The sequence below is a fragment of the Ictidomys tridecemlineatus genome, chromosome 6 (genome assembly GCF_052094955.1).
Source record: "Ictidomys tridecemlineatus isolate mIctTri1 chromosome 6, mIctTri1.hap1, whole genome shotgun sequence".
NCBI lineage: Eukaryota > Metazoa > Chordata > Mammalia > Rodentia > Sciuridae > Ictidomys > Ictidomys tridecemlineatus.
The window spans coordinates 53,804,695-53,876,783 of NC_135482.1; positions in this window are offsets into that span (position 1 = coordinate 53,804,695).

The following is a 72,089-nucleotide window of genomic DNA, read 5'->3' on the forward strand; positions in this document are numbered from 1 at the left end:
CTTTGAATTTCTCACCACCAAGAAAAGAGAGAATGCCAGGATTTCTTATCAACTTTGCCCAGATATAGTGCAGGTCAGTGGGGAAAGGTAGGACTTGTAAATTACAGGAACCAATATAAAAAATGAATTCTTAATTAGAGTTTCGAATGATTCATCTGTTCTCTCGATTATTATTCAATATGTTTATGAAAGAAAACCATGGCAATTTTAAATCTTTTGGGGAAATAAAGGTAAAATAAATACATGCATACCTATGTAACATTAATACTAATATATGACAAAAGAACAAAATTTACAATTGAGGAACAATAAGAAATAACTATGTGAAACATTAAATAAGAAGTAGACTAAATTAGAATTTTATGTCGAGAGGAGTATAATAATTTAGATAGTAATATGATGATATACACATGTATTTAACTTTTCATATACTTTTACAAAGAATTATTTTATGGATTGCACTAAGCTGCATATGATTACCTTTCAACAATCATGCAGATTTAATTCTGAGTAGCCTAATTTGTCTGCTTAAATCATCAAGCATTAAAATTCAATTTAAATAATTTACTATTGAATATGTATAAACAGAAAGAAACAAGTAGCTATTTATTTCAGAACCAAGATATCAAAGCCAGCTAAAATTCTAAATACCCTTCAATTTCTACATGCACCAAAATGACAATATTCAAGATAGAAATGTATTTTTAACCTCACTAAGATTTAGAGATCAATTTCATAAATAGCCCTTAGTTCTTCTAAATATCTCAGATGTACATGAGTCATACTTTGCACTGAGTAGTCTAAATAATGTGATCATTCACAATTCTATTACCAGCAGCCTTATGTTTTAAATGCCATTTATCTCTGAAAAATGCAATAAAGATTGTCTTCCTCTTTAAGAAGAAAATAAATATGAAAGTTGATTATATATCTCTACATCTAAGTCAATCTGTGACATATTAGGGCAGTGAAAGAAAAAACTAGTATTTTGCCTAAATTCTAAAACATACTTCTATTGTCATTCGCATTACTAGCACATATAATTTTTCAATAAATTTTGAAAATATTCATTACGATAGTTTTTTTCCCTCTCTTTAGTAGATACTTCTGTAAACGCCTTGCTTCTTTTCTAAAGAGAATTACAGCAACAAGAGTTTTAAAATCTATGAGAAACTTTAAAACCTTACAGTGTTTATTGATATTTGCATTTTGAGAACAGTATAGGGCAATGCTAGTAGAATCTTAACTATGCACTCACACAAATTAAATATTGAAGATATATGTTAAGACATTAATTTATAAATTTCTAGCTAAACAAACTTACATGAAATCAACAGATACTTACATGCAAAATCAGACTTTAATTCTCAATGAAGTAAGTTTAAGATGTCATTATAACAAGTAGACTAACAAATATCAATCCTTGAGGATAATAGACACAATATCGACTAGAGCAAACAATCTAATTAGAAAAGTGAATTTATAGAGGCAGGCATGGTGGTGCATGCCTATAATCCCAGTGGCTTGGAAGGCTGAGGCAGGGGGAATCACAAATTTGAGGCTCTAAGCAAATTAGTGAGACCCTGTCTCAAAATATAAAAAAGGCTGGGGATATGGCTCAGTGGTTAAGCACCCCTGGGTTCAATCCACGGTACAAAAGAAAGAAAGAAGGGAAGGTAGGGAGGGCGGGAGGGACGGAAAGGAAAGAAAGGGGAAAAAGTGAGTTTTTCTATGGAATTCATGACAAGTGAAAAGTTATGGAAAATAGACAAAAGTCACAGTACATGAATTGGTGGCGATTCAAGGAACACAGTGGAACTAAAGCTAAAGAGATGATTTCTTTATCAAGGAAATATTTCTATTTTATACAGTAGGAATATTCCACTCATATTTTCAAAGATCATATCAAATATCCTGTCTCCTCACAAAATATTTCATCTTTCATTGTTATTTTATTCTTACCATGTACATCAGTGGGGATTCCTTTTTTTTTTTCCCAATTACCAAAATGTCTGACTAATAGTGGCTTGAAACATAAAAACAATGCAATTGAGAAGCTGTAATCTTTCTTATTACCACCTTACTGTCCTTATCATGTTGATAATTTTCCTTATGCTGACCATCTATTTTACAGAATAAACAAAGCTCTGGGTGTTCAGTAAAGGCAACAATAAAAGGGAAAAAAAACAATGCTAACTACATTGTCTCTTTTATCAGTAAAGCAAAAATTTTCTCAGAATCCTATAGTCTCCAGACTTTTGATGATAATTTTGGGGTCATATATAGAAAGCCTGGCCACCTTTCACTCCAGAGGAGAAAGTTATTGTAGTTGGAAACATCAAGAGATATTTAAATTTAAGTGCACATTGTGCTAATCAACCAATGAGCTCAGTCACATTAAGCAATCTTTAATCATTGATTTTTTTCTTTAAGTAATGTGATAAGACAGAGAACATACTGATTCCTAGAAATGATAATATTTTGGTAAATACATTGTCAATGTGTATGTACATTGCATGTGTGATATAGATCTTATCTAAATTTTATTATATGAATCTGAATCTGTCCCTTACAAAAATGAACGTGCATAGGAGATCAGGTAAAATTCAAATTCTGTTCCACAAAGCTAAGCACCACTGGGATATCAACTCTAATTAGGGGCTGCCTCTGTGAATCCTTTCCTTAGGAAGGAAGTCAGATCCCTCAATTTTATTGTCTAGGTCATAAATGAACTGAATTTTGAGGTGTGCTAATTATCATTGCTCTTCTTCAATATAGGTTATGAATGAAGTGAGAAACAGATACAGGTTTCAAATTAAGATGCTTGTTTCAATTTGTTAATAGTAATCTGAACACAGTTTCACCTTGTAGAAGCTGAATTTTGGTCTTCCTCCTTCTACCTCTTTCTCTTCTCCCTTTATGATTCACACATATTTAAGAAGCATCTTACTTTTTTTTTTTTGTACCAGGGATTGAACTCAGGGACACTCAGCCACTGAGCCACATCCCCAGCTCTTTTTTGTATTTTATTTAGAGAAAGGGTCTCACTGAATTGCCTAGTGCTTGCTGAGTTGCTACCCCTGGCTTTGAACTTGCGATCCTCCTGTCTAAGCCTCCCAAGCTGGCTGCATCATATGATTTCCAGAACTCAGTTAAATGAACAGAATACAGGTTTTGGAAAGGGGGAGAGAGAGAGGAAAATTCTAAAAGACAGATGAGTATATTTATGGCTTGGGTTTTAAATGCACCTCAAAAGTTCATGGGTTAAAGGCTTGGTCCCCAGTTAATGGCACTGTTGGGCAAGTGATAAAATTTTTAGGGAGTGGAGCTATTGGACAGAAATGAGATAATTGGGGGGTGTTCCCTTGAAGGGACTATTTGGAACCTAGACACTCTCTCTCTCTCTCTCTCTCTCTCTCTCTCTCTCTCTCTCTCTCTCTCTCTCTCTCTCTCTCTCTCTCTCTCTCTCTCTCTCTCTCTCTCTCTCTCCTTCCTGGACACCATGAGATGAACATGTTTGCTCCACACACATCCTGACTGTGATGTTCTGCTTCACCACAGGCCAGACAATGGAGCCAGTTAACCATTCAGAAGCCTCTGAAATCCTGAGCTGAAATAAATCTTTCTTCTAAATCGATTATTTCAGGGATTTTTGTCACAGAAACAGAAGGCTAACACAAAGAGAGTGAGAACTGAACCTGCCTTAGTTGGGGCCTTGGGTGTCCTGGAATTTCCACTACAGTTGATGAGGTCCACTTTTTATTTGAGCTTAAGCATAGATGTTGATAAGAGGAGACTTTTTTCTTAGCACAAAGCCTGATAAAACCAAATATTCTGTTCCTAGAAACCTTTTCATCTGAGACACAAGTTCTAATCCTAGACTCAATGATTGGATGCCTCTAACAGAAACTGAATGGGGAACTAAAAAAAGCACTAGCAGTATGAAATCCATGATGGAAGTGACTGGCAACCATGGGGGCAGCGATGGTCATAGTGCCAGGACTAGGATTTGGTGTTGAGTAGCAGTGATGGTGTCAGTACTTGATAAAAAACTAATTTTTCCTTGGAAGAAGAAGCAATTTTCTTAGTGAATGACATTCTCATATCATTTTGGATACAGTGCTATTTGATATTTGATACTGCGTGTCCCTCATATGAGGCCATTTAAGCTAGACTATGTTGTTTACAAATCAACAAAAATCTCAGGAGTTAAAAACAGTAAGAATTTATTTCTTAAGACTTGGACTTTAGGAACAACCCTTCTGTGATAGAAAAGAGATGGTAAAATCATGCAATGTCTCTTAAAGTTTCTGCTCAGAAGTGGTGTAAAATATTCCACTTACATTTCTTTGTCCAAAGCAAGTCCCCAGACAAAGCTTGATAGTAGCCAGGTGGGGAACTATAATACTCACTCTTATGTTTTGGGTTTTGCTTTTTAGCTTGTTGCTCAAAATATCAGCAATACTGTGAACTGCACAATACCTTTTCAGTAAAATGTTATTCTACTTTTATTAGCAAGAGTTAGTTTCTGTTGCTTACAACTTGACTGATAAACACCTCTGGGAAATAGGCACTAAGCCCCTGGCTCAGATGCTCTGAGAACATGCAAACCAGAGCAGAGAAAGAACATGTTATGAGCAAGAGAAAACAATATGTCGAGTCTCTGGCAGGAAAATGTTCTCATGTGCAGAAAAAAAATAACAAAGTGCCCACTTTCTAGGGCTGTTGTGGTGATTGAATGAATTAATGTAAAACTATAGAATGTGGCTCGTAGCAAACATGATTTAAATATCATTGCAATCATCATTATTTTTATTTCCAAAATAGGGCTGAAGTTTGGCATTAGCTCCTGCTTTATGAGATATGGTGGAAATTCAGGAAAATATAGACACTAGCTCTTCACTCCAAAGCAAATTACAAATTTAGAGTAGGATAAGGTCAATGCGAGCTTGATAAATTACTTTAAATCACTTCTCACAGAAGTTAAGCTTGAGTTTTTACTGACTACATTTGCTTATCAGCCCCTCCAATGGTTTGGAAAACCAACCACCCCAAACCACAGCAGGTTACTCCTGATAAGTTTCCCAGTAAGAGTTAGACCTAGAAATATCCTCTGATGGGAGCTGATTTGTTGCAAGAATTATTTCACTAGAGAGAACTTAGTGCCATTTGATTTTAAAGGAAAAACTGATAACTCAGTGCCTTCAATTTGGGCTGAAATATTACCTTACCTCTGTGTATATGAGCTTAATGACACTACCAGTGAAAAACAAATTCTATTCCAAACCTTTCCAGTTCATTGTGCTGACTGCACCTATACATCAAACAATGACACTTGCATAGAAACTTATTGCTGTCTGTTGGGACTAACATATTAAATTCTTTCCAATGTAAATACTCAAATTGCAGAGAGAAAATAGAAAGTAGGAAACTTGCTGCCATCAGGGACACATTCCATGGTTCTTTCTCAGTTTGACAATGGAATTTGGAATGGGGAGCATCAGAAGGAAAGGAGAAAGTTGAAGCTCATCTGCAGTTAAAATTTCTAAATAAATTTAAAAATCTGCTAACTACATCTTAAAGTGAAATAAAACAAAATAGCCACAAAAGAGGGAGATATGCATTTCCATTTTTCATTATTTTCACTAGTAATATAATGTGATTGTATTAACCAGTAAAAGGGGAAACCTAAGGATAAACAAGGTAAGTGATTTAAAATGGGTATTACAGAAATATGAGAAGCACAAATGTCATGTATTTATTCAAACAACACATAGTTATTAATATAAATTATTAGACTGCTAAATGAACTGTTGATTATGCAGTAAGTATAATTCCAAAAAAGTAATATGAGAAATAACATTTGCATTTTTCTGATTTCTTATTTGGAAAGTTAAGTTATTCTTGTGAATTAGTTTTTTTTTAAATAGTCTTCTTAGACATAAGAAAAACAAGACAAAAAAATCAGATGTAATGAAGTAAAGAAACATACACATAGGTACTTCAAAGATAATCCACAAAAACCTGAAATTATATTATGTTAGATATTTTATTATATAAAAAACTTAAATGTACAGAAATCACATCATGATGACTTTCCAGAGGACTCCATTTATGAAAACAATCCAGATCAAATTGTCTTTGATGGCAAAGGGGTAGCCATGGCAACACAGATTTGAGAAGCTAAAAAGCATATATAACACGGTATACATTGTTCTTCTATAACATGGATGGAAGGAAAGGGTTTGATTGGTTTGAAATATCTTTTCCACTAAAATGATAAGAGATACGGGGGATGTGACCAAAATATAAAGGTTGCAAGAAAGTAGTGTGGTGAGCAAGCAAAGGCTTTATTGATTGAATTATTAAAATCAATATGGCACATTGCAAGGTGCTGCGATTATGTTGCATCCCACAATCTACACAAAATCCCTAGGAAAGCAGTAAAGCGAGGACTCCTTACAGCTGGGAAAGTTGAGAGAGGTAAAGGGATTACCCCAAGGTCTTAGGATTAGCAAGGGGCAGCACTAGACTAAGAAGCATTCATCATCATATTTTGGACTAGGCCTTTAAAGCCAATAAGAAAATCCAAAGACTGTGGCATGATGGCAAGAAAACTGCTATCAGATAAACTAGCTGTTCCACAGGTAGGTGCTCTATGTCAAGCAAGAACAGAGGCAAATGTGCACCTGAACTTGCACCTGTATAATAGATTAGATATATGCAATGCTGCAGTCCAACTGTGTGGTTAAGGTTATTCATTACAATTCATTCATTTGGATGGATGTGTAGTATCTCTATCTATGGTTAGATTTTCAACTTAAAGCAACAGTGAGGAATGGCAAAGAAAACTAATTAAAGTGCATTTTATACTTAAAATGTATTTAAATTTATTTTAATGAATTTATATCAGTATAATTGATACACAAAAATACATATATTTAATGTGTATGTATGATGAGTTTGGACATATGTGGTCATTGACATCCCCACAATGAAGATGAATGACATATTCAATACCTCCTAGAGTTGCTGTGTGTCTTTGTAGTTTGTTACTTTGGTGAGTTGGTTGTTTTTCCTCTTTTTCTTCTCTATTTTTTTTCTCTTTTTGAAGCAAGAATACTTAACATAAGATATATCCTCTTAAAAAATTTGTAATGCACAACAATACCATAATGTTAATTATAAGTACTATTCTGTGCAGCAGATCTTGAGAACTTATTAAAAACCTCCATAACTAAAACTTTATATCATTTGACTAATTACTCCCCATTTCTCTCACCATTCAACTCTTGGAAACAAATATTGTTTTCTTTGCTTCTATGAGTTTGATTGTTTTAGATACTGTATATAAGTAGAATCATGCAGTGTCTAAATATAATTCTTGACACATTAATTTTTGCCTACAGAAAGCAGTATTCTTTCTCAATAACTCTTGTTCCATGATTGTAGAAATATAATTTACTTTTACATCCAGCTGAAAATTTGCAATTAAAAAAATGGTTCTTTAAATTACATAAGATAGGCTTAAATTCATAGAGTAAAGGTCCGGAAGATTCTGATGTTTTCAAGATCATCTAGTCCCACAAGCATTATATTATTTTTTTAATTTTATAAGTGGCACATGAAAATTGTCATGAATACTTTAAATAACACAGGAGTAGTGAAATGAACTCTTGTTATGACTTTCACATCACATATATTGATTGTAATAATCATTATGGAATGTTATCATTTTAGCTTATTTTCTCCAAAACTCCTTATGATTATTATTATATGTGCCGATATATGCTATGCGTGTATGTGTGTATATAATGTATATGTATATACATGCTATCAGATGTTTATATACATACAGTTTTGTTTGTAATACACACATACACAAAGATTTTGCTTTCAATTATTGATGGTGGAAATGTAATCCCATTGTATGTGTTCTACCATCAACCTTTCACTTGGAATAGACAGTTTTCCATGCTAGTCATATAGATGTATCTTACTGTTTCAACTGATGCATTATGTTTCTGTTAATATGGATCTTCAATATAACAGAAAACAACTTCATGATAATTTTTTTCTAGATTAGATACTGAAACTAGAATTATCTGTTATGCAACTAAAATGTTATTATACTCCAAATTATACCAGGTACATTGAAAACCAATACTTTACATAAATACACATTCACTCTAATATTCATTAATTAAATCAATCTATCTATCAATGGGTATATTATAATTACTCCTATTTTTGAGAGAAAAGCTCAATGTATTCATTTGAAATTCACTGTTTTATTTGGAGTTTGATTAATATTATTTGACTATTTAAATATTAACCTGTTATTCCTTTTACTTATTTGTGGGCAATATTAATGTTATTTAAATATAAATACCTCTTAGAATCAAGAATATTTTAAAAATGTCAATTATCTTTTGGGTATATTATTTAAATACTCAACATTTTGATGAGGTAATAATAAACTGAATTTTCTTTGTTCTATATATGCAAAACTGAGAAAGGCTAAACAGACTTTTGCTTTAGAACTACTTCTGATTTTCCTTAGTGTATCTCTTCAAATCTCTCTATACTAATAAGTGACTTATTTACATAGGTCTGAGGAATCAATCAATAAAAAACCTTATATTGTAGCAACATCTAAAAATGGCATAAGTTATATAAAACCCTAGCTAAACCATTTGGTAACTTTCATTCTTTCTCAAGCTTTTCCTCTGTGGTCTCCCAGCTAATGGCTTAGGGCCAGATATATTGATGGTGGAAGATTCTGTGTCCCCAGCTAGTGAGGACCACTCTTACCTTCTTAACCTAAAATACTATCAACAATTTTGAAACTATAAAGGGAATTTTATTTTATGTTGACTATAAAGGTGGCAGGAACTGCAGTCATGAACATATACTTTGACTTAACTGTATCAAACAAAGATGAACAGGGGAAAGCAAGAATATGTTTTATAATCTTGCATCATTTTAAACTCTGTACCACAGAGTAAGCTTCAAAACTGTTTTTCATGTGACTTCCTATTAAAACTCCAATAGTTTTCTGTTTTAACATTTGATATACTCTGATGATAGGGATTCATAAGCACACGAATGGCTTTGTAAGAAAGGAAGAAGGACCCAAGTTAGCTAGCTTGCTTGTGTTGTCATGTGATGTCTGCTACACTTTGGATCTCTGCAGAATCCCCACCAGCAGGAAGGGCCTCAGTAGAGGCTACCCTCAATATGAGGCTTCCCAACCTTCAGAACTGTAAGAAATATATTTACTTTATTTGTAAATCACCCAATGTATAGTAACAGATATTTAGCTGTAATAACAGAAAATGGGCTCAGACACTGGGACATTTATTTCTCTTGATTTTCTTTTAGCAGTTAATAATTTTCTAAAATGATGATCAAATAGGTAATACTCAGTAGTTAATAACATCAAAAACTTTTATTCCCACCAGATATCTGGATTCCAAAACAGAAAGGGTAAAGTACAAGTTGAGACTTCTGAAAGCTTTTCTGAGCATATACTTCTTTAGAGGTGTTTGCATTTCAGTTATATAAATAAGATTCAATCTATAATTGAATGGAAGAATAATATGGCAAAAAATCTATTGACAAGAATAAAAGCTGAAATTTTTATTTCAATATATGTAAACACACTCAACAATTTCTTGAGGTTTTTATATTGAACATTCTAGCAATATAGTTAGAAAATTGGATGCTATAGCTTATTCAGATTAGTTAAATTTTAATGTACCTTAATATTCATGTGTGTAATGGATTTGCCTTTTACTATTGGAAAACTGGTTTGAAAGAGTTACATCTAGTAATGCCTGTGTGTGCACATTCAGTGCTCTATAAGTGTCTAGGATAACTTCATAATCATATTTTATCTTACTAGGAATTGAAGTACACATTTTGAATGAAAGAACACCATTCTATTACTTTCTACATCTGCCTTTCTATTCTAATCATTTGGGATTCTAATCTTGGATTAATCTCTATGACATCTCCAAATTAAATTCCAGACTGACAAGAAATAGAGACAGAAATTTGGATTTTTACAAATTAAGTGACCTGTGCATCAAGTACATTAACAAGGAAACAGGATTGGGGGAAAGTGAGAATGATAGCCAAGACTACACAGCAAATGTAGAAGATACTCAGATGACAAAATCCACTAAATTCTCTCTTTGGTATGATACGTGATCATGAGAAAAGCATTTCAATTTTTCTGTTTATGTGGTTCTCTGCTTTGATAGTCATTTAAGCACTGTATTCAAAGACTGAACTCCCTGACCACTGCCCTTGAACTTTCTCAGCAGCTGGTTCTCTGATGCCCCTGGACAAAAAGCTCAGCTTCTGACCATTTTGACTGTGATTGCTGCAGAGCTTTGTATATTGTGCTTGCTTCCTAATCCATACCAAGTATATACAAAGATTTATATAAGTCCAGTAAAATAACAGCCTCCATAATTCTGGGTACTACAAACCTATATATTTTTCCTATTTGAAAACTTAAAATTACTAAATCTTGATATTATCTCTCCCCACTTAAAATCTTTATTTGTCTTTAAGCATCTCTCTCTTTTTTTCTAGTCTTATATGTGGTTGAATGTCAGGACCTCTTCCCGTTTGCTATTTGTTTTTCACAAGTGATTTCATAATATGGGATATTTTCTTCTTCTTAAGGGATAGGTAATACATTTTTAATCATTTTCTTTAAACACTCTTTTCAAAGTGACTCTTTTTTTTGTCCCAAAGTCTCAGGACATATTATCAATTAACACATACTAGTTACTTAGAAACAACATTGCTCTAATCTCCAAAGAGTAAATGATCATGCTTAGAAATTAAAATGAAACTACTACTAAAATTTTAGACTGATTTAAAACTTGAGATAAACTCAGAAAATGTTTCTCAATTTTGTTAACTTATTTACCTGCACTAAGAGAATATGACCAAGAGAGGATATTGATTTAGGATGTCAAAAATAATGTTAACTTGTAGTTTATGATTTGAATCATTTTGATAGTAGTGTTTCATGTTTAGAAGAAAGATCATAAGACACAATTTTTTACCAGGTGTGTTCTGATATCTGATATCGGGTAAGCAGACATATGAATAAATAATTTTATAAATAATTATTTGTTTTCTTTATAATGTTACAATTAAAAGTATGATGCCATGTCTGGGATATACACATATTGCAAAAGCATAAACATGTTGTAATCTTTCATTCTTCTCTCTAAATTTTATAATTAAATTCAAATTACACTAAATTTTAAGTAAATAATTACCAAATATTTTCTTCACAATAATCTAAATCTATTTTATAAGTATACAACATAGATATATTCTGCACTTATGAGGTCAAGAGGTTTATTTTTCATTTCCCTTTGATGAAAAAATTGAGGATAAACCCTAACAAATGAGGGCATTATCATGGAAAATATAGGAAAATTCCCATAAAGGACACAGATTGGGGTTGAAGATAGGCCTTGGGAAAATAGAGAAATGTGTACATTCTAGGCTAAAGGAACAGTGGGCACAGAACTGCCAGATCATAGATCCATCACAGTATAAGATGAGTCTCTAGACAATAGTTTCAGTCAAGTTGTGAAGAACCTTTCATGTTGTACTTAGTTTGAATATTATCCCACAGGTAATGGAAGCAGCTAGCCCATAGAAGCACACATTCCATGAGAACATGCTATGTACTAGGGATGAAGTAATACCATCAAAATAGGAAATTAGTTACCTGCATAAGTAAAGCAACATAAGTGACAGATTCCTGGTTAAACATTTTGAAATCACAGGGAAATACAGATTGGTCAGATAGATGATTTGATACTACATTTTAGGACTCAGAAAAATAAGAACTTATTATGACTTGTGATGTATATTTATGAGACTCTACAGAATATGATAGCATTCATTCTGTTCCCTAGCAGGATATGGTAGAAGGAAAGAAAATAATGTCTAACGTGTCTGAGAAATTCAGTCATCAAATAGCATGGAACTGGAAGACTAACAGTTACAAAGACAATATTACGTCTTTGTAATATTACGTCTTTGTAAACAAAATAACCAATTTCAGTCAAACCAAATAAAATCTGTATCCTTCATTAATATTAAACAATTTCCTCCTTTCCTTTCTTGCTAAATCACATGTAAAAATCGAATTTACTTCTTCACTCTGATTCATTATAAAAATTACTCAGACATTAAAAATAAGAGCCATAATACTTAATAAATAGTTCACTAACTTCAAAAACACAATTTGAATGTGTTAAAATGAGGCTGGTTTCAAATTTAAATCAGATTAGATGCTTAGTGGCTTCTTACAAAACAAATAGCTTCTCAATCCAAAACATAACTATCTGGAAAAAAAAACATGGATAATAAACATGACAGACAGGGATAAGGTCACTCAGTTTGCTTTTCAATAACTCTGATCCAAATATTGTTTCATACTCATTTACCTATTTTCAGTATGCAGTTTACTTTTCTTATTCAAAGCAGAAGGTTAACAAGAATGACAGCACAGATGGTGTCTTTTTCTTCTTCACAAGTCAAAGTGATGGGTCATATATAAGAATGTCACAAGCATCCTCTCACCTGTCCGGGCCCTTCTGTGTCCCCATCTGCACAGTCCTAATCTAATGACTTGTACTTCTTTGACCTCTTAAAAACCAGGCTCCCATGATCAGTTCAGAGAGGAAACAAACTATAACCTTGGATCATTGTTAATAGAAGAGAGAGACTGGAAAACTAGTTTTTTGATACAAGATTATAGTATACTGTATAAATTTTAAAAAACCATTAAATTGCAAATTTCTTTAATTTTATGACTAGTAGCTACTTAAGAGTAAAGTTCAGGGATCTTTTGGAGCCAACACAAATTACCTTATCAAGCCAAGTAACAACCAAACTAATAAGGTATTACTTGAATTGAAAAGTATATTTTTCCTATCCTATTAAAAAAAAAGAGATACTTTACATCAATGTCAACTCTTTTCCTCCAGAAAAGAACTGCTCATTTTACATTTTTTCAAAAGTTTATGCAACAATACAGTGCTTTGGGATGGATTAAAGAATTGTGTATTTTCACCCATCTTCAACAGCCTGTTCTCATTTCCATCCGAAATGTGATAACACTCTACTGTGTGCCCTTAACTCCAAATGGATCATACATTCCATTGCCTCCTTTTCCAAAAGTGTTAATCTTTGTTCTCTGCATCTTCCAAGATGTACCATCAAATAAACAGTCCCGCCTTGGTCTTGGTAGTAAGGACAAACAAAAATTGATGAATCAACCAAACTGAAAATAGAACTGAAGTTACTCTTCTGTTCCTTCCTCCATTTTTGAAACAACAGAATTTGAAATATGTTTTTGATATTTATTTTTTGATTGTAGGTGGACACAATATTTTTATTTCATTTTTACATGGTGCTGAGGTTTGAACTCAGTGCCTCCCATGTGCTAGGCATGCACTCTACCACTGAACCACAACCCCAGCACAATTTGAAATATTTTTATGGCTGATTATAAGCCTCCAAATATTTCCAATTCACTTTATTTCTTTTGTCTTTCCTCCTGACTCTTATATTTCTCCTTGGCTTAACTCTCTTGCTTTGGGGTGTACTTGGCCTGTCATTCAGGGCACCTATTTGATCCAATCTCTGATAGATGTAATTATTCCCATGTAGGCTCTGCTAAGTGAAGTTCTAGATAACATTTACTCTCTTTTGATAATTGACTGGACTATAAACAGTTAACTAATCCAACTAATGATTTTTTTAGACTAGTTGGTAAACCATAAGCTTGTTTGATGCAAATTACCAGTTGGTCCAAGAGTTTTCCAATAGAAGCCATTCACAATAAACTTATGATTAATCTTTCCAGAATACATGGAGAAAATAGATCCATCTTATGAGACAATAATAGGAAGAAGTCAGAAACAAATCAGGAAAACATATGATAAATATACAGACACTGAGATAGAAATAAAGTATTATTAGTGCTTCTTTAGTTTGTGATGACATTAAAGTATGACCAATATGTATCCTCAGGAAGCAAGGTATGGATAAAACTGAACAGCCCAATTTTTTAAAAAAGAGGCAAATGTGATATTTTTGTAACTGTAATTGAATATAATAGAGGGGAAGGGAAAGATAATAAATTGGCAGTGGAAATGTATTTTGTCCGCATCCAACATAATGTGAAGAGTTTTACATGCTATAAGAACTAAGACACCCTTTAAAAGTTTGTGGAAATTTAGATAAATTTTAATTTTGTATTTGTTTTAATTATACATGACAGTAGAATGCATTTGTGCATTTTGATGTATCATACATAGATGGTATATAATTTCTCATTTTTCTGACTGTACATATTGCAGAATTATACTGGTCATGCAGTCACATGCATGCATACAGTAATAATGTCTGTTTCATTCTACTGTTTTTTTCTATCCCCACATCCCCTCCTTTTTGTCGACAGAGGTTGGGGATTATCACTAGACCAGCTAGTGAGTGTCTCCTGGCTGAGCAAGAGGGTGAGTGTCGCGACCAGGCCCGCCACCCAGCCTGGCAAAAATCACACCCACCGAGTCGGAAGTTGAGTCAGCCAAGATGGCGCAGCAACTCAGTTTATTGTGGAGGGAGAGGACTTATATAGAGAGAGGAGAAGGGAGGTGGGGGAAAAGGCAGGGGCCAATCAGAGATCAGAGAGTCCCCCAGGTTGGGGTAGCCTAGGCACCCCAGTTACAGAAACAGAGCCCAGTTACCCTAGTTGCAGAAACAGAGCCCCATTAGATATGTATGCCCTGTTGCTGGGGAGTTATTCTTTATGTTTGCGGAAGCCATATCTTGGGGCCGTTCAGGCACGTATATCGAAGCCATTTCTCAAGCTCTAACTGTCAGGTACATGGAGAATCACAAAACCAGAATCACAAGACTGGGGATTTCCCAACAGTGGTTTTTCTTCCTCTTTCCCAGCGATTGCATTTCCGTGGTCAGCAGAGGTCCCAACACCTCTTCCCTCTCATCACTTCCCTCTACCTAACCTAAGATAATGTTATTATTCTTCCTTAGTGTCCCTTGCCTTATTGTGAATTAGCATCCACAAATTAGAGAAAACATTTGGCGTTTGGTTTTGTGGGATTGGCTTATTTCGCTTAGCATGATATTATCCAACTCCAACCATTTACTGGCAAATACCATAATTTTACTCTTCTGTAAAGCTGAGTAATATTCCACTGAGTCTATATATCACATTTTTCTTTATCTATTTATCTACTGAGGGACACCTTGGCTGGTTCCATAGTCTAACTATTATGAAGTAAGCTGCTATAAACATTAATGTGGCTGTGTCATTATAATATGCTGATTTTAAGTCCTTTGGGTATAAACCAAGGAGTGGGATGGCTCGGTCAAATGGTAGTTCCATTCCCGATTTTCTGAGGAATCACCGTACTGCTTTCCATAGTGGCTGCACCAATTTACAGTTCCACCAGCAATGTATGAGTGTACCTGTTTCCCTACATCCTCGCCAACATTTATTGTTGCCTGTAATCTTGATGATTGCCATTCTGATAGGAGTGAGATGAAATCTTAGATTAGTTTTGATTTGCATTTCTCTAATTGTTAAAGATATTGAACACTTTTTCATATGTCTTTTCATTAACTGTATTTCTTCTTCTGTGAAGTATATGTTCAGTTTCTTAGCCCATTTATTGATTAGATTATTTGTTTTTTTGTCCAGTGATGAGGCTGTATATCATGTCAGAAGCACATGGTAGTGGAAACTACTTATTTCATGGTAAGAAGCAGAGAGAGAAAGAAAGGAAGAAAGAGGAATGGAACAGCATTCCAATGTCCTCCTGCTCATCAAGGGTACATCCCCTATAACCTAACTTCCTTCCACTGAGCCCCATGTCCCACAGATTCCACCACCTCCTAATAGTGCCATAAATCGACAACCAAGCCTTCAACACATGATTCTTTGGGGAACATCCCAGACCCAATCTATACCCTTAGTTTTTATTTCATTTATTTTTGAGACTATTTCCTGTTTATGATAATCTAAACTAGTGTTCTAGGTTATGGCAGAAATTATATTTCTTTAAAACTGGACTTAAGTGCCAAATTCTGAGGCATGGAGGTGTCAAAATTGGTGCAGAAATGGATATAAGACTCCTTCTGGCCAAATGAGAACAAGTCCAAAAGCAGTACATCATGAGACATATACTACTTCTCCCTTCAGCAAATATACTCATTGGACAGTAGCTATAGTCTTTATCATTCTGTTACCAAAGCAAAGCACTAGAAATGGAGACACATGATGCAACTGAGCATTTCCACTTGTAATTTTATTTATAGAGGGTGGATACAATCAGCAATGACTATTAGATATGAGGAGATGGGTTCCCTTCTCCATACCCTAATGACTAGATTGGTTTTACCATTGCAGTCACCAAAGACTCTGTGCCAAGGGAAGTAACTAATTTATAGGTGTGGAACCAAAAGTATGGATGAGATACAATCTATGGACTCATTCTTAAGTGCAATTGAGGGACTAATAAGGTTGCTGTTTGTTTATTAATTTAGTACAGAAACATACAAACAAGAAATTAGGATTTTATAAAATATAATAAAACCTCATGAACCCATTACTCAATTTCAATAGTTAACATTCTGCCAATATTCTTTCATATGTCAATCTATCTTCACTTGTTTTAACCAAAACAACATTTAGGTTTAATTTGAATTGATCAGTGAATTTGAGTGTTGTCAGCTTTGCTAGATAATTTGAAAGATACCCACTCAAGATTCCCCCCTCATGGCTATTCAAACACTATTCTAGGTACCCCTGTGAAGTGAATTTGCAGGTGTAATCATAAAGCAATCATCTTGGACTCTCTGTGTCAAGCAGTCTAATCAGCTGAGCCTTAAAAACTGAGAAATTTCTCAGGTTGCAGCCAAACACAAGAGGAAAGAGAAGCAATGAGACAGAATAGGGAGATCTGATGGTCACAGCCTGAGAAAGACTAGACCTACTGTTGCTGAGAACATAGATAGAAGGGCAGGAATCAAGAAATACAGTGTCTGGCAGCTGGGAAGAGCCCTTTGCCAAAATCCAGAAAAGCCAATGGAACCTCAGTCTTGCAATCCCATGAAACGACATTCCTAGGATAACCTGAGTGTGCTTGGAAGTAGATCATCCTGAAGCCTCCACAAAGAAACAATTCTGCTGAAAATGGGATTACTACCTTGGTGGACTCTAGTTAAGCAAACCAGCAAAGCTACTCTGACCAACAGAACTATGAGAAAATAAATTTTTGTTTTTAGAAGCCACTCACTTTGTGATAATTTATTATGACACTGATAGAAATCAAATGCATCAGATTTATTTCTCTTTTATAAATTCCCCCATCAGCCTTTCACCAAATGCTTTTAGCATTCACTATTGATCATTGCCCAGATCCATTATTTCATTAGAGACTGCAAAATGGTAATTTTAAAACTCTATCAGTCCTCCTCTGTTTATTACCTGTGATTTGTTTTTAATAAAGAAGACTTTTTCTTATTAACTACTGGCTACCCAACAATAAAATAGAGCAAACCTAATGCCCTGACTTTCTCTTTATTTATCATGTTTTAGAACAATAAGTTGGCATATTAGCTGGTACTAAAATTTATTTAAGTAACATTGCAAATTCTAGATTCCTATATATCTGATGTGCTTTAGTCTATTGCATTAACTATTCTTTTTAAGTTAAAATTCCCCCTTCATTGACAAACTGAAAACTGTCTCTTATATCCTTTGACATGAGTGCATTTTTATACCATGGTTTTTATTTGGAACAGTCAAATATAAATTTTTTCTTTTATTTATTTATTTATTTATTTATTTATGTATTTATTACATAGGTGACAATAGTAGAGTACATTACATTCATAATTTTCCATTCACAGCACAATTTTTTGTAACTCTGTATATAAAGTATGTTCACACCAAATTATGCCATTATACATGAGCTCTCTTTTTTCATACAATTCTTAATACATCTTTATACCACCATTTATCATATCTCTGTATATAAGGTATGATAACACCAAATATAATTATTTTATTTTGCACATTCTCCCACATACCTGGATCAGCAATTTGCTCCCAAGAACTTTCTTATTTTTTTGTGGAAAGTGGTATTTCAAATTATTATAAGGATGATGGTTGAACTAATTGCAACTGAGTTATTACTGTTTCTTGAGCGTCAAACTATACAGAGCAAAAAAATATATATGTTATTCTACTGAAAAATTTCATGAATTCCTACTGCTATCCATTTCAGATGTAAGATTCCAGATTTCAAATGTAATATTGATTGGTTGGTTGTTTTATTGACCTACTTTTATTGATAGATATCACATAATTGCCTTACTTGCTGTATCTTTAAAAATGCACATTATAGTTTCATAGGTATATATGTAAACTAATATGATTTAAAAAACTAGTGCTCATTAGACTTTTTTGCTGATCTTTTTGTTCTTAGAATGCCCTCTAGTGTAAGTGTAGGTAAAATACTATGCATTAAAGTGTTTCAAAAATATTTTTCCATTTTGCAGTTAGTTCATCATGCATTCACACTGCCATCATATTATGATCAGTGATTTTCTTCTTCTGTAATGATATTTTATTAAATGTGTACAACATTAGGTGTTGTCAGATGAAACATAATAAATATGCTACCTAAGAAGGTCAGCTTTATTGATTGTAGAAAATTTAATGTTCATTTTTTATATTTTTAACACTTTATTTATTTAATTAATATTTATTTTTAATATTTTTCTCTTTTAATGTTTTAAAACCTACTCTGCTAATCATACTTTAAGGGGTGTTGTCCAAGCTACAGTCACTGGAGACAACCAGATTTCCCCAGGGAGAAGTGAATAAACTCTTAAGAGATTAGTGTTGTCAGTCACACTCAAATCCTTCCTAAATGAGCAGGTGGTTGTGCATCCTTTGTAATATGTTTTTCTCTCTAGTTCAGTTTAATAGCCAAGTTTAATACATCATCTCTGCAATATTTTCTTATGTCACTAACATATTCTTTAACTTCTGGTCATGTAAATCTAGGGTACAAATCTTGTCTTCCTTTAAAACCAGAACAAAAAGAGAAATGTATATGATTAATAAGAACTTAAAAAGTTATAAAAAAATAACTGCCAAGTCTTATTTTACTATACTAAATGCACTCCTTTTAGAAAATTTCTGTGAAAACTATTATTTTCTTCACTCCTTATAATTGTACACCAGAACCCATTTAACCAATCAAATATATTGAGATATTTTTAACATGAAAATGCATTTAATCTGACCAATAAATGTAAAAACAACCATTTTTCATATTTATATAATATTAAATATATATTCATCTTTCTTTGCAGACCTTCTTTGTCATCACTTTATTACTTATGACTTTTATTATAATTAGTTAAGTGAATTTTTTTCTGTATATTCTGACTCTGAAACACTAATTGCTGTATTGGATGAGCTTATTTGGGGTCTTGTGGTCTCCTATCTTATTTTGAAATATTATTCCAAATGAATAATCTGTTATGAAGAATATTGTCCATCTTTATGTTTAGTTTTATCTTTTCCCATCTTAACATATTAGGTATTTCTGGCTTGAATCTCAAATTCTGAAGTTATTTTAGATATGGATTCTAAACATCACTGCCATTTTTCCATGTCTACTAGAAGATTTTACTTGTTTTTTAGAATATGCAAATCATCTATTCTTATCATATGAAAAGCTGGTGTATAACTGAAAATGATTTAGTTCAACCACAGAAAACCACTGTAAGTACTTTAATGCATTTCCTTCATTGTTTCTACTCTATATCCCAAAATATGAATACCTATACATCCCTAAGTAATATACATTCTTATTTATTTTATATTGAACAATTCCCAATAAGTTCTTATCAATATTTATTAATAATGATGTGTTTTTTTCATTGCTTGATGCATGCTTATTTTTGATTTTCATATTGGGCCATTTATCTTTAAAATATTTTAAATTTCTTTTGTAAATACAAATGAGATATGCTAGCATGCATACGTATCATTTAATATGTAATAATGTAGTAAATAGTATAAAAGGAATGAATTCTAGAAAAATGCCTCAATTAGTTCTTTTAATTAAGCTAAATGTAGAATAATAATTGGACACCAAAACCTCTACCCCTGAAATTTTCCAGTGAGATCCTTACCTGTGGTAGAAATAAGGAAATATTTAGATATATGTAGGATAACATTAAGTCACATTGAGACACTAATGAGAAATCTATTCTCTTCTCAAGTGTCTTGTCTCTGTTTCTCTCTGATTTTGACAAATCAGAGAGATTTTGGTGCTAGTGTATCATTCCTAGCCCCCAAAATTCCTTTTTCAAAAAAAGGGAAAACAGAGCCTGGACTCAGATATTTTTGTCAGGTAATACTATTCAAAAATATTTTGTTCTTGGCTGTGATGTTTATATTTATTTTACTTTTTAGCTAAGGTAAGTAAAACTAGCTTTCCATGTATGATAGTTATGTATGGGAGAGGTCTATAGGCAGATACATCGAAGATACTCTTTCAAACCAGGAGCATCTCTATGGTACTTTAACTATACAGGCCACCATGCATGCTCAGGTCATAAATCTATAAATCCAGAAAAGTCAACCAAACAGACAGCTTTGTATATCTTGACTATCTAAAATCTGAATTCTCAGCAGATGAGTTTACTTTCCCACCAGGAATATTCATGCTTCACCAGAAAAAAAAAAAATATTGTACAGGAACTTCTCTTATAACAATAATGAATGTTTTTGTCTCATCTGTTAATAAGTACTGGTTTATCCATAACACTCTCTTTATTTGCACACCTCAGTTAGAAGAAAATGCAGGTGAGAGATACCACCAATGTGTAAATTAGCAGTTCATTCTCAACAGTGACCAACATGCATTTTGTAAATTTTGCAAATAAACTTTGAAGCCAAATATCAAAAATTCTCTCTTAGAAATCGTATGTGGCTATCAATGTACAATGTTGTTGTCCCTTGTCCTGGGTAAGAAACAAAAATTTAATGGGAGGTGATGAAAATAAAAGACAGCCACTCTTCTTTGTAGTCAGATTTACTGTAGGGGCTCTTTTAAACCAAGGAGGAAAATATAAATAATTGAAAGTGGTTCCATTTACCAAGCCATTAAGGTCAAGTCTTTCTAAGAAAAGAAAAATGCAGAATGCATGTTATATAAAATTCACCTACAAAAACATACTGTAACATTTTAAAATAAGCAGACTGGTTTCAACAAAAAAACTATTTTGTGAAATAATATAGGATATTTTGCTTCAGTGAGTAGGGAAGCTTTCAGGCTTTTTCATGATATGCACAAAATGAGGAGAACATTTAAATGGCAAGTGGCTGTGTTACTTTACTTTCTATGTTAATTAGGAAGGTTGTGGTGTTAAGCTCCACTCTAGACCATGCTACAGAACTTCATATAAAGAACAATTTTATGTGAGAGATATAAAGCAGAAACATGGGATTCATTGGCATTGATGGAAGTGAGATTTTCTTCAGTAGGATGCTCAGAAGCATCTTCAAAGATAGACTGCAAAGGCAGAAATTGATTTGTTTTTTTAGAGGACTGACATCAACAAGATGGCAGAATAAGCCTTCCAGCACTTGAACTCCTACAGAGACATCAATTTGGACATCTGCCCAAGCACAGAAATACCTCCCCAAAGAAACCAGATGAGAGACTTCAACACCTGAACGTAACACAGAAATAGAAGAAGCAGCACTGAAGAGGGTAGGAAAGACAATTTTACATTAACTGTGTCACCTCTTCCCCAACCCCAGGCAGCAGAACTTGGAGAGAGACAACCCCAACATGGGGAAAGAAGGAAGTGTGTACCATCCGACTTTGTCTCAGATCCCCAACACCAGGCCTGCCACAGTAAAAATGGGAAAAGAATTAAAAACAGGCCCTCTTGGTTTCAGACTTAAGGACTGCCTGGCCAAAAAGGTCACCAAGTTGGATCAAAAACCAGGCTGAACTCAGTGGCTCGTAGCATCAGACCCATCACAGGAAGTAGCCAGGCCCCTCAACCTAGTCACCAAGCCACCACATGTGAACTCAGTCTCCAGGCAGATATCTACCGATTTAACCTTTGCACCTATCCCAGTACTAGGCAAAATGGGATAATTAGACCCCAGAAATGCTAAGTGGAAAAAGTCTCTGGGCTGCTCCAGCACCAGTCTAACCCCAGTGACATTGGACTTCAGGCACACCCACACAGACTCAGGCTCCAGACCATTCCCCAGGCCAGGCTAGCTCCAATGACACTAAGTTTCATATCTCTCCCAATACCCAGGATCCAGTCTCATCTCAGGAAAAACCAGTGCCAGTCCTATCCCCATAGACTAAGGCTCCAGGCCCATGACTGCAAAGCCAAGCAGAGGTCCATCCTTTTTGGACTTAGGCCAGCTCCGCAGGCTCAAGCTTCAAGCCCATGTATGCAAACACAGTGATTAGGCCCATTTCAGGACCTATCTGGCTTCTGCAGACTCAGGTTCAAAGGGCACTGCAGTGCCAGATCAGCCCCTGTGGACCCAGGCTTCAGGCCATTCTCCTGAGATACTAAGTCCATGATCTCCTTTGCTGACTTAGGCTGCAGGCACAATCACATGGACCCCAATGCCAAATACAAAAAGACAAATACCGCATGATTTCACTTATATGTAGAATCCAAAAATATTAATTCATAAAAGTAGAGACTAGACTGGTGGTTACCAATGGGTGAGATAGAGGAAGATATCAGTTAAATATATAAATAAGTTCAAGAGGTTTTTTTTGTTCTACATGGTAATTATTGGAAATAACAATGAATTGTATTTTGAACATTTCTGAGAGTATATTTTAAGTGTTTTCACTACCAAAAATGAAATATATATAAATGTTAATGCATGTTAATTAGTTTGATTGAAACATTCCACAGTGTGTGTGTACATATATATTTCAAAACAACATATTTTGTTATAAATACATCAATTTTTTGTAAATTGTAAGTAGTTATCTTTTTTAAACATTTGTATGGAGTAAAGCAGATTAACCCTTTTCTTTCACTCAGTTATTTACCAATGACTTTCTTAAATGTAAAATGGAATAAATCACAAAACCACATAAGAATAAAACTAAATATCAAGAACCAATAGCAAGATTGGAATCATGGGAAGAGGGGATATTTAATCATTCCTGAGAAAGAGGATGGTATTTAATAATTTTTTTAAATTTTTATTTATGGTATTAAAATGTAAGCATAGCACTTGGCATGGTGACACATGTCTGTAATCTTAGCAGCTTGGGAAGCTGAGACAGGAGGATCTTGAATTCAAAGCCAGCCTCAGCAAAACCAAGGCACTAAGCAACTCAATGAGACCCTGTCTCTAAACAAAATAGGGCTGGGGATATGGCTCAGTGACTGAGTGCCCCGAGGTCAATCTCCGGTACCTCACCCCCCCCCCAAAAAAAAAATGTAAGCATAGGAACTAAATGATAGAAATGCAATCCACTAAATTAGTTTTCAAAATAATAGAAAAACATAAGTGGTGATTATTAACTTGTGTGTCACTTAAAGAAAAGCAAGAAAGGAGATGAAAGGAAGAATGAGGGAAAAGGGGCTATGGACAGAAAATTCAAAATAAGACAATAAATAAGCACTTCAAAAGAAAGATAGCAATAATAGTTAAATATACAGACACAGCATAAACAAAAAATAAATAGCAGGGCTGAGGCTGTGGCTCAGTGGAAGAGTACTCGCCTAGCATGTGTGAGCACTGTGTTCGATCTTCAGCATTACACAAAAATAAACACATAAAATAAAGGTATAAAAATTTTTCCTATTTAAAATAAACAAACAAATAAATAGTACCCAAACACTAAACACGGGGAAAATATTGTTAGCAATGTTGACATTTTATAAAACAGAATTTAGGTAGAAAGCATTAATGAAGATACATATTAGCATCATATAATAAAAGAAACAATTGAATAATGACATAGTAAAATAACAAATAAAAGAAACAATTGAATAATGATATAGTAAAATAACAAATGCACTGTCACTTACCCACAAGCATTGTCTAAAGCCAAACCTGTGAGATTGATATTGGTATAAGAACTCTTTACAAAACTATCAGGAAATTGAAATCAAATAGATCAAAACTTTTAGCAAAAATATAGAAGATATAAAAAACAAAACATTTTGATTTTTTGACATTATGGGTACTACTACCAGCAAGCAAAAATTATATACTATTATTAAGTACACATTAAACTATTAGAAAAATTATCTGGCCATGGTGACTCATGCCTGTAATCCCAGTAGCTCTAGAGGCTGAGGCAGAAGAATCTGGAGTTCAAGGCCAGCCTCACAAACTTAGCAAGGCCCTAAACAACTTAACAAGACCCTGTCTCAAAATAAGACAAAAAAATGGGCTGGGGATGTAGCTCCAGTGATGGTCCCTGGGTTCAATATACGGTACAAAACAAACAAATAGACAATTAGAAAAATTAATTATATGTTGGGCCATTCCTAAGAATAACATATTTCAAAGAATTTATACATATAGTGAACATTGTCTGACAAGAAGAAATTTACATATGAAATCAGTCCCATTATTTTGTACTATTTCTGTCTGTGAGAGAGAATATAATAATGTTAAGCCATCATTAGTTAGTATGACCTAATGCTGTTGGAAAGGCAACAGAAACAATAAGTTATGCTGCCAAGGGAAAAGGAAACATTTTCTAAAATAAACTGAGATTTAGGTTGTAAATGCCTTTGTGGTTTGCAGTATCAACACTGGGTAATCACAGTGAAGAACTGCATAAAGTACTTTATCCCTGGCTGAAACTAGCGCTGAGTAGAGGTATTTAAGAGGGAGGTAATAAACTATTTTCACTATTCGTTGCATTAGCCTTTCTACACCATGATTAAGAAATTAGAACCTTATTTGAACTGTGGAATGAAAATCCTAGGAGGATTTTTATTCTCCTTGTAATTGGACTTGTCTTTTATCTTTTCCTCCCTTGTTAAAAATGATCTTGTTTTGCAGCATTGGAGACTTCTTCTGCTTATATAGCATAGGAATAACCTTGAAATTCCATGGCATAAATTATCTCTCTGTATTAGACTAAAACTTGAAATGCAGCATCTTAAAAAAATTGAGGAAAGAAATAACAAAAAATAAATAAAAAGAGGAAATGTGATTCTTTCTTTGATAGGAGAAATGGTAAGAAAGCTTGAGTGTACATCTTCACACTCCAACAGGTAAATGGCAAACAGAGAAGGCACATTAACAGGAATTTTATCCTCAGGGTGTGGAACAAAGCCCTAAAGTTTTAAAAATCAGAAATCTTCTCACGGCTAATTGTGTATGGTGACACTTTCTTAGTTGGAAGTGACAACACACATACAGAGAAGACAAGGAGCTGCCTTTCTGACTGAGAACAGTAGAGCTTATTATCCGTTCCCTCCACTGAACCAATTATACATTTAACATCAACTCCCCACAGAGACAGTTAATACATGACAACCTTTCTTGGTCAAGCATGCCTTATTTAAACAGAAGTTTCTCTGGAGAGTTTAAATGGTTTGGCATGGAAATAAATTAGCCAGTGACAGGTCTGTTTCATTTTATTAGAACAGCATTAAGAAATGAAAGTAGCATGTATCCAGCTATGAATTTAACAGTTAATTCTTCAGAAAAAGTCATTTTACACTCCTTTTGAAAATGCAATGAAGATATATATATCAATAAAAGTGATGTGTATAATCAAAGATTATGTATATGTGGGGTCAACTAGATAACTGACCATCAGTAACTCACAGGCCAAAGATGGTAGTTTTAGTCCTCAAAGAAATAATATACTATATTGGTCTAATAATAATAAAAAATGATTTTTCTCTGTCTCATTATTAGAAGCAATTTAGGAATGATATAGTTTAATATTTGAAGAGAAATATAACATCATAGAATTGGAGTGATTAAAAGTGTAATGTTTATCTTAACTGCTCTAAGAAACTCTAATTATTTAGGGGAGTATTTCCTAAATGAACTCTATTGTACATTAACAAGGGTTTAGTAATAAAAGTATTTTGTCCGAATCAGTCCCATTAATGCAGCATCTACTGTTCTGCTTGCAGATTCACAATACATAGTATCATATCAAGGGAACTAAGAAATCCCATGAAGTAAAGAAACCACCTAAACCAATACAAACTTCTTTGCAATGGAACAAGCAGCTTTCTCTTCCCTCCCTCCAATCCATGCCTCCTTCCCTCCCACTTCTCCTTCCTTACTTCTTTCTTTATTCTCCTTCCCTATTCCTCTCTTCCCAATTCATTTCTGCAGGAGGGGAAAAGGGATGCAGTCTTAAGATCCAGTGTTTTCAGAACAGTTTACAAAAGTTGATACAAGTATTGGTGATTCTTGCCCAAATAGGCATTGAATTAGTTACTTGATGTATGTCACTCAGGAAACTCTACTTTATTATAGTCCAAGTAAATATATCTTTAGAACTAAAAACAAACAAACAAAAAACTCTCCTTTACATATTTTTATTTCTTATTTCTTAAATTTATTCTTGTTATTTGGAAACAATGAATAATATTTCATCTTATAGGAATTTGAGTGAAACCTGAAAATATCTTTCAAATTTTCTCTCTACATGAAATCTACTTATGAATTTATTCAGAATTTCACATTTTTTTAGATATCATAATGTCTTCATTTTCTATATTTTTAAGTTTGTAAAGTTTCTTCAGATCTTTCCAGGAAAATCTATCCTAAGCTATTAACAGATGATAAAGCTTTAAACATATGTTATTATTATGAAGAAATCAATGTGTCATTTTACTACAGGGGAATGTTTGTAAATTTTGCTTATTAAATGGAAGGAACTGATTTATCCCATGTAAATGTATGAAATAAAATATCTTTACTAACTTTATATCATAACTCGGTGGAAGATAAGATAGAAAATACAATGTCAAGGAAAAAAATGGAAATCTCAGAGAATTATAGTTAACTGTGTGTGTGTGTGTGTGAGAGAGGGGGGGGGAGAAAGAAATAGGAGTGGTATTTTGCTCATTTGACTTTCTCAATAGTTTTTGACAGGTGGCTTCACTCACATGGAACTTTCAGCCTAGGGCTAGGATTGATTAACAGGTAAATTCAACTGAATAAAGGACCAGCTCCCCATGGATCTATATTGGATTTGAGTTGTGTCCCCAAGAGTCTAAGAGTGATGTGCTGCTCAGGATGGCTCAGCCAGGCTCCTCAAAACTCACTCTCCCACTCTGAGGTGAGAGTTCTGTGTCTGCATTTAAACATTATGAAGGCTAAATCTTGGGTCTATTGAGGACCCCAGGAAAGCATAAAATTTGATGTTTTCACTTAATAAAACTTAAAAATATTTGCTAAACAGGAGCACTTTAACTTCTTGCTTTTTATACTACTGGATATTAATATATAACTTGATATTTAATTATCATTGCAAACTGAGTTGTAAATACTAAATTATCAAAACACAAATTAACAAATAGTTATTAAAATTCTACTTTATGTTTATGAAAAAGTCAATAGAAAAGTTTAGAAATTTAGAATTTATTTTAACATTCATCTTCCTCCTAAAAATAATAGTAATGATAATATGACCTATTGGGTGCTGTATTGGGTTATGTTAACCTTGTAAATTAATTCTAAAATCATCTTTTAAGTATTGCCTTTTTACCATTTGGGAATGTGAGCTCTTTTTCTCCACTTATTCATTTTCCTTCAAGATTGCTTATGAATTTTTTACAGGGTTTTTTTTCAGATTTTTGTTAATTTCACTTATTGTGTACATTAATTTCTATTGTGATTAAAATATTTATCTTATAGATTTTAAATTTGGATTTGAAAAAAAGAGGTTTCAATTTCTGCCACATTCTCAACCTCAGATGCACATTAAAACCTGAATTGGGGCCTGTTTGAATTTATGCCCTAAAAATTGACTGTTGCTCAATAATTAAATTAGTAATTCATTTTTATCTAGTTTGATCATGATGTAAGTTCTTTGTTTTCTGTTTGCTCACTGAAATTTCTATTTACATCTACAAATACAAGATAGCTCACAACCCAAGACTTTCCTTTAGTTTCTAAAATGAAAAAGAACAAAATTCCTCTATGAAATTAAACAGTGAAGTTTGTATTGTCTGTAACAGCAACATTGGTAATTAAAGAAAATATTTGCTCAAATATTTGCTCACTTACATTTTTTGTTTGGAAATGAACATGTTTTGTTGCCTTCATTGTATTTACTTCCCTGTTTTTGCAAAGCATAATTTGCCTTGACTAATGAAGGAATAGGCAGACTCTTTAGAAGAATGGAACGGATTCAATCTCTGAATATTTCTAATATTCTGATATGGTCACACTTCACTCTTCCAAAATGAAAAAAAAATATCATTTGGTATTTTTGTGATTTCATTATAAATGTGGGCCAAACACTGAACAATTACAATCACAGGCTTTAGGAAAGGAAAATTGACACTTGCATGTTTTTCTTTTTTTCCCCCATGTTCCTTGACACTAACTTGCAGCCATGGTTAGAGGAACTGTTGTAGAGTTACTAGCCATATCTCCATAAAATATCTCAAAAAATTTTTCAACTATTCGTATTGCAGCAGTGTACACTTGTAAACCCAGCAACTCAGGAGGCTGAGGCAGGAGGACCACAAGTTCAAAGACATCCTTAGCAACATAGTTGTTAAGTTGTGACCCTGTCTTAAAAAAAAATAAAAAGGACTGGTGATGTACTCAGTAAAGTTCCCCTCGGTTCAATGCTTAATATCAAAAAAAAAAAAAAAAAAAAAGAGGAAGAGGAAGGAAAAAGAAAAATGTTTTCAACTATAATATTCTGTTCAGCTTTTCAAGAATGATTTATTTAATTCTCAGGCTCCTGGTTTTTTAACTCCCTTGGGAGTAAAGGTTACTAAACAGTTACTGTATCCAATACAGCATGTAAAACATTCCTTCCTGTGAGAGAACAGTTTGTTCATCTCTCCTCTTTTTGCCCAAGACAGAAACCTAGTGTCTGACTGCCTGCCACAGAATAACACATCAGTATATATGTATTGTATTATTTTGCTGTATGTTTTCATTTTTTAAAAATTTTAGATATACAATTTCTTATTTAATTACTCCTTTGACAGAAACATAGGCTTATAAGATTATTTATTAGGGTAAAGGACATACTCAGTATTCATCAGGCAGAATGAAGTTAATTGGCCCCTAGAGAAGTTATTCCCCATAGCACTGTTTGCAAAAGAACAAGATTTTAACCTGCCGACTTATTAATGGAAACACTTATGATTCCACATCACATATAGAATAGCTTTACACAAAATGTCTTATAGTGAGAGGTAGGGCTTTTCCTATGGGAGAAGACAAATTTAGGAGTACTTTGATGTTGAACTTCTGACCCAAGATTATCTAGTTTCTTTAGCACTTCTTGGGAAAATATCAGGAAGAAAGAACACATTAACATGAATAGCAAGGTGAATTTTCAAGTTGCTGCAAAGTTGAGCTTCTGTAGATTATCACAGCTATATTAGGGAAATCAGAAAATCTGCAAGGGATCTCTTTCAATTCCCAGACATCAGGAAGTTAAGTAAAAAAGAAGAATGCTAAAAAGTCAACAATGAAGTAAAATAAGCATTTGGTTTCTGCAACAAATTCAAGTAACAACTCATCTATGTGTCCATACATTGATTGATAGGAAAAAACAGTTGAATAAGTCTGTGATCTACACTCAGTGTGGTTACATTTTAACTTATGAAACAGACAATATGTCATTTAAGTGCTGAAACAAAAGATATGTACCAAAGGCTGTGAGAAGGAACCAGAGAAAACTATTCTCAGGTTGAAGAAGCTGTTACAGGGATTAATTTGTAAATTAAGAAGCCATTAAGTCCCTTCTTATTTTTCCCTCAAACAGCACTCATTCCTGTTGATCATTAATTTCTATTTACCAACAATTAAAGTGGTTTTTAAATCTTCATGGATACAGACTCATAATGATCCTGGGTCTTTCCCATTCACTCTTTCAATGTTCCTGCAATGTTTAGGCCACTTACTCTAACTTCTTGCATGTTTTCTTCCCAGTCCATTTCCTCAGTACACAAACTTCCCAGATTTCTGTCCTTATATTTCTTTTTTACTTCATATTCCCACTTGGACTTTTATGTCCTCTGCACCAACAAATATCTTACTCTACACCTCTATTCAACTACCAGATAATCCTAAATCTGACTCAAGATATGTTTTGCAAGATTCCTTACATGGAAGGATACAACTGTGTGCCACCTGGATAGATGAAAGGCAAAAATTTTATTACAGCTCCAAATTACAGAAGGCTGCCAGGTAGAACCACCCAGGGATTGCACCTGGGTCAGGTCAGGTAATAGTAAGCTGGATCTGTAAAGGCAACTCATCCTTGGCAGGCAGAATGGCGTTAGCACTGTCCAAATGGGCTTCCTATAGTTTGGCTCATTTGAATAATTTCTTGAGCTCAGGGACAGTAGCTATCCCTAGTTTTCCACTACATGACCTTGGGTCAATTAGGGCAGGTGGATAGTAGCTCAGAGTATGAGAATCTGACTGGGAATTGGTTGGGGTACCGTCTTAGTCAACTGTCCTAGAAGGGAAACTGGCCAGTCTCTATCAGGGATCTCAAAATATAATCAAGAAAATATTTAAAATTGAGTCATGAGTGGCTAGCAGTCTCTCCCTACTCCTTTCCACTACTGCATTTCACGTGAAAGTCATCTCTGTTCTAAGCTATATTTTAAAATGTTATTCTAACAATTTTGGGGGCTCCATATTTGTTTCTACCACTTCTCAGCACACAGTGTTGTGAAATGCATAATTTTAAAATATAGATCCCATCACAGTTAAACCCCAGCTCCAAAGCCTAGTGTCCCAGCAAACTGGAGTGATCGAGGTTCAGCACCTGCCAGTCTGCTTTTCCCTTCTATCATTAGCACACCTCTCCTTGCTAACCATCATTACACCCTGTCCTCTGCCCAGAATGACTCTCCACACACCTCATCTCCTCATGTAGCAAGATTGCCATTCTACCTCCAAATCCTAGCAGAATCCTAAATCCATCAAAACCCTTTCTTAGATTTTCCCACTCAAAAGTAATCTTTTTGTTTTGGTTTGCCCTGACAACATATTTAAATTTCTAACATAGCATTTATTTATTTATCTATTCAACAACTACAGATGTAAAGATACGAACAGTGGTGAAGAAAACAGATAATTCTTAACTTCCCAATAGCCTTAAAACAAATGTTACCAATATTACTATAATTTTGGCCCAATAGCATCTGAAAGTGAGTGGCTTAAGTTCTTGTCTTTGCACATTGTTTTCTTTTTATCAAAGTGGCCTTACTCTAAGCCTTATTTAGTATATTTATACAGAGGGTCTGAGAATACATTTTTAAAATGATATTAACTTATACAATTTTCCTAAGAAAAAAAGAGAATATAAATGTATTATACTCACTTCTGTTCCTGTAGTAGGAATGCAAAAGATTTATTAAATTGAAAGGATAATGGATATCAAATAATTTTAATTTCATAACAGGGCAAAGATGAGTTAATTTGCCTATTATTCGCTGAGAGTCAGTAAATATTTTAAGAAATCTTAAAAATGGCATTCTTATATATAGCTTTACCAATCTGAATTATGCTTTAATGACACCTGAATTAATATATAGATACCATTAATTTCCTGAACTGTATCAATCACAGGATACTTAGCAAAAGAAAATTTGTAGGTATCTAATAGCTTACAAGTGTAATGGCAAAAAAGGTACAGGAATCTACTGTTGGCCTCTACCCTCTTCATAAAATTCATGAGTCAGTGTCACACCTTTCATGTCCCAGGCCCTGGAAATACATTGGTAAATGATTGTCTTTTCCTTATGGAATTCACATAAATTTTTGCTTTTTCTACTAGTCTATAATTTCTATTCCTAAAACTACATATACTCAATGCAAAACAAATTTAAAAATTCATTTAACTTCCAAAAACCATTATGCTTTCAAGAGAAACTAACTCATAGAATATAGCATATAGCTCTTTACAGTAAAATGTAACTTTCACTGTTTTTACAACTCTGTGAGGGAAATTTTAAGGATTTGATCAAATACCACAAAGTTAAGAAAAATACTTAAAGTCATTTTGATATAAGGCCACCTAACTTGCATGAATTTAAAAATTTAGTATAAGGCAAAACTAGGCACTGTGGAGCCATAACTGATGACATAATTAAAAAGAAACTCTAAATTCACACACACAAAAAAATTGTACATAGTAATCAGTTTAATATATTTATGAGGTCACAATATATTTAAAATAAAAGAAATTTTAACCATATAAACATACATATGTGTGTATGTATACACACACACACACACACACACACACACACATAAAAGAACATGGTAGACAATTGGCACAATAAAACTTTGTAGTGGGGAGAAATCACTAAAAACCTAGAGAGGGTTTTATAATGTAGTAAGACTCAGGCTGGTTTCAAGGACTGTCCAAATATAAGTGGGTCAACAAGTTCTTTTAGCCAAAGAGATGTAGGACAAAGAGAAATGAGAATTTAGAAAAATTTAATAGAAAGCTGAGGCAGAAGTTTCTGGAGCTGTGGTTAAAGACATCTGGATGTTGTAGGTTCAGGCCAGATTATGAAGAAACCTACTTTGGAGAGGTTTTCAAAGTTCATAGAGAAGAGTAGGGCAATGACAAAAAAGGTTTCAGGAAAGACTTGGCAGTTTCCTGTAAACTGGGTGAAAACCAGGGTGATAGGCCAGGTAGATAAAGAATGATGGATTCCCTAGAGGGTCAAAATGCTTTAGAAAGCTACGATAGTGGAATAAATGGAGGGGGAGAATAAAATAGGGTTGGGGGATTAACACAATGGTAAAGTGCTTCCCTACCATGCCAGAGGTCCTGGGTTCCATCCCCAGCACCACTAAAAAAAAAAGGAAAAAGAACACAGAGAAATACCAGAATCTAGAGAACCATTTCTTGTGTTTGTCTAATTAATTAGAGTTATGAAGCCTAGACATTTAATAATAACAATTAAATAAATTTCTGCTTACTCATTTTTTCTAAACATACTTATGAAATGAGCATTATTTACTCCATTTTACAGCTGAAGAAACTGAGACTCATAGTAGCTAGGTCACTTCCCCTTGGTCCCATGCCTCTTAAGTGGTCAAGACATATTTTTTCATCTCAGTCAGCTTTCAGAGTCAATGATAACTCTACTTCTATGACACCAAAATTTTTTTAAAAAGTTTAAGTTACCTGGAAACTAAAATGTACTTATCAGAAACAGCAATGCTGAGAATACCATTAGTTCCTCTTGATAGATGAAGAGAAAGGCTTGTGTGAAGATAGAGGACTGTTAAACTCTCAGAGCTGGCAGGTGGGAAAAGCCAAAGTCAATTCTGTGTGATGCTAAACCAGATTCTCAGTTCACTACTGCATGCTGCTTCTCCTTGTCTCCGTTCCTTTTTAAGTCTAAGATAGTAGCAAAAATTAACAGATTTCACTATAAATTAAGAAACCATCAGATAAAATTTGAAGTGACTCAGTGAAATCCCAATAAAAGTGCTGTAAATTTGCCATATTGAACATTATAAAGCAGAGGCAATATTGCCATGTATAGAACTGAAGTAGTTCTCTCCTAAAATCACATTATTTCTAGTTACAATACAGACAGCCACAGAACATAAATCTAATATCTTGTCCTTATGACAACCCTTCAGATTTTGGAGATATGTAGCATATTTTTGGCAAGCTTCCTTTCTTTATCGTAAAGGTCCTCTGTTCCTTTAATTCCTCTTCCTCCTTATCACCCCTCTTTGCTCTTCTCTGAATGCATTAAAGTCGATCAATATCCTTTGAAGTGTGGAGTGAAGAACAGAATCTAATATTATAGTTATGGTCAGATTTGAGAAAAATACAGCAAACCTTTGCAGTTCTCATTTTGGATGCCATATATTCATTATAAAAACTTAAATTTATACGTGGTGTATATACAGCAAAGTGTGATAGACTTCTCACACTCTGAATTCATAACAAATTTAATTTATCTAAGTCTCCAAATCATTCTCATATTAATTTTACCCTGCAGTTTTTCAAAGAAGAGGTATCAAGTATTCAAAATCTAGGAATCCATGGAAAGACTATGAAGGATGAGTGTTTTCTATTTATTTTTTTAAACAGTGTAATTTTTAGGACATTACTATATAGTTCTATTTGTGATTTTTTTTTTTCAAATTGAAAAGAGATTTCATGTCAAATTGAGCATGACTGGAATTATTTAAGTGTGAATATATGCTTGTATATAGTACAAATCACTAAAATTATTTTGAAATTTACTGGTTCAGATATAAAATTTGTATTATATATACGTATAAATCTTCTTAACAATAGTCTATATTCACAACATATAAATGTTTAAAATTTGCACACCTATAGTGAATTTTAAATAGTAAAACTATGTTATCTTAATTACTCCATTATTGAGGTAATTTACTAATAATTTTATATTTTAGTTTTATAAAAATCAAAAAGTGCAAAAATCCATTAAGAAATATTTTACTACATTTTTCTTATGAATTCTCACATGCAACCATGTATTATCATTCACATGAATTCACATTTTATGAACTATCTGCTTTAAAGAATCCATTAAAATTTATGACATCAATGGAACTCAATATAGAAAAAGTGCCTAAATGCTGTGTATTGATTCAATGGGTAAATTTATATGATAAAATAAACTATTCAGTTCATGCTTTCTGGAAATATTGGATTCTCCTATCACATTTTTTTAAAAAAACACAGTTTTAAAATCAAACATACTGCATAATATATTCATTCTAGCATAAAATATTGCTTAAGACTTTTTCCACTTCATACATATTTCACTGTCAAAATGTTCTAATAATAGCACCATTAAACAAAAAAAATGGAAAAATATAAAATTTCATTGGAATTAGAATTTCAGATTAAAACCCACAGCCTTCAGTTTGCTCTGGAGCCCAGTCCCCTGATCTCCTCAAATGTTCTGTCTCTTGTGTGCTCTCTTCTGAGTCATCTATTTCTCCCCACTTGTTCAATCTCATCGGAAGATAGCAATCCCCCGTTATCGTCAGCTTCCCATTTTCATAGTTTCAATTACCTGTGACCAATCATAGTTTGAAAATATTAAGTGGAAAAATTCCATAAATGAGCAACTTATAAACTTTAAGTCATATGCCATTCTGAGTACCATGATGCAAAGCCCCACTCTGCCCCACTTGGGACATGAATCATCTCTTTGTCCATAGTATCATTACACCCTCCCCCGGATCACTCTGGAGACATCTTTGTTATCAGAAGGATGGTCACAGTAAGACAGTGCTTGTGATCAAGTGACCTTTACTTTATTATAGCTTCAGAGTATAAGAATTATCCATATAATCATCCAAGGATTACAATCTGCAGCAACACTTTAATGAGTTAAAATGAAAGGAATGACTTTCAATTACAATATTTATGGCAAAAAAAATCTTCAAATACTGAAAGTTTCCAATCATCGACATCATCTTCTTCTGCCATCCAACCACACACATTGTCCCAGCTCAGTTCCAGACTCACCTGAAGCAGATGGTCCTCCTTCACATGTGGCATAACAAGGTTAATGGCACCCTATCACTGCATCACAAGGCATATGCCATCCACCTCATTTCACCTCATCGCATAGGCACTGCATCCTCTCACATCATCACAGGAAGAAAGGTGAAAATAGTGAAAGATGATATTTTGAGACCGAGAGAGCTCGCTTCATATAACTTTCATGACCATATATTGCTTAATTGTTCTGTTTCATTTTTAGGAGTTGTTAATCCATTACAGTTCCTAATTTCTAAACTAATTTATCCACAAATATATATGTGTGTATATGTGTGTATATGTGTGTATATGTGTGTGTGTGTGTGTGTGTGTCTATCAGAGTATTATAGGGTTCTGTACTATCTACAGGCATCGAAGGGAGAGGCTTTCAACACTCCTCCATTAGATAAGGAAGAATACTACTGTAATTTAGTGTCACCCTCTCATTCCCATTCTTCTGATTCCAGTATTGAACTTCTCAACAAATAATCTATACTCACTGTCTTACCTTCCACAGCTCATTTTTACTCATTCTTGTGTTCTTGTATACCACCTTTAGCCACCTCCTTTCCACTGAACTGGTTCAATCAAGGTTCATGATGATATCAGTGAGTCCAGATCTTGATCATTTTCAGTCTCTATTTTAACACAATGACAGAGTAACATAGCGGTTCAATCAATAAAAATAGATTATCTCCTATTCATCAGTTATCTCCTCTGAGCTCCAGAAACATTTCCAACAGCCTGCACTATGTTTGTGCGACACATTAACATATATATATCATCATATTTATTACAAATAAATCATATACATAAATATTTGAAATGTCCCTTCCTTAGTCTTCCTTGTCTTAGTGAATGACACCATCATTCCACCTATTCCGCAAGTACAACCTGTTCATTGTCCTTGATTTTAGCTATTCCCTCACATTTAAGCTATCAGCAAATGCTAGCTGCAACGAAATATATCCTGAATCTCTCCTTCTGCTCTCTTCCTAGTACAAGATACTAGGCTCTCTAATTTATTCTTCTCCAATGGTTTCTTTTGTCTACTCTTGCATCTAACTCATTTCCTACACAGCAGCCAGAGAGATGATCTTTTTAGCACTAATCAGTCCATGGAAAGGGTTCTCATTATGTTATAATAAAATTCCAATTTCTTATCATGTCTGAAAAAGCCTCTCAAAATCAGGAATGTGGTCACATTTCTTGTCTCCTACCTCTATCAGTCTCATTCAGTGTTCTTCAGTTACCCAGGCTGCCTTTGAATTCTTGAAAACAAGATGTTTACAACCTTAGTGCTCTATTCCAGTTATCAGTATCTTGAATATATATATTTCTCCTTCTCATAATTTAGATCCAAGCTAAAGGAAGAATATCATTTAAAAGAAAATCACCCAGAAAATGAGGTTAACCCTGCCCACCCAATGTCAACTACAGACTAATCCTGACACTTTCATCAAATTGATTTATTTCCTGTTTAGAAACACTTAGTATATGACTGCATTAATATTATATTTTATTTATTTCCTTGATTCTAACACTACTCCTTTCCCCATCCTATGCTGCTAAATGTACTTCAGAATGTAAATATTAAATGCAATTAGACTGTATTATAGTCCTGTGCTTCATGGATCTGAGATTTGGTGTCTGTCATTAATTTCAAATATTATTCATCATTCTCTATTCAAATATTTTTTCTGTTTGCTTTAGGCCCCCCTCTGTCCATCTCTCCCTTCCTTCTTTCTCTCCCCACTTTTTGCATTCCAATTATGTGTATACAAACTTTCAAAATTGTCCTACAATCTTAGTTCTCTATGGATGTGAGAAAGGATATTAGTTTCCCATTTATTCATTTTCTTTGTTTTAGGGATGGAAGTGACAATTTTGAAGTCCCTTGCATGTCTAAGCTAAAACCAGAGGGTCTATTTACTTATGTTTATCTTCTTTAAAATAATGATTATTATATTTTTGTGTTACATAAACTGATATATGCCTAGAATAAAAAATACATAGAATTCATGTATGTATAAAATAAAATTTTTTATTTTCAGGAAAATATGTAAAGGAAAATTAGAAATTACACAAAGTTCAGTAATATCCTGAGATAATTGTTAACACTGATATGCTTCTGCTATTAAAAAACAAATGTGGGGCTAGGGTTGTGGCTCAGTGGTAAGAACACTTGTCTAGCACATGTGAGGCACTGGGTTTGATCCTTATCACCAAATATAATAAATAAAATAAAAGTTCATTGACAACTAAAAAATATTTTTAAAAAACAAATGCATGATACTATATATGTTTAATAGCCGAGACATAGTGAATATACAGCTCAATGTACTTCTTTGCTTTATATCACAGACATTTCCCTGTATCATTAAGTAATCTTCAATAATTTGATGTTTTGTGGTGTTTTGCAGTTTGAGGTTTTTTAATTTCACATAATGTAAAAAATAATTATTTTAAGGAGGCATTTGATCATAGTCCCTCTTATGACAAGATCTAAAACATTGCATGGCCCCAAAAGAAAATTCCATACCTATTAATCATTTTCATTCCCCACTTTCTTGAAACCCTGGCAGCTGCCAATCTGCTTTGTGTCTCCATGGACTTACCTATTTGGGATATTTCATGTAAAAGGAATCATGCGATATTTTCCTTTTATGTCTGAGTTAGTTTAATTTGCATAATTTTTCAATGTTTATTTATATTGTAACATGAATCATTGCTTCATTCCTTTGTATGATTGAATTTTATGTACATGTGACCATTCCTCAGTGTATGTGGGGTATGATTTCCAGTACACATCCAGTTACTGAAATCTGTGAAGGTGTAAGTTCCTTATACAAAATGACAAAATTTTTGCAATTGTCTATGTACATTCTCTTGTATACTTGAAGTCATCTAGATTATTTATACTACTCAATATAATGTACTAAATGCTGATAAATAGTTGAGTTCTTCAGGGAATAATAAGTGAAACAAAAAGTCTATATATGCTCAATATACACAGCATTGTTTCAATTATTTTCTATTCATATTTTATTTAATCCATAGATGCACAATCCACAGACACAGAGTATTGCCTGTACCACATTTTGCTTATCCTATTTTCATTGTTTTTGAGTATTGTGAATAGTGGTGCAATGAACTTTCATGTACAAGTATTTGAATGCCCTTTTTCAATTCCTTTGAGTAATACCTAGGAGAGAAATTGCTAGGTCATTTGGTAATTGTGTTTAATTTTTGAAGAACTGCAGCAGCTGTACCATTTTACCATCAATGTATAAGGGTTCCAATTTTCCCACATACTCAGTAACATTGAGTTATTTTTATTTTATGCACAGCTTCTTTTGAATTTTATGAAATCCAACTGTTTTCAGTTTCTTGTAGTTGGGTGTCATAACTAACAAAATATTGTCATATCTAAGAATGAAATCCAAGATCATGATTCACCCTTAATATTTTTCTAAGAGTTTTGTCATTTTTGGTTCTTTCCCTTGGATCGCTAAAACATTTAGATTTAATTTTAATATACATATGGTGAGGTAAGAGTCTGAGTTCCTTCTTTCATATGTGGATATTCAGGTGTCCCAACAGTATTGGTTGAAGACAACTTATTCCACCAATAAATGGTCTTGGTACCAGCATTGAAAATGCACTTTTCGTAGAGGAATGGATTTGTGGATGTTCTCATGCTCTATGTCTCTACTTAAACCATCACCACATTATTTTGATCATTGTAGTTTTATAGTGTTTTAAAATCAAGAAACATGAGTTTTCTAACTTTGTTCTTATTATCAATATTGGTTTGACTACTTGAGGACCTTAGTAATTCCATATAAATCTCAGGATCAGTTTTATCATTTGGACAAATAAGGACATTGGAATTTTACTAGGATGGCATTGGTTCTGCAGAACACTTGAGCAGTATTATCATCTAAACACTACTAATTTGTTCCTATAGGGTCAATAGCAATATTCCCACTTTCATTTTTAATTTTAGTAGTTTAAGTCTTCTTTTTATTTACTTGTCAATTTAGCTATTTTTTCCTATTTCATTAATTTTTTTTTAAATAACAAACTTTGAGGTTTTTCTTCTATGATTTAGCTTTCCTTTCATTTTTTCCAGTGATATCTTGAAGTTTTAGTATGCAAGTCTTTGTATTTCCTTGGTTAAACTTATTGCTAGCTATTTTATTCTTTTTGAGGCTATTAGAAACAGATTTTTTTTCTTAATTTTCTTTCAGTTTGTTCATTGCTAGTATATTTTATTTTTTATATTGATTCTTTGTCCTTTACTTTTGTTGAATTTTTCATTAATTTTAATAATATATGTGTGTGTTTTAGAATTCTGCATATGGGAGAACATGTCATCTCTGAATTAAGATATTTTCTTTCCTATTTAGATTATTTTTATTTCTTTTTCTTCTCTAATTTGACTAGGTTTTCCAGTAAACTATTGGATAGAAGTAGCAAAACAAGTGCAATGGTTTGGATAAATGTTTCCCAAAGGTCACTGTACCAAAGATTGGGTCCCTGGTCTGTGGCATTATTATGAGGTTGATGGAATCATTGTGGGGTGAGGCTTAGAAGAAGGCAGCTAGGTTAAGGGAATGTTCTTTAAAGAGACCACTGGGACCCAACTTCTTCCTGTCTCTCTTTCTTTTCTTTTCCAACACATGAGTGAGTAGCCTCCTCTGCCATGCACTCCTACTGTGGTATACTGTGCCACCACAGGCCCAAAGTAACAAGCCCAAGTGATCTTGAATGAAATCTTTACTCCTTTTAAGTTGTTTGTCTCAAGTATTTTGTCATAGGAGATAAAGGCTAACACAGCTGCCAACCTTGTTAGGGACTTAAATTTAGGGAGAAGGCTATTATTGATCTTTCATCATTGAACCTGATGTTAGTTATGGGATGCACTTGAATACCCTTTACATGTAGTGACTTCTATCCCAACAGATATAAAAATTTATTTTAATCTCTGATACATTTGTTTTTTTCATTTCTTTGCATGCACTTTGACATAAGAAATATGAGATATATGGATACTTAGCACCTGAAAGAGCAACTGAAAAATATTACAAAAACTTAATGGTTGTTGGGTAAACAAGGACATAAATTTGGTAAGTATCAAGTAGCAAAGGGCTTAAGTTTATGAAGTCTAAAAAGATATTGGACTGTATATTTTCTGCCTAGATAATTATGAAAGTTTTAATTATGTGATAACCAACAGATCAGATAAAAATGTCAATGTAGAACTTAGAAATATTAAGAATTATACATAAATAATAAGTACCAAGAATTATATATAGAATCAAATTAATGCACATTATTTCAGTCACACTTTTGATTCTTTGAAATTAAAAAATTTATTCTTAGAGAAAATTTTGTTTGGAAGCCAAGAAAGAGAGGATGGGGATATTAGAATGATTTATTTCCAAATAACAAAATAGAAATGGAAACAAAAAATTATATAATTAAAAATAACAATTACTGGCCAGTGAATAAAAATATAGACAAATATAGCATTTTAATTATGATATGTGAATTATAACATCATCCCAACGTTATAAGTATAAACATATAAATAAAAATTAAACCTAGATTTACAAAGCATTTTGTGTTAAAGCAAGTATAAAGGCAGCCACTGTAAATCCATTGCTGGTTGCCTTTGTGCTTCCTGATAATGATCAACAATCCACTGGGCACAGATGCTCACAATTTCAACTGCTTTTGAAGTATTTCAGAAAAGTCAAATCCATTGAACTAGAGAATAGAGTAGTGGTTAGCAGAAGCTGGGAATAGGGATTTATAGTAAAAGGAAAGGCTTTAGTCAACAGGTGCAAAGTTTCAATTAGATAGAACAGATGAGTTCCTGGTTTTATATAGTACAACATGGTGACTCTAGTTAATAATAATACATTCTACCCTGTATTTCAAAATAGCAAAATAAGATGATTCTATATGTTCTCACTACAATGAAATGATAAATACTGGAGGAGGTGGATATGTTAGTTCCCTGATTTGCTCATCACACAACATATGCATGCCTAGAAATTTTGCACATAGCCCATCAATATATATAATTATTATTTGCCAGCTGAAAATAATACATAAAAAAACTTAATTAAGTTCAATATGAATAATGTTCCTATTTGTCTCCTTTGAACCAAGACAATAGTTTGTTTATCATGTTTTGGGGTTTCTTTGTGCACATTGTCAGTGATCTCTACAATCTATTAATAATGGTTCTATACCATATGACCCAGTTATCCCACTCCTTGACATTTGGCCAAAAGATATAAAATCTGCATATTATAGTGATAAATACACACCAATGTTTATAGAAGTGCAATTTATAATACTGATATTTTAGAACTGTCCTACTACATATCAACAGACAAATGGGTAAAGAAAATGTGGTGTGCATTTACAAAGAAGTTTTACTCAGTCACAAAGAAGAATGAAGTTATATCATTTCTAGGTAAATGAATGGAAATACAGAACATGATGCTAAGTGAAATAAACCAGACTTACAAAAGCTGAATGACTTCTCTTATATGTTGAAGCTAATGAAAGAGGAAAAAAGAAAGAAATATAAAAGGACGATATCACAAATATAGAAATGAGACCAATAGAGTAGAGGAAGGGAATCTAGAGGAAGAAAAAGGGAGGGGATGGGGAAGTACTAGGGAATGAAATCTGCTGAATTATGCTTTGTTCATGAACAGACAGACCACAATGAATCATTCATGTACATATATGCATATACACATATATATGTAGGCATATATGTGTATAGACATATATACACATATATGAGTATATAAGTTTGTATACATGTATGTATATGTGTATATATGAATATATACATATATTTTTATATATAATTCCAATGTACTAATTAAAATAATAATATCAGTAATAATAATAATAATTATAGATGGGAGATCAGTAAAGCAGAGCAAATAGATCAGGAGGAAGTAGAAGGGGAGGAAAAGGGCATGTACTAGGGAATGAGAGTGCTTATGTTATGGTATATGAATAATGAATCCCACTGTTATATAAAATTATAATGTACCAATAATATTTTTAATAATAGTTCATGCATTTTATTAAGTTTTAAGGCAATATTTTGAATAAATACAATAATACTGCTTATTAAACTACTGTTTTTCCTATTATGAATGTACTATAAATATGTTTAAGATAAATGTTATTTGGGGGAACACTGGGGATTGAAACTAAGGGCACTTAACCACTGAGCTACATTCCCAGCGCTTTTTATTCCATTTTTATTTTGAGACAAGTTCTCACTAATCTCACTAAGTTGCTTAGGGCCTTACTAAGTTGCTGAAGTTGACTTCAAACTTGCAATCCTTCTATATCAGCCTCCTGGGTCACTGGGATTATAGGTGTGCATCACTGCACCTGGCTAAAATAAATGTTCAAAGCAACAAAAAAAGAAAAGAAAAAATGAAAAAATGAATCGGAACCAAAGGGATTCAGATAAATGCATCTATCCACATATTCACATATTAATAATTGTAAGCCTATCTCTAATCTTCCTACAAATAATGAAGAAAATTCTATTTTTCAGAATTGTTTTTAAAAGAATAGCAAATGATTGAAAAGAGTTATTCTGAGAATCTTCTTGAGATAAGAATTCTCATATTACCAAAGGGGATTACTATATAGCTATACATGATAGAAGAAAATTTTCTTTTGTTCTCCAAAGAACAAGAAAAGAAAAGGTGTAAGGGTGTCAAAGGTGAGATAAAAGTAGGGAATAAGAGAAATGCCAGAGTGTAATAAGCTCAGAGATGGAAAAGTATGACCTCAATCGTCTACATTCTTGACTTGAATGGATTTTGAGCATATAGAAACTTATAAGCATTAGATTTCACATCCAAATTGACATCAAAGAAGTAGAAATGAAACAGGTGGACATAAAATAGCACAGGCAAAGAGGCTAGTGAAAAAAAGTAAGCACCAGAGTAAGTAAAAGACATCCAAGGAAGGAATTTAGATTTTTCAGGCCATAGAAAAATGGCTGAGTTTATCTATATTATCCAAAAAATGAAATGTCACTGCTAAAATTAAGGTTAGTAACCAAACAATGAAATAGGTATCTTATGAAATAGGCAACCAGCATTCACACCTGCCTTCCCCAAATATGATCAGTTCACAAGAATAAAGTTGTGTCAACACAAATAGAAACCTGGTTTTATCTATGTTAGTAAGAGAAAAATAAATATTATTTTTGTCTGTACATTTCTTTATTTTTTTCTAAGTCCCCTAGACTTCCAGTGGGCACATTAGGACAATGAAGTAATGGTTAGTGCATTGGTTTCTTTTGCATACTATATGGGGGTTTAAGGACAAATAAAGATATCTGCTCAAAACTACAGTTTGAAATCTTAAGGATCTTCAGATTGACTTTGCTTAACTAACCTGGACTCAAGTCTTTCTGGACTTCGGGCTTCCAGCACTAACTGCATCTTTTTTGTATTTGTTCCCTTTGAAGTCCAGGTTGAAGGAGGGGTGTCAACCTAGATCGTGTTGTGTTATTCTAATGGCAGATTACATTAGTAGGAGAGAGCAAGCCAAATCCCCCAACTACTATAAAGCTGCTAGTGACACAGCTTCTAATATTGTAGAGGCTAAAATCATCATATAACCAAACCCAATGCCAATAGGGTGGATGAACAACTTGTGTCTGCTTTGTCAGGATGATAAGTTCTCTGACATGGAAAATGAAGAATTGGGAAGGATAACTTAGTCTACCACAGATTTTTTAAGAACCAGGCCTCCACAACACTTTCCATTCTAATTTTTGTTTTGACTGTGAAGGACCATTAGCTTTCTAACAAGAGTGCCAGAAAAATTTAACAGGTAAATCTTTTTTTTTTTTTTTTTTTAAAGAGAGAGTGAGAGAGGAGAGAGAGAGAGAGAGAGAGAGAGAGAGAGAGAGAGAGAGAGAGAGAGAGAGAATTTTTAATATTTATTTCTTAGTTCTCGGCGGACACAACATCTTTGTTGGTATGTGGGGCTGAGGATCGAATCCAGGCCGCACGCATGCCAGGCGAGCGCGCTACCGCTTGAGCCACACCCCCAGCCCTAACAGGTAAATCTTGACTTATCCACAATCTTCTCAATTTGAGCACAATTCTTCAGTCCCAGATGTTTTAAAAATATGTTAATGAAGATTTTACATTTAAAAAATTGAAACATAATTTTTGTGTATACTTCTGGGGTACAATATCATAACTTGATTTCTGAAAGTGGGAGGAACTTTCAGTATTCTCGGCTATTTATCCTTATCAACAAGCAATCACTCTCCAACATAAAGACTAAAGAAGTGATTGATACCACCTTTCAGTCTATCACTTCAGAGGGCAAGCATGGGCAAAAATGCACAAGTAGCTGCTCAATGGATTTCAACATCCTCTATTTGACAGCATTGGTTTGATGTATGAGATTTAACATATTTGCATCTTAATTTGCATATTAATCTCACATTTTTAAATTTATTTTTTTTGAAGTATCACATTAATTTCATAGGATGATTTGGGGGTTCTCAGGCTTATCTTTTTATATTTCACTATTCATTTTTACATTTCTAAATTACTGCCAAGTGATCTATTTATTAAGTGCAAGAAATATATAAAGAGTTCACTATGCCTAGCTATTTGTATGAAGAATTAAAGAGCAAACATTTTCCACCTCAAGTCAACCTAAGTAAATGTCAAACTAAAGTTCTGGGGTTTAAAGAAATTCTAGTGATATCTCATGAAGGTTAGACTCAAAAGAATCACATAAAATATTTTTAACATCTGAATTTTTTAAATTGTGTATATTTTAGTGTACATCTATATTTTACATAGATAGTTTTTATCAGACAGTGGGCATGAGGGATTAATTATTCCTCTCATTGATTCTCTCAGGGACACCACCTGAGAAATTCTTTCTAATCAGTGTCTTAGACATCTGCATTTACTCTGAGCTGAGAGTAAAGTGAAGAGGAAGATCTTCAAAATGAATGCTCTCATTTCTTTTGGGAAATAGATACATCAGCACTATTCACAGGATAAGTAGGAATTCTATTCAAGCTGATTCAACCAATGAAAGTAGTTGTTAGTCTCCTATAGCCGAAAATATCAATAGCAGGTTAGCTTTTAGGCATGAAAGCTGGACTTTGAGTTTCCTGTGCTAATTGAATTTTTTTCATATTTGTCCTCTGGTTCATATTGAATCCTGTTTTCATAGTAGCATCTGGTACACTGGTCTGAGAATCTCCTAACTACCTTTGCTATTAATTGGTTTTATCTTTAGTTTGCCTCTTTTCTCTCTTTCTTGTTTTTTTTTTTTTGCCATAAATATACTTTATTCTGTCCATTCTTACATTAATTAGGAATTCTCCTCATTGCATATAATAGAGATCCAAACTAATCCCTGTCATATAGAAGACTGGAATCTCAGTTTTAAAACGTTGCAATGAACCAAGTTTCCTTCTAGTTGCTGTGTCATCTCTAGGATATTAACCTTGGCATATGGGTCACTCCATTTCCTTATTTCAGCTAAAAATTTTAACAATATTTTATGATAAAAATTTAAAAGTAATAGGAGAGTAAAGAGAGGTGAACAGAGTCTTCACATTGCAATATTCAAGGAGACCTCATTCAAGTTATAGATCAATGAGGCTCAAAATCAATAGAATGCAGGCCACATATGGAATCTAAATTTTTCTATTAAGCACTTGAATATAAACAAGGTTAATTTAATAGATTTTATTTGATCGGATTTTTGTAGAAAATCATCATCTTGACATGTATATCAATTCAAAAATTTAAATATTTTACAGTTTTGTCCTAAGTCTTCAAGATCAGGTGTGTATATTGCATTTTCATCATATCCCAAATTGAACACCAAATTTTCATCAAAACTACATTGTTTAATAATTTAATAGAATTCATAGTTGAAAAATTAGATTTGCAGACCCATATTTCTTCCAAATAATCTTAAATAGTTTTCAATAACTGAAATAAATATAAATTTTTAAAATTAAAATTTCAATTCTTCAATTATACTACCACATTTCAAGTCTCAAAAGCCACATAATCTAGGAGTTACTCTGCTGGACACTGCAGTTATGAAACACTGACAATGAAAGCTGTGCTGTCTACATGCCACATGTGGAAATGCATATTGTTCCTGAACACATCTTTCATTTGCATTAAGTCACAGTCTAGAACTGGCCAGGACTCAGAACTTGGTTACATTTATATTAAAGTTTGTTCAGAAATTTTAGCTTCATTCTGGTAATTCATCCAAGATAAATATTCCCTTTGTTACAAAAAAAAAATAGAGAATGGTTATTAAAGGATTACTAGGAATTTCTGCCACATGTATGTCACCCAGATGTTCACGTATACCACTTCCTACCCAGAATTATGTATTGTGCTGCATTTAGTTCATAGTTAGTGGTCTTAGGGCAATGTGCAGTTCTTTCAAAAGACCCAGTGGCTCTTCATAGTCCATTCAACTATGAATTTAACCTGTAATGCAAAAATCAATCAATGTATTTTACCTCTACAAAAAAAATGTATTTTACCTCTACAAAGTATATTTTTTTCAGTACAAAATGCCAAAATAGAATAACTGAATTTTTAAAAACTAAGAAATAAATTGAAAACATGAGCATTGATTGTTTTTATTTGTTTGTTGTCATTACTCTTCCCTGCAAACTGGACCTGTTTAGGATTCCCTGTTTTTCTAACAATAAATTTCTAGGTTAGTCCAACTGTCAGACCGTGGTCTGGGCTGTTGGAGGAACTCCCTAGCCCAGCATTCTTCCAGCCTATTCCTCTGTATGGTTCTTCATTTTCCTATATTTCATAGAGTCTCAGTTGAATTCCTCACTGAAAGTCATACTCTTATTTAGACCTGTTGAACTTTTTCTGCAGGTGCTGGATTAGATCTCAGCACTTAGGATCTGAAAACTATATATATTGATAGAGCTGGCTTGAGATTTACTTGGCAATATTTTATACTAAAATTTAGATGATTTTGCTTCTGTTTGTTTTAGTCAGCTTCTTAAGCAGCAACCACAGATAGTGATCTCATCCGGGCATAAATCTTATTCCTGAAAATAGCATTATGTTATTTTTGAGTCTCTCTGTTATGACTAACAACCACTCGCAACCTAATGCATGTTCCCTTGAGACCATCCTAACATAATAGGCTCAGACGCGAAGGGAGCACTTCAACATCTTTCACTCTGAGCTCCTTTCCAGTCAGATAGGTACGAAAAGCTTGCAGCCATTGACTTAGCTCTTTCTAAGGCTTTTTCTTCAAAGTTATTTGATATTTTCATTCTTCTTCCCTTGTTGGGAATAGAAGCAGATGCACCTTTCAATGCCACAAGGTAGTAAATTACCTCAGTTTTATTCAGTTTATATTACAGTCTGAAATCAGAGAGAACATATGTTAAAGAACTATATTCCCTTCCATTTCTACTTACTAAAAATGTCAGGGAACAAGGAACACACGCAAACTTTGGGGGGTTTTCCAACTACGTCCCTGAGAGTTATGCACACAGTGAGCACACAGCATCAACGCATTTCACCATGCCATGGATAGGAGCCATCAACTCTCTGCAGTGCAGTATCAGTGTATTCCTGCTAGAGCTTGACTGCTGAGCCAATCCAACATAGCTTAAGACTTGTGTGTGTGTGTTTGACACATCACTTTTCAAACTTAAATTCTGGGTTGCTTCATCTCAAGCTACCATAACAGAGTTCTACAGACTAGGTAATTTAAACAGTAATCATTTATTTTTTCACAGTTCCGGAGACTGAAATTTCAAAATTAGCCTCTCTTCCTGACATGCCTGTGACCATCTTCTTCCTGTCTCCTTACCTGAACATTCTTCTGTGTAAATTCAGTCAAAAAGAGAGAGTAGAGGAGGGGAGGGGAGGGGGGATAGTAAAGGATAGGAAAGGCAGCAGAATACAACAGTCACTAGTATGGCACTATGTAAAACCGTGGATGTGTAACCGATGTGATTCTGCAATCTGTATCTGGGGTAAAAATGGGAGTTCATAATCCACTTGAATCTAATGTATGAAATATGTCAAGAGCTTTGTAATGTTTTGAACAACCAATAATTAAAAAAAGAGAGAGAGAGATAAGGAAAGAGGGTAGGAAGATAGAGAATGTGAGATCTGGTGTCTCTTTTTTTATAACAACACTAGGCTTTTCAGAGAAAGTTTCAGTCACTTGGGGCATTAGGGTTTCTAACATATGAATTTTTAGGGGATCAATCACTACATTATAACAGAAAACTATAAGAATATAACTAAAATAAGATGAAAATTATATTTTCCTAGCATAATAAGTGCCCACAAAGTTACTATTGAAGAGAGTAGAAAGGAGCCAGAACAAAATTCGTTTTTGAGTTCACCCTCCCAGAAACTCAGGAGGCTGAAGCAGGAGGAACAAAAAGTTTGAGGCCAGCCCCAGCAACTTAGTGAAACTCTGTCCCAAAAAGTAAAAATAAAAATGGCTGGGGATGTAGCTCAGAGTAACACTGAGTTCAATCACCAGTACTGTACCAAAAAAAAAAAAAAAAAATTGTACCCAGATTTTTTTGTGTCCATTTTATTCATGATCCATTGGTCAAGACTATTTTACTTATAGTTGAAATTAACATTTTTCCTGTAAACAATCTAGTATGCAACCTTAAAGCACAAAATCAATGTATAAGAAGAAGAAGAAGAAAAAAAACATTAGCATCTTCCTGGATAAATGACATGAACTAAAAGAGACTCCAAACTTTCCATTATGAATATTTATGAAGATATTGAATGATAGGACCTCATTTAGAGTTTGATAAATCACATGGCAAGGAATTTATAAGCTAATATTCAAACTGAACTTCTGCCAATCGAATCATCAGTGGGAAAGCAGGAGGTTCCTAGCCCGGCTCATGGTAATTCATGCTCCACCTTCTCCTGGGAAACGCTGTCCTAAAAGTTAAATCTATTCTGGCCAAATCCTAAGAATAAATGATAAGAAAAAAAAAGTAAGAAAGAAGAATTGAAGTGTTTGTGTGTCATTTACTATTTCTACTTTCCAGCCTCAAAATGTCATTGCTGTCTTTCTCACTTCTATTCTATTTGTCCTTGACATTTTATGCCTTTTAAAATCTCTTTATTTACATTTCAGTGGAGTTTCAGAAAATAGTGAAGTAAACACATGTTCAATCCTACATGTTGAGTTTATACTACATTCAGAAAAATGTATTTATATAAAGAAAATAAGAACATCTATCACTAGGGGCCGAATATTACATGACCAGTTGCCAAATTGTGCATCAATCATTAGTTCCCAATGCTTTTCTATCAAATTTAAAAAGGCAGGAATACATAACAATAAATACGAGAGGTATCTAATCAGTCGGCTAACATATTCAAGAAAACGAACATATAAAAGAAGCCAGTAGCATCTGTTCTGCTTTTCTCTTTCTAGCAACCCAAGAAACAGTAATTTAGAGCAGAGATTAGGAATTTGCATATTGAATAAACAACAAACAACAACAACAAAGCTATTGAAAAAAAATCAAAGGAATCACTCTAAAAATCTATTTGCTTGAACTAGCAATTGCTCTATGAGAAAATAAATAATCCAGAATAGAAGTGATTGACATCTAGCATGGGTTACTTGGCTTCTTGCAAACATTAGACAACCCACATCTTAAGAAACAGAAAATGTGTCCTTTGAGGGTCATATAATGAGCAAGTCAGTGATAGAAGTGCACTTTATTAAAGAGATTGAAAGTAGGCATACAGTTTGTTCTATATCATCATTTATCTAAAGGTAATAAGTCTTTAAGACATTAGAATAAAATAATTATAGCTAGAATGTTGAATTCTCTATAAACACAGAAGGAAATGTGCTTTTTAGAAAAACAAAATGATGTAAGCAGTTAGGTTTTTCTGATCAAAATTGGTGAAGTTAAAGTAATCGGTGCTATTTACCATAGAGAAAACATCTATTTTGGCACACCCTTCCAATAGATCAGTGGATTGTCAATCAGATTATCTTCTTGACCTTAGCCAGATCCTCGACAGAATCAGCAGAAACTCTGTTCTGTAACTGAAGCCACAAGCCAAATAAAAGTCAGCTTCCAAATCCATTTGCTCAGCACAGACACAATTTATGTTTTTCCTTTTGCTTAGCAAGCAGTTGTACTACGAATTTTATCTTGAGAATTTTGGTGGTAATGAAACATTGCTATAATTTAGGATGAGCCAAGCATGTATAAAAATGAGAGAGAAAAAATCTGTCTTTCTTGGCCCACTGAGGCATGTTTTAAAAAATCTACTTAAAATATGTATTATCTGTGCTTCTCTGAGCTCTCTGGTGTTATTCATCATTTTAAAAATCAATAGAGAATATTTTATTTTCAATTAGTAAACATTTATCTCCTAAGGAATTAGTCATTCTTGATTTCTCTAATACATTTAAGAAGGTTTTACAATACAAGCGTATGCAACTTTTTTATATAATGATATATTTTAAAATTCATTAGCTAATACTCCTATACACATTGGAGCAAAGATGGATTTTTAGACCATCATACAGCCAAATAGTATATGGTCAATAAATATTCTGTTGCTTTTATCAGACTTTCTTCTAGTCATATTTCAGATGAATATCTCATGAGGAAATATGAGCTGTTTCTATTTCAATATCAATATTCCCATATTTTACACATGTAAAAAAATATTGCCTGAATGAAAATAACATCACAAAGAATAAATTGCTTCTTATTTCTTACATTTCATCTATGAATATAGTGTTTTTTTAAGTGTGGGAAGAAATAGTAGTCAATAACTTGAGATTTTTATTTGTTTTATATGATATTTTAGTATAGATCATCCTGAAGACACAATAACTTCAATCAAAAGTTAAAGAAAATACGTGAAAGTAATTATTAACACATTTCACCATCATTTTCTAAATACTTTGTTTTGACATTGACATAAAGTTCTTTATATGTGAATAAAGACAAAATAATAGAGATAAATATCTAAGGAAATATATATAATAAATTCTGAGAAGCAAACAGAAATGATAAACTTATGGGATTTATTTTTCAAGGGCAGCTTTCAAAGAATATTTTTAAAGTTATTCATGAAGCTGTATAAGCTTCTTAAGCTTTTTGAGGTTTTGAAGCTGTGTTTTCAACAAAATGTTTGCTCAGAGAGAATTAATGCCATTGGTCATTATATAATATACTGGCTTATCAAGAAGATTGTGGGATATCTTGTCAAAAGATGATGAAATACTTTAAATTCCACCAAGTCAGGAAGCACACATGCAATACTACGTATACAATGCGATGACAAAAAAATACATAGTAGAGACATAAGAATCAAGGATGTGTGGAAGAGGATGCAGTCATTCTAGGAGTCAAAGGTAAATGCATAAAGGATGTGTGTGTATGTGTGTGTGTGTGTGTGTGCGTGCACATGCTTGTGATATGTTTACAAATGTTAAGCACGCACTTGACTACTGAATTACACCTCCAGCCCCCACAAAGTTTTTTGAAACATGATTTTGCAGTACCTAACAGATCTAAAAACTTTGTGTATATGATAGAAAAATTTTACATCTACAAATCTGTACCTTAGAGGTACTTTTAGAAGTTCACAAAGCTTCTATGAGAAAGTTCATTGTATATTCGTCTGGATCTACTAAATATTGCAAATGATTAAACTGTTGATGAAGAGATATAAATTACAAAAATACAGTATGTGCTTACAAGCCAGCCTCAGCAAAAGTAAGATGCCAAGCAACTCCGTGAGAACCAGTCTCTAAATAAAATACAAAATAGGGCTGGGTATGTGGCTCAGTGGTTGAGTACCCCTGAGTTCAATTCCCAGTACACTCCCCCTACCTCCCAAAAAACCAAGTTGCCAAGAAGTACTTATACATAAATCTCTCACATAGGGGGGAAAAGGCACTCTATTTACAAGTAAATGTACATAAATACGCAGCAGAAGAATGTACACCAAACTCTTAAGAGTGTTAAGAGTGGTAACCACCATGGCTGAAGGCAAGCCTGAGGAGAGGGAAAGAAAGGACACTTTCACCCACAAGCACACCACAAGTACCCACAATGAACTCTTTATATGGCTATGCACTTCATATCTTTACAATGGAAACATACTGACCCTTTAGTTGTGTAAGCAGGAGCTACCCTTTATTGTGTCAGGAATGAGCTAGGTGCATCAATAGGCTACATTTGCTAGACAATTCCCACTAGGTCACTAAAATTAATTATTTGTTTTAGATATTTCTGCCTTCCTGCAATTTTTTGTCTATTTAATTCAAATAAAGAGCCATTTATATAACAATATCTAGGTCCACTTAATCAAATCTGTCACTTACCTACCTACCTACCTACCCACCCACCTACCCACCTCTTTGGAGTTTAAATCTTCACAAATCCTTGAAGGTAAGTGCTATGGTTTGGATTTTAAATGGTTGCCAAAGGCCCATGGGTTAAAGGCTTTTTTGCCAGCCTGTGGTGATTTAGGGGGGTGGTGGAGCCTAGTGGAAGAAAGCTAGGTCTCTGGGGGCATGCTCTTGAAGAGGACATTGGGACCCAGTCCTTCCATCTCTTTCCTTGCTTACTGGTAACCATGAGGTGAAGAGTTGTCCACTACCATGTGCTCTCTACCATGATGTTCTGCCTTGCCATAGACTCAAAAGTAATGGGGCCAGTTGACCATGGCCTGAAACCTCTGATTCCATGAACAAGAATAAATCTTTCCTCCTTTTAAGTTGTTCATCTAGGGTATTGTCACAGCAATGGAAAGATGACTAACACAGTAGGTATTATAATGACCCTCACCATTTCTTTAAGCCAATAGTCTTCACTTAAGATATTTAATACACACCATTTAAGGAAACATTGATTGTACAGAATTTTTCTTAAAATGGTTATTTTCCTTTCACTTACAAACTCCTTTAAATATATTCAGGGTGAAAATTGTAGGTATCACCTCCTGACAAACGTGTTGTACTTCTGACAAAATCTTCTCTGAATCAAAAATCCTAGAACTTTTCCTTTCCATTATAATCTAGTTATTCAGTTTGAACCTTGTCATTTCAGACATAGTAATGGGGAAATACTTTTCCTGTCGTATCCATACTCCTCTGCCTTAAAAACCAGACATGATGGTGTCATCTGAGGCATTTTAGAATTAAATTCTTCAGTTTCATTTGAGAAATGCTTTACTTGAGAATGCTTTCTGTCATTGACTCAGTTAAAACAATATTCTGTTCATCTATTGCTTTATTACTAATATCTATGTCTCATACTTAAAATTAAAAGCATAATTACCAATAAGAATCAACAACAGGGTGCTCACGGAAAGGGGCTTGCTTAGGTTTACATCCTGATCATTCCACTTCAATCTTTTGTTTTATCACAAAATACTCTATTTAATTCATACCCTCACAAAAGTCTTTAACATCACCATTCCTTGGGTATACATGTTTGTAAGTTCCAATAATTTGAATGAGATGTTCTGCACACTAGGCTGAATCCTTACTAACTAATTCCCAGTGGACAACTGAAAATAACTTGTTTTCTCTAGGTAATTCTCCCTGCTAATTACCCATTCAATTCAAATTAAGAGCAGTTAAGACCTATATAAAAAAGGGTCACTCAAAGTGACTTCTTTTTCTAAAATGCTACTAAAAGCTACTCTTCCTCAATATATAAGATCAGCATTTCCTTCATACACACATTTGGTCAGATCAATAAATAATTATAGGACAAGACACATGAGTAAATCACATTTTAAAACATCTGATAAAATGTAATATTCATTACAATATGATTAAAGTACAATTTTATTTACAACTGTCTCAGCCATTGAGATATATATATTTCAATATACATCTATATGTATTGTATATTTATTTTATGATATGTGCACATATTCTTCCATCTTTATGTTTGTTCATTTCCATAATTATCTAAGATGTTTTTTAATTGAGTACTTAGCAACTCTTTAGAAAGATTTAAATCATATGTACCATCTGCCATCTCTAGCAATATTCAAGAGCTTAGTGACAGAACTAAAGTTGTATAGATAATCACTATGACTCAGAACTATCTCATTTTTTTATTTGTGTCCATTTTCTCACCTACAAAATGACACATCCAATTTTGACTTTATCTAAAACTGTATTTAATTATAATAAGGTTTGTTCCTATTTTGTTTCCTATTTCATTTTAATTGATGAATAAAATGTATGTATTTTTAGTGTACAACATAATGGTTTGGAATACATATTATAGGATGGTTAAATCAAACTAACATATATATTATTTCAGATACTTTTTTTTAGCTAAGAACACTTTAAATCTACTATTTTCATGATTTTCAAGTACAGATGTTGATAATAACTGTGGGCATGTGGTATTGTCCAATGGAGCTCTTAAACTTATTTCTTCTAACTGAAAGTTTGTGTCTCCTAACATCTAATCCCAACCTCTCCTTTACTGGCAACCACCATTCTACTCTTTGCTTCTTTGACTTCAACTTTTTTAGAGTCTCCATGTGGTACTTGTCTTTTTATATGCTTACAAACTTCCACAGATTAGATAGTATGCATCTATTTGAGAAATATTGATTAAAATCAAGTGATCATACATTCTGTATATGCAATATTTGGCAAGATTTTAGACAAGCTCCAATTATTTGTTGAACTACAAATATTCCTGTCTTGTAAATATTAAAAATATCACAATAACCAATTATCATGAAAATTACATGATTATGACTCTTCAAGTCAAACAAGATCCTATATATTGTATTTCTTTGTGGTACTTGGCAGCAATTTATACATCGTGGTCTCTTAATAACTAATCAAGAAACACTTTATGGATATCTTTGTTATAAAAGTCCATAAAACAATAGCAAACCCTTCAAAGTTTTTAAGAGAATTACTTTGCCTTCCCTTTCAGAAACTGGTATTAGCTAATTCGATGAAAGATGAATAGACAACAGATCTAAATAAAAAAGATTTGTACATGTGGACAGGCCAGTATTCTTTTTTTCCTGGGTTTGACCAAATTTTACACAGGATTCCCCTGTTTCTAGGCCTTAGACTTCCTTTACTTAGAACTTTTACTTCAGAAATCTTATCATTGTAAATTATTTCTCTTTTCCTTTGAAATGCATTTAAGTTTCCCCCAAGACTTTTTTATAATGAATGCCTCTCTTAAGGATCTGGGAGCCAACTCCTTGAAATATAAAAAATTAAAGTTGGTGTCTCTTTTGCCCAGTTTCTATAGAAGGGTAGAAGTGTAGGTTTTCCTCCAAGTTCTAGAACTACTTCTTGTCATAAAAAAATTCATAAAAGTAATTTCATTTTAAGTAAAGCACATTAGCAAATGCAGATTTCCTAGGGTCTCCCAACCCAAGCTCTTAAAAACTCAGACTTCTATTCCATCAGAACTGCCTTCTGTCTCTTTTTCCTATTACAAAGGCCTTGATAAAGATTCCCTTGCCTGTTTAACTTGGAGTATACAATTTTTGCTTTGACACCTGAGAATTATAGATAAGAAAAGATGAGTCCAATGTGCTTCATTTCAGAGCTTACAAAAATCAACTCCAAAAAATCATAATCATGTTATGGCAAGTGTGCTATAACTTTTATAAATCTTCTCCTTATAAGCTATTTGACTAGGCTTATCTTATAATAAATATTTCAAGTAATTTTGAATTAACTTTTGTTGCAGACAAATTTCACATTATACTTAAACTTATTTTTCTTTGTATTGAGGTGTCAGGCATTAGAATCACAATTCTGAGCTTATGTTCCCTTGATTTAGACCCCCACATTAAATGGTTTCTTACTTGTAAGATCTTGTATTTTAACAGAAAGGACAAATATTGATTTAGAGAGAATCACTAAAAGCCCATATGGAGAAAACCGAGATGAGGCTGAAGGTGTGCTGACATGCAGGTTCAGTGCATTATGCATGTAACAAAAAACAAGAGAATGTGTCCATGAAATAGTGAAGACTGCTAATAAGAAATTTGTAATGCACTGATCTTGAGTACAATTTCATAAATGTAACAGTCTTCAGTGTTTTTGAACTTCACATCAGATTGCTTGTTCTCTAAACAATGGTTGGAGTTATCTTTTAAGGGCTAAAGATAAAAGAAGCTCCCATGCAAAAGAGAAGAGCTTGAAAAGCTAAGGAAACACAATAGCCACTTCAGATGGGAATGATGTAATTGGAATGTTCTTAAATGTTAGTGAGGAGACAATGAGAATGAAGAATAAAAGAATCCTCAGATTTCTTTTTACATTTGTTTTTTTTTAATCTCCAATGATTTCATCTCCCTGCATTTCACAGAACTGGTGGGCATCTTTTTTCTCTTAGCTTCTTATATCTTTATAACTTTTTCTTTACTGCGAGAAAGAAATTTTTATTTCCTTTTGTATATATTGTTAGTTAACAAAACACAAATTATTTTTATTACTTTAGATCAAAGTATATTTTGCCACATCTACTACAGTATCAAAAAATTAACATAAACCATTGAGATGTACAAAGCCAGTGATCATCATCCAACATCTCTGTACTTTTTGGACCACAATTAACTACATCAAATGGTTGTTTGGGTGTCACATGAATCTAATATGAGGCAAAGTTTCATTGAAATAAATAATATGTTTATTCATTATATCATTTCCTATTTCCTACCTCTTTTAGATGCATATGAAAATTCTATTCTTCACTAGAAAACTGAAAAATAATGAAGGATTTAAAACATCACAGGAATAAGATCACTAAGTGCTTCATCCTGGAGGAAACAGGGCAAGAAATGGTGGTCACCTAGGTCATGTTGACCTCATCAGCAGATTTCTATGGATTCTCTAATGACATAAGGATTACAAGTGACCCCAGGAAAAGCCCCTTCCTGCATAAAGCACTTCTTTCCTGAAAAGTATCAGAGTACTATTATAATCAATGTCATATGCTGTTATTCTTGTTAACCAGCATAGTTTTAATAACCAGTGCTGTCACCTCCTTCTTGTTCTTTTTTTTTCTTTTTTTTTTCAGTCTATAAAATCCAGACACATTGGATATCATGGGCAACTAGAAATTTTGTTTTGCCTCAGGTTGCCATTCTCATTTTTACTCAAAAGAGCCCTTTATTCCTAGACTGAATGTTCCCCAATTTTCCCTTTCAATTGACAGAAAGAAATCCACAAAACAGAATGATGATTGTGGAAACTAAACTAATGAAATAGACTTCATTAAAAAAATGGTTCAAAAATTAATTCATAAAAATTAACTGGCACAAGTAAATTTGAATCAATTTATTTCTGTTTTAACAAAATTCCATGTGCAGTTTTTATCATTATTTAGGCCTGAGCAGATTGTGTTTGGATAAATGCTGCCACCAAATAAAATACCAATAAAATTTCCTTCCAAAAGCAGTTGGTCGACAGGAATCTTCAAAGTTGGACTAAAACAAAACAAAACAAAATAAAACCTTAAAGAACTAACTTAGTGACAGTATGGCTGCCATTTTTTAAAAATATATCTTACATTGTTTCCTATTTCAGGCAGTAAAACTAACAAATTACAAAGTGACAGAAGCTCAGCACTTGAGGAGAATTCAAAGGTCATTTTGCCTAACAACCTCTCCAGTGCTTTAACCTATACCATAGCACTGATATTTCATGGCTTGGCTCACTTCCTAGAAACTCAACACTTACCAAATAGCCTCATCATTCAAGAAGTCTTAAGTTTATGCTGACCTTTAATCCATCTGATTGCTATTGGCATTTATTTTAGTCCTACCTATAGAAACCAAATACAGAAAATGTCTAATTCTCCTGCTATATAACAGCTCCCTAAACACTTTAAAAGAGGTCTTATATGATAAATAAATACAATTTAAAAAAAAATATATATATACCATTTAAAATCCATCAGTTTTAATTTCCATGTATGATGACAAAAATAACCAAATTTCATCATTTTTATGCCTCAATAGTGTTCCATTGAATACACTTACCACACTTAACTTTAACCATTCATGTGTTGATTAATACTTAGGTGATTTCCACTTCTTGGCTACTGTGAATAGTGCCACAATGCACATGGGAGTACAGATTTTACTTCAACATACGGATTTTATTGTCTTTAGAAATATAAACAGTAATAAGATTAACATACATTATTTTTAGTATTTTGAAAAAAACATTATTTTTCATAATTGCTAAACTTTCTCTCCATCAGCTCTTTCTATCTTTTGCTTTGATAAGTGCCATTCTTACTGGAGTAAGGTGATAACTGTATTTTGCTTTGCATTTCCCTGATGATGAATTATATTTATATTTTGTCATATACCCATTGGCCATTTCTATGTTTTTTTTTAGACAGATGTCTGTTTAGGCTTATTGCCCACTTTTAAATTACATCATTGGCTTTTATTTTTGCTATTAAGTTCTTTGAGTTCCTTATATTCTGCAGGACATTATGCTAAGTGAATCAAACCAGGCAAACACACAAAAAAGACAAATTCTGAAAGACATCACTGATATTTGGAGTCTAAAATAATTGATCTTATAGTACTTGAGAGAGTGGAATAGTAGTTACCAGACTGTAGGGATAAGAAAGGAAAGGGATGGATGGGCACAGATTGATCAATGGGTATTAATCCACATTTCAAAATAATGTTCTTTAGTCAGTTTTTTCACTGCTATGACTGAAAGACTTGACAAGAATAATTTTAGAGGAGGAAGTTTATTTGGTGCTTATGGTTTCAGAGGTCTCAGTCTATAGGTGGCTGACTCCCTTGCTCTGGGCCTGAGGTGAGGAAGAACATGGGGCAGAACAGCTTGATGAAGACAGGCAGCTCAGGACATGACAGTCAAGAAGCAGAGAGCTCACCAGGGACAAAATATACACCCCAAAGGCATACCCCCAAAGTCCTACCTCCTTCAACCATCCCCAACCTGCCTACAGTGACCACTCAGTTAATTCATTAAAGTGGATCAATGTACTTGTTATGTTAAGGCTCTCATAACCCAATCATTTCGTTTCTAATCTTTCTTGCATTCTCTCACACATGAACTTTCAGGGGGATACTTCATATCTAAACCATAACACAGGGCGACTATAGAAAACAAAAACTCTCTATCATAAAAAGCTAGAAAGGATTTTGAATATTTTTACACACACACACACACACACACATACACACACACTCACACACACACAAGAAAGTATTTGAGGAAATAGATTTGCTTATCCTGTTCAAACTTCAAATAGTATGCTATGATTATATATAGTTTTTATATGTCAAATATTAATTTCTCTTCCTAGATAACTTTGGCTTAATAATCTAATTGCTTTTAGACAATTATGTCCAAGATCTCTGTCTCTTTCAGGGTCTCTGTGGTCAAAACAATTTTTATAACAATATAAAAATGGCATTTCCCCTTTTATGCTGATAGTTCAAAAGCGGTAGTGACCTGCAACCTGAGCACAAATTGAGCCAGTGGCACCAAAGGAATTGTGGTCATTGAATTATGTTTTTACTCATTGTTTGTCATACATTTTTATATACTTTTTTTCCTCTTCTCATTCCTGTAAAATCTAAGCCAGTTAATCTTTTTTAAGTAGAGCAGAGTAGTGGTTATCACAGTCTGGAGAGGGAAGGGAAGGGGTGTTTTTCAGCAGATACAAAATTACAGATAAACTGGAAAAATTTGTGTGGTCTGTAGCATAGTGGAGTAACTAGAGTTAGAAATAGCTATAAGAAAAGATTTTGCATGTTTCCAACAGGTAATTGATTAATTTTTGAGGTGTTGAGCATGCTAATTATCCTGATTTGATCTTTATACATTGTATATGCACACATAACAACATGTCACACTATATCCCATAAATGTGCACAACTTGTCAACTAAAACTTTATAAACAATGCACTTTCACTAAAAATAATCTTGTTGAAGAAATAAGACCTATTATTGTTGTTATACCTTGACCTTTGTGGGCTTTTTATTTTAATATTCTGTGTCATGAAATGGGAAGTATACAAAAAATACCCCCAAACACTTTTTGATTTGTTTGTTTGATTTTTCACTCTTACTTGAAACAACAACCAAAACATAAATTTTACTTTTTAAAAAATTGGGTATTGGCTAGACATTTTCTCAAAAAAAAATGGAACAAATAAGTCTGTTTTATTTTGTTTTTAAAAAGAACACTATTTTTTAACCAATAGTAAGCTGTCTTGCTTTCAAATGAAAACTAGAAAATAGTACTTAACCATAATGAGTTTGTTATCTGCCAATAGTTAAAATTCTTTTCCAAAGGTATCAGTATGAGATAAAATAGTGAACTAATGCCTGACAAATACAGAATCCTACATGGATAAAAGTGACTTTCAAAGTATAAAGCGGACCAAATGAATCCTGATGTGGCCGCATGTGAAACTCTGTTGATGTGGTGTCAGATCCCATATTGCAACTGACCTGCACATCATTTTAGTTCCTGCAAGTGCATCTCTTTCTTTCTTCTGACTTCTTCTTTCATTCTGCAATATGCCATATCCTCCCTTGGCCCCCTGCTAAATTTTATATTTTCTTTGGATCCTAAAGTAAATATTTAGGATATTGTTCAAGATGCCTCTTTGGTATTATGACACATCCTTTTTTTTCACTTACAAGAGAACCTATTCCACTGTATTTTAATTACATGTTAAATTATCTCCATGCAAGATGTCTTGTGCATTGAGCCTTGCGTCCCTGGAGTCCAAATATAACTAACATTTATAGATCACTCTGCCCTAAACACTACTTGACATTTGGTATGTATTATTTCATTTAATCTTAGCATGAAGCTTGTTAGACAATTATTTCTAATTTCCTTTAAATAGCAGAGAAGTTTATAATAAATAATCTAAGTCGCATTTTCAGCAAATATCAAAGCTGAGACTCAGCTGCATTCACTGACCTGTTACTTCAAGATTTACTTCAGTATAAGGCACCTGGTAAGTATTCAATAATCCTTTGTTAGTAGAATTATCTCTTAAAGAAGTATCCTGTCCTCTATTTAATTGGTTGGGTAGCACAACATCATATATTTTTTCAACATCATTATTTAAATAACAATTGCTACTAAAGAGAAAAGACAAACCCTATATATGAATATATTTAAAACATCTATACATACTCTGTTGGCTTTTTTCAGTAAAATATTTTCTAGCTTTAAGATAGAGAAGAAAAATTGAAATTATTGTACTATTGGAGAAGTCTTCCTGGGGTGGTATTTAGAAAAGAATATCAAGAAACATACTCAATTTTATTATCCCTAGAGTCACGTAATACTACAAGTGGAATTGTGAATCACATCATAAATTTCTTTTAATCTCATTCTAAAGAACAGTTTTCAAATAAATGACTGTAAAGGCAACTGACCATAAACTAAGCTAAAGAATAATGAAATTGAAAGTTTGGTCATAGCTATTCTGTTAGGAATAAAATTGCCAATTCTAAATAAGATAGCTGCCCATTTGATATCTCCCAATTCAACCTTCTTTGAGGGTGCAAACATTATTTAATATTTCAAATTGAGATTGAAAGATACCCAGAGGCAGATACACGTTCTTTCTCACACTTTCTCATCTAAATTTATTTTGCTGTAGCATCTATTACATTTTCAGCATCAGCATAATATGAGACAAAAGAGATGAAATTTAAGTTACATTAAAGTAACCGAGTCTAAAACCAAGTTTATAATGAATAGATTTGTTATCTGGAAGTAGAAACCATACCAAAAATCATACACATCCTGGAGTGGAGAAACTTAAATTTTGTTAAGAAATGTCAGACAATGAACCACTTGGACCAAAATCAAATGAAATGAAATGTATTAGATAAATATTCTTGTGGATTGCCATCCTACTTTACATCCACATGTGGTCATATATAGCATAATTAGACTGTGAAATTTGCCTAGACAATCCCGCCTTAATTCTTTTATGCTTATATTTTAATAACTTTTTAATTTTAAATAGAGAAAAGAACATGAGGCATGAAAAGCAAAAAGTCAATAAAAGTATTCCAAATTAACTGATGACCTCCATGGAAAATAAAGGCTCCATGTCACTGGGGAAAATATGCAAAACACACAGATTGCACCTCAGAACTGACCCACTTCCCAAGAGAATAAAAGGGCTGGTTCAACTATACACCAAATCCCATTTTTTGTTTGTTGAGAATTGATCCTGGAGACTTCAAAACTACTGGTAGTTCTCCTTACCCATGATTTCACTTCCTAAGAATTTCAGTTACCCATAGTCAACTAGAGTCCAAAAATATTACTATACTAAATGAGAAATTAAGACTTGAAAGACTAGCCACATTCGAATACAAATTTTATAGTATACTGTTATAATTGTTCTATTTTCTTGTTGGTTGTTTTTAGTATCTTACTGTGCATAATTTAAAATTTTAATATTCTCATAGTTATGAATTTATTGGAAAAAGTATAGTAACTGTGTGGGAGACCAACCTGTCTTGTGACTGAGTTTAACTCCCCTGCTGGGCGATGTGGCCTCAGGCACCCAAGCTGCTAGACTGCCCCAATCTTCTAGGGTTCCAATGACTGTGTCATTATGGGCGTGGCTTCCTACAGCCCCATGGGTGGAGCTATGCTCACATGTTCCTTTGTAATATTACCTCTTGCCCTTTTTTTTAGGATATAATGTTCCATGGAAGTGCCTTGTGTGTGTCCCCTTCTCTTACTGTGCCTTTGGGTGTGGCCTACCTAGATGTCAGTCAACCTGCTGACAGTGGACATCCTGAAGATAGACTCAGCCCCTGAAACCTGACCCCTTGCCCCATTTGAATAGCTTCTCCTCAATAAAAGGGGTCAGCTCTTGCTCTCTCTCCGTCTCTTTGTATGGACCCTTAAGGTCAGAGAAGCCGTCACAGTGTTCCCCAAAAAAATGGTATTTGTGTTTCTTGTGTGGTTATTTTGCACAGCCCGGTCAGCCCAGTTTTCCTGGAGTGACCCCTGAGCCTTTTAGTCGCAAACAGAAACCCGGCATATCTGTCAGATTTATTACTATTTATAGTTTTAGGTGTCCCCTGGGGATCTTGAAACATATCCTCCTTGTACAGGGTTAAAAGAAACTACAAGTCAACAAAACAAAGAGACTGCACTGCATGTAGTTGAGGGGGCAGCCTGATGAGGAGAATGAACAGTAGCCACAGCTCTGCTGAAGTCAGGCAGGCTAAGATTTAGCATAGTGCATCACAAGTATAGATTATCAACTGTATCACTTGAATCTAGATATGTCCAGATTTACCCAAGGCTTATTTGACCTTTAACTGGGAAGTACACTCTGTTGCTGAGTTTGTTGTTCTAATCACTAAAGGTAAGATGTTTCTCACATCATAATTAAGAAAACAAGTTAAACTTCCTACTTGTGAGCTAGTGTCCAGTGAAATATACAAATTTTGAATATACCCATCCTTGACTCTATTACATACTACTTACACAGTTTTCTCATGAAAAGTAGAGCTGATTATCTCCATTAAGGTACTAACTCCTTTCTGCATCTTCTTATCTTTTACATGAGGACTCCAAAGTGATCAGGCAGCAAGAATGGTTTTCTTTTAACAGAACTCCTCCAGTATATCCTAATGGAATTATGACCTTCAGTGACAAGAACTTCTAACCAGCAAAGTGTAGACTTAAATAGGCATAAAACTCAAAATTTTCAAGGTGACTAAGAATAATAACAGGAAGTAATCTTACTTTTCCTCCTTGATTTTGGAATGTATTTATTTTATCTTTGGGGCAAGTTGCACCGTGTGTGTGTGTGTGTGTGTGTGTGTGTGTGTGTGTGTGTGGTGTATATGTTTTGGTCCAATGCCTATACAGTTTCCTGGAAGGCAGGATCCCTATAGAGTTTCACACCAGAGATGTCCTATGATATAAGATGTGTTTTATGCAAGATCCTATGTTAGTAAGTCAAATTTGCTATCAACAATCACATAGTTATTCTGGCCTTAGTACTGCAGACAAAAAAAGCAAACACATATCCAGAAGAGATGAATATTCCAATGAAACCAAAGCTATTCACCTCCATAGTAAAATAATTTTGATATAACCAATTAGCCAATTGCCTGCCTAGATTACTTGATTGATGGTACTATATCTGAGACTCTGCATTTATGTCTCCTCTTCAACTTCAGAACTTTACAAGCAGTAAAGTCAGCAGAGGTGAGAAGGAGTCCCTAGTCATGAGATTGATACTTAACTGCTACTCACACTTCCATGAAAAGGAGTGCTCACCCTTCTCTTAACACCTAAAACTACCACAGCAAAACTGAAAATGAAACTCATCATCTTTCTTGCAAATATTAACTTTTAGTTTTAGCAATTAAATTTTATGTGACTAAAAATGGTTTTATAAAATGTGATAAAATAAGGATTTACCCAAGACTTATTTGACCTTTAAGTTGGAAAAATAACTTATGAAAGCAGGTACATTTTCATCTACTTTCTAAATATTTAAAATTAAAATTATTCTTTTTACCTTAGCCAGAATTCACAAGGAAGACCAAAGATCATCATGCAAGAAAACATGTAAGTTCATGTGTATTTTAAAAATTCAATTATAAACTAAAATTAGAATTATTCTCTGTAAAGTATTAGAGATTCAGGGATGTTTGAAATGTCAAATCTGAAAGTTTATCACATGCAGAGACTGTATTTATACATGTCATATATTCTATACACTTTAAGTACAGGTTTTAAAAAAATTCTCATTATCATCCAATACTGTTTTCTAGCGGAGTGGCTTCTAATGTAGAATTTCCAAAGCATATTTCTCACAATACAGCTGAAATTTGTCAAAGAAGTGGAAGTTTTGAAACCGGGAGCACTTCACCACTGAACTGCATCCCCTGCCCTTTTTATTTTTTATTAGTTGCTAAAACTGGTCTTGAACTTGCAGCCCTGTTGCTTCAGCATCCCAAATCACGGGGATTACAGGTGTGAGTCATCGAGCCCAGTTTAATAACATATTTTTAAACTACTCACTGTTCAAAATATGAAGTAAGATGATATTATGAAAATAGGGAATTTATATTAATAGTTACATTAGTTCACTTGGGCTGCTATAACAAAATACTATAAGGTGGGTAGCTTTTTAAACATAAATTTATTTCTCAAATTTCTAAAGGATACAAAGTGCAAGATTTAGTCACCAACAGTCTGTGTCTAGAGAGGGCCCCGTTTCTAATTCATCAATGGTGACTTTGTTCTACGCCTTCCTATGGTGGAAAGTGCAAGGCAGCTTTCTGAGATCTCTTTTATATGGATACTAATCATATTCACAAGGCCTCTATCCTCATGATCCTACCTCCCAAAATCTGAAGACCCTAAAACCATCTTATTGACAATTAAGTTTCAATATATGATTTTGCCAGGGACAGAGGTGGGAACATTCTGAATGTAGCAACAATGGAAATGCAAACAGGAATTAAATGCCAAGAGACAAATGAAGATGCAGAGAAGTGTTCCCTTTCGTATAATCAGATGTTGTACTTTAAAACTCATTGTCAAAGTCACAAAACATCATATAGATTTATTCACTCATTAAAACCTTGAGCTAAATAATGGAGAGATTTATGTAGCCAATTATAAATTACTTAAATTAGGACCTATGTTGATCTATCATCGCACATCCATAGATTAGCAATGCCTGTTCCAGAAAAGTTTATTTAAGTACACACAGCCTGAATGAACATGTCTGAATGAAAATGAATTGCCTCAGATAACTATGGTTCCTTTATACAACGCAAAGCAATACAAATCTTTGGACCTATGGGAAATTATAATGTGCTTTCTGCCCCGTACTGATTTTACCACCACAGGACATTCCATCATGTGTTTAGTACACTTGGGGTCAAAAATCTAGACACACTTTACTAAAATCATTTTAGTGGTCTTGACACAAGTGGATCCAGATTTCCAAAATTCATAGCTCTGTACCCTACCATGCCATAGGTAGGCACCCAAATGGACCCAACTTAGCATTATGATGAGATTTTTTTTTTAACATTTCACTCAATCGCAAAAAATTGAATGAAAAATTGCAGTTACATTGTTTATAAAGAGCATTCCCATACACTATCTAATTTCCTTCTCAAATAATCTTTGAAACAGGCACAGTAGAGAATATTGTAAATAATTTCTAATGAAGCTTTGGGAGATAAATTCATATGTATAAGTTTGTATAGTTACTAATTGGTATTGTGCTGTGACACCAAAGCATATAGTCTAACCACTATACAACATAAACTTTTCTATTTTCCTTTATTAATAGAAAAAATCAGGAGAAACTTTATAGAGAGAAAATTTCTTAGATGGGAATGTGGTGGTTGGGTAGGAGAAAAGAGGCTATGACATTTTCAAAGAACACATAAGCTAAAGCAAACTGTTGCTATTTTTTTCTACCAGCAAGATCAACTCTAAGCTAAAGTAAATAAAGAAAACATTTTACTTACAGAAAGAACAAAAATATGATTTGGGATCTCTTCATGAACAGAAGTTCAGAGCTTGCACAGTGATGACAGCTTGTCTTTGTAAAATGATACCTTCTGGCTAAGAAAACTGTTAGTCAGATTTCCATTTCTATAACAAATACCTCAGATAATCAAGGAATAAACAGAAAAGTTTTCTTGGGCTCACAGTTTTGGTTCAAGTTCAGGATCAACTGACCTCATAGCTTTGAGCCTGTGGTGAGGCAGCACTCTTGGTAGGACTGCTTGGCAGAGCAAAACTGCTCACCTCATAGCCAGGAAGCAAAAATAAAAGGAAAGGGCCAGTTTCACAATCCCCATCAAGGACATGCACTCAGTGACCTAAAGACTTCCCATTAGGTTCCACCTTTAAAGACTCCACCACCTCCCAATAGTGCCATACTGAGGACTAAATTATACCCGTAGGCTTTGGGGGATAAAGATTCAAATGCAAGATCCAAACTGTACCACATCTACGATTATGAAAAAATGTAGTATCTCCACAAATTTGGAAACCATTTCAAAAACTGCAGTGAAAACAGGAACCGAAAGAGATAATAAGGAAAATAAAACTGAACCAAGTTCTTACTGGTAACAGACTTGGAAACTTAGTTGCTAACCACTGTTCTTCTGTAACTGAGCAAATGCCTTGACCCATATGAATGTCAAATGAATCAGCAACACCTCGAATTGATGATTCCTAAGGTTACAAGTAATTCTACCTGTCTGGGACTTCAACTTATAAAAAGTACTTATTGAGTCACCGTGAAAATGTGGTTTTAATGTTCTTATTTATTTCCTGTCATCATTGTTTTGCAGAACAGCCTATAATGAGTCTTAAATGCTTTTAAACTTAATGAATTTCAATCTGGTCTTTCAGAACATTTCAGAAATCAAAGCATACAGTATAAATGTTTGCACAGGAAAACCTTTAAATCTGATTAGAAATAATTTAGAGATGATTGTATTTCAAAACTTACAATTATGAAGCTTGAGCATCTTCACTATACTTTCATATAGAATCTCATTTCAGCTTATATTCATTCTGAGTCTATAAAAAGTTAGTGGACACTTGTCTTGATGGAATGCACCAAGCTGTCATGTAGAAAAAATGTCAGTGCTGCTCCCAAAGAAGACACATACACCCATCACTTCTCTTGGATGAGTTTTCATTATTTTTTCTTAATTTTCTCAGTTGAATACATTGATATATATTCTGAAAAAAATGAAGACTCTAAAGGTCATAAATTTATACATAATCTTCTTAACAGTTTATTTCACTAAAACCTGGAAGCAGCAAAAATGTCCATCAACAGATGAATGTATATTCTAACTGTGATGTATTCTTACAGTAGCATAATACTGAGGAAAGAAAAAAAGAAAGCATTGAACCAGTGAGACACACAACTGAAAGCAAATATGCTGAACAGAAAAAAAAATCAAAGCAAAAAAAATGATATATAATATATAATTCCACTTAGTGAAATTACAAACTGCAAAACAGACTATGGTTACAGAATGTAGAGCAGCAGTCACTTCGATGTAGGAATTAAGAGGAGAAGAGAGGGATTCAAAATAGCAGAAGAAAAATTAGAAGTGATGGATATGCTTATAATCTTAATTTGGTGTTGGTATTAAAGGTGTATAGAATTGTTGAAACCTACCAAAGTACACTATAAGTACATCCAATTTATTGTATATTCTTATTTATTTCCCATTTTCATTATAATGTAAATGTGTATATATATTCAACTTCACATATACATATATATGTATGTGTGTATCTGATTCATGTATATATTGATATTATATGTAGGTATATATACACTATAATTCAATAAAGCTTTAAAAACTATGGTAGAATAAAATGATTCAGATAAAATAAGATCCAAATATGTTTATGTTATCATGAGGTTTATCCCATCTAGGGAAAAATTTAAGATGGAGTTCTAATATTTGCTCTCATTTTTGGCAAATAATTTGTATAATAATTTCAAGGTTTTGAATTTAACTCCTTTATACAAACCAAAGGGCTGCATGTTCTCTGTGATTATCATTTTCGAATATGAGATTTTATTTTATTTTTTGCTTTGAGGTACACTAATCAAATTACTTTAGTTGGAATTATTGCATAAGAAATTCAGTACTATCCAGTCCTACCTAAGAGGATTTAATAGACTATTAGGGAGTAGGTTGGGTGTTTAATTTAAACTTCTCCACAAGGATATGCCTTTTTTCTCAATTTTTGTGCTTGTTTTAATATGTGAATGTATCCTCAATTTAATCTCAGTTCCAGTAAATAGTGTTCTATTTTTTGTGTTCCTTTACAAAAGTATAAATCCACATCTTTCGGATCCAAATCTCTGACATTCTTTTAAGAGTCTAGCATCCTTTCTCTGAATCACCTGTGACTAACCAATCACCTTACTGTTTCTTTGTTGCTTTGGAGTGTTTTCACATTTTTAGGGTCACTGTCTAAGTGTTGAACATCACTGTTTCTAAATTTCCACATCTCTGGGATGGGTGTGGCTACACTGCTGAACAAGCACTTGTCTGGGCAATATAAAACATGAAAATAATAATGTTGTATAGTTTTCTGTCCACAAAGCAGAAATTTATAATTAGATTCTACAATACTGTGTGTGAAAGGAGCACGATTTCTCGTGCCAGGCATTACCTTAATCTCAGAGCAAATAATTTCAAAATCCCTAATTCTTGATATTGATAATCTATCATCTTTTCATAGTATCCAAGAGAGGCCCAGTTAGGATCAAGTGAATCATTGTTAATGTAGTGATGCTTTCTTTTCTTCTGACATTTCTGTTACTGATAGGCAATATCCCAGTTGCTTCCACTTCTTCGAATTCTGTGAACCAGTTGCACTTATTTGCCTACACTCAATTGAAGGATTATGATGCCCTGCCTCTGAGCATGAGGCCTGGCTTGAGAAAAACTTCTTGAACAATAACTGAATTTAATTATTCTGATTCCAATTCACATAAAAGATCCAAACTCGTTCACCTCTCAAAATTCTTTATCCCCTCATTCACGCTTTCAGTTTTGCAAGTTCATCCAAGTCCATCTAGCCCTTGATTGCCCACCACACACTGCCATCCTGCCCATGAAACTGATATGCCAATTGATATTCTGATTCACTCTTTGGTCATGAACAACTTGGGAACACTCTTCTAATATTAACTTATTCTGTAGAGCTCAGTCTTCATGACACTGTTTTGCTTTGGAGAGTCACAAGTTCAGTTCCCTGAGTTTGATGCCTATAACATCCAAAAGGTGGCACTGAAAAAAAAACAAATTAATAAACAAACTAACAAAACACTAATAATCTAAAATTGCAAAGCAAATCTCAAAGAATTGGTTCCAAAATGGATATCAAGTATATTATAATTTCTAGATTCAAACCTAACATGAAAATTCAAGTTCAGCACTCACTGAATTAATATGGAAACTGAATACCCAAAGAGGTTCTCTGTGTTTGGATCAGTCTGAATTTCAGCCGCCCATATTAATTATATGGAAAGTATTTTATGCCTGCACTCATGGAATGGACCCACCATGTGACCCAGCTATCTCACTCCTTAGTATCTATCCATGAATTACAATAATAATAACCAAGTTATGAAACCAGCTTAGGTATCTATTGATATACTATTGAATAAATAAAATATGGTGTATGCACACAATTTTATTTGGTCAAAAAAAGAGTGAAATTATGTCAATGGCTGGTAAATGGATTGAATGGAATTGGAGAACTTTGTGCTAACTGAAATAAGCCAGACTCAGAGAGTGAAGGGTTCAATGTTTTCTCTTATATGCAAAAGCTAGGGAGAAATGATGAATTAAAAACCGGGAGGAGCTCATGAAAATGGAATGAGAACAGTGAAGTAGAAGAAAGGAAATGAGGTAGAGGAAGAAGGAATGGGAAAGGGGAGGAACAGCAGGACAAAATTAAGCAAACAATGCCATGTGCATGTCTGAACATTATCACAAGGAATTCCTCTTGATCATACTCTATAATTTTTGTATAAATTTAAAAAAATAATAAATGGGTACATGACATATTATTTAGGAATGCTGCCTTTGTGAAATCCTGTCCACTTGTTCCCATGGGGAGATAGTTTGGATACCTGAGGAACTTCCTTCTTTACTAGAAAGACCAGCATTTTGCTTTCTTTCCCCTGATTTCCTTCCTTGTGTCTTAGTTTTCCAAAACCATAAAAATACCTTCTAATTTGGGGTCACTCTCATTCTCAAACTTTCATACTAAAGTTGCAGCCCCATAAAGGAAAACAAAAGGAGAGCAAATACTAGGAAAAGAAAGAGAAAAAAAGAGGAAAGATGAAGTACAAACAAAGGAACTTGTTATACAGTTATTTATTTTGATATATTCTTCATTTGAGATGGATCAATTCACTTCAGAGATTTGAGCGGTATGTGAGTAGATGGCCAAGAAACACCATCCAAGTATGAATAAGTTTACCTTTTTCCATTACTTTAATTTTATATTTCACAATAATGGGCTAAAAGGGTACTGCATAA